At 41.9% G+C, this 72,089-nt stretch overlaps 2 protein-coding genes, 1 long non-coding RNA gene and 2 pseudogenes across 5 annotated transcripts in view; 3 read left to right on the top strand and 2 right to left on the bottom strand.

Annotated features, from left to right (window-relative positions):
* LOC107504209 (G-protein coupled receptor-associated sorting protein 2) overlaps nt 1-8,551 on the top strand; it is a 10,049-nt gene extending 1,498 nt beyond the window's left edge. The window contains exons 4-5 of one of the 2 annotated variants that reach the window (XR_001595412.2): nt 1-5,724; nt 5,891-8,551. The exon at nt 1-5,724 is cut by the window's left edge and continues 54 nt beyond it. Coding sequence is in view for 1 of the 2 variants with exons in the window: in XM_016133270.2 (XP_015988756.2) it covers nt 271-2,916 (2,646 nt within the window). In the remaining variant the exon portion in view is untranslated. Of the gene's footprint in view, nt 5,725-5,890 lie in introns of those variants that run through there. The other variant, XM_016133270.2, reaches the window with a different exon arrangement.
* Nucleotides 8,552-13,831: 5,280 nt separating this feature from the next.
* Nucleotides 13,832-19,937, top strand: LOC118607795 (protein BHLHb9-like). Its single transcript, XM_036226730.1, has 5 exons — nt 13,832-13,850; nt 14,213-14,266; nt 15,268-15,364; nt 15,946-16,025; nt 16,339-19,937. Exon 5 carries the CDS (start codon nt 16,625-16,627, stop codon nt 18,275-18,277), a length of 1,653 nt encoding a protein of 550 aa, XP_036082623.1. The 5' UTR covers nt 13,832-13,850; nt 14,213-14,266; nt 15,268-15,364; nt 15,946-16,025; nt 16,339-16,624; the 3' UTR covers nt 18,278-19,937.
* A 10,775-nt stretch (nt 19,938-30,712) lies between these two features.
* LOC107504216 lies at nt 30,713-35,082 on the top strand. 2 transcript variants are annotated; one of them, XR_004952832.1, is made up of 4 exons: nt 30,713-30,780; nt 31,216-31,390; nt 32,183-32,356; nt 34,752-35,082. It is a non-coding gene; the product is annotated as an uncharacterized LOC107504216 (long non-coding RNA). The 2 variants fall into 2 exon arrangements; XR_001595414.2 differs by lacking the exon at nt 31,216-31,390 and having other exon boundaries at nt 30,717-30,780.
* A 4,941-nt stretch (nt 35,083-40,023) lies between these two features.
* On the bottom strand, nt 40,024-40,142 carry LOC118608074 (annotated as a pseudogene).
* An 85-nt stretch (nt 40,143-40,227) lies between these two features.
* LOC118607794 lies at nt 40,228-47,573 on the bottom strand (annotated as a pseudogene).
* Between the last annotated feature and the right edge of the window lie 24,516 nt (nt 47,574-72,089).

Genomic DNA, 72,089 nt, shown 5'->3' with positions numbered 1-72,089 from the left:
TCAACAGGTCTGCACCCATCTGGGAACCATCCATCCTTCCTCGGCTTGGTTGTGTCTCTTCTGAACTGTCTGTAATATTGGCTGAGGCTGTTCTTGGGAAGGAGGCTGATTGAGTGCTGGACTGGTGATTGACTCTTAGTCTTATTTCCAGCTGTATCTCCTGAATCACTGAAAGACCAGAGTGTGAAGATACAGAACTGTGACAGGTCTGTGGTAGAGGCTGAGACTGTGGTACTGGTATTTAACCGCATCTGCTCTGTAACCGGTACTATGACTGGGGCCGAGATTGAAACTGGTGCCCAGGCCAAGCCTGAAAAGAAGGCTGGAGAAGAGGTTGGGGGTGGGGCTGAAAGGGAGAACGAAGTTCCATTGGTGGTCAGACCTAAAGTCAGGGCCCAGGCCCAGGTGATGGCTGGGGCAAGGCCCAAAACGGAGTCCCAGGTGATGGCTGGAGCAAGGCCCAAAACAGAGTCGCAGGTGATGGCTGGGGCAAGGCCCAAAACAGAGTCTCAGGTGATGGCTGGGGCAAGGCCCAAAACGGAGTCCCAGGTGATGGCTGGGGCAAGGCCCAAAATGGAGTCCCAGGTGATGGCTGGAGCAAGGCCTAGAATTGAGGCCCAGGCAATGACTGGGGCAAGGCCTAAAAGCGAATCCCATGCAGTGGCTGGGGCAAGGCCCAAAACTGATGCCAGGACAGCAGGTAGGGCACGTCCTAAAACTGAGGCCAAGGCAATCCCTGGGGCAAGGCTCAAAGATGAAGCCCAGGCTTGGGCCCAGACTGAGTTTGGGGCCGAGGCAGTGTCCCAAACAGAGGGAGTGCCCCAGATCAATGCAGTAGCCTGGCCACTGGTCAGTACTGAGTCTCGGCCAGTTGCTAAACCTATGACCTTGCCTGTAGATAGGGGACTGGTCCATGTGGATGCTGAAACCTTTCCTGGTTCACATGGTCAGTCAGGAATCCAACCCTGGTTTGGATCAGGGGAGGAAACCAATGCGGGGTCTTGGTGCTATCCCAGGCCCAGGGCCAGAGAGGAGGCCTCTAATGAATCTGGATTCTGGTCAGCAGATGAGACCTCTACGATGTCTTCTCTCTGGGCTGGAGAAGAGGCCAGTATCAGATCATGGCCCAGGGAGGAGGCCAATACCAGGTCTAGGCACAGGGCTAAACATCAGCCTAACCCCAGGTCTCGGCCCAGATCCAAGCAAGATTCTTATATTGATTCTTGGTCTGGGTCTGAGGAGGAGTCTGGCAACCCTTTCTGCTTGTGGGCTGGAGAAAATACCCATAACTTATTCAGGCCCAGAGTCAGGGATGAGGCAAATGTTAGGGCCAAGCTCAGGACAAAGAGAGAGGACTTTTTTGAACCTGAGTCTGAAGAAGAGTATTATAAGGAGTCCTGGTTTTTGCCTGGAGAAGAAGCCAATAGTAGCTTCAGGTCCAGAGACAAGGAAGAGCCTAATACTATCTTGAAGCCCAGGGCCCAGAAAGATGTTAACGGTGATGGGGTCAAACAAGAGCCCAGGTTTGAGGAGGAAGTCATTATTGGGTCCTGGTTCTGGGCAGAGAAAGAGGCCGGTATGGAGGCTGGGGCTTCGGGCCTCTCTGGGTCCACACCAGAGGCTGAGGAGGAGGGGGCCATTGGTGGATCCTTGTTCTGGACTGAGGAAAAGTCCAGTTTGGGGGCTGTGGCCAGAGAAGAGACCAAGCCAGAATCTGAAGAAGAGGCCATATTTGGATCCTGGTTCTGGGACAGGGATGAGGCCTGCTTTGACCAAAATCCCAATCCTGTGTATAAGGCTACTCCCAGGTTCAGAGATTCGGCTGAGGAACTTAATACATCATCCAGGCCCCAAACCTGGGAAGAGGTCACTGTTGAATTCAAACCCGGTCCTTGTTATTTGGTTGGCTTCCCATCCCCAAGCCCCTTTAGAATTCCTGAAGACACAGCAGCTGCGTTCGCTGAAATGCTTGAGGGAAAGCCCCAGACTACAGAACATAGCCCAGAAGGGGGAGATCAGGAATCTTTGCCTCGGGCCAATCAGCCAGACCCTGAGTTCCCATTTCAGTATGAACCCTCCTACAGGTCAGTGAGGGAAATTCGGGAGCATCTCAGGACCAAGGAGAATGCAGAGCCTGAGAGCTGGTTCTGCAGCTGCATACAGTGTGAGCTCAAAATTGGTTCTGGAGAGTTTGAAGAACTCCTTCTGTTAATGGACAAAGTTCGAGATCCTTTTATTCAGGAAATCTCTAAAATCGCAATGGGTCTGAGAAGTGCGTCTCAATTTACCCGTGATTTCATTCGAGATTCAGGTGTTGTCTCGCTTATTGAAACCTTGCTCAATTATCCCTCCTCCCGAGGTAGGACAAGGTTTTTGGAAAATGTAATTCTCATGGCTCCACCATATCCAAATCTAAACATGATCGAGACATTCATATGTCAAATGTGTGAGGAAACCCTTGCACAAAATGTGAATTCCCCCGAGCAGCTGCTTGGATTAAGGCTGCTTCGATACCTCACTACAACTCCTGACTATCACACACTGGTTGCCAATTTTATGTCTGGGTTTCTCTCTGTGATAGTCACGGGCAATGCGACAACAAAATTTCATGTTCTGAAAATGCTGTTGAATTTGTCTGAAAATGCTGTGGTGGCAAAAAAACTATTCAGTGCCAAAGCTCTATCAGTATTTGTGGGTCTCTTTAACATAGAGGAGTCAAATGACAATATCCAAATTGTTATTAAAATGTTTCGGAATGTCAGTCGTAGTATAAGAAATGGAACAATGGCCTTAATTGATGATGATTTCAGTCTTGAGCCACTTATTGCTGCATACCGTGAATTTGAGAACTTAGCTAAAGAACTACAAGCCCAAATAGACAATCCAAATGATCCTAAGGGAGGAAAAGAAAGCTAATGTGACTAATCACCTGCCTCTGATGAGCCTTATGTTTCCAGAGTCCTGAGTAGTGCTTTGTTTTTCAGTCTGGTTTTGTGTTGTTACTTGTATTTTTAATGCTGATGTTAACAGTTTTGTCAGATTGTCGGTTTGAGCTGAATCGTTCTGTGGGTACCAAATGAACATTAGAGCTGAAAACATGTTTGTTGATACCTGTCTTGCTGTCCAGATTGCAGTATTTTTCAGTATTGAGCTTCCGACATACTGAGTCGCCTTTGTAATCTAGTTACCCTGCTATTCGTGGTCTAAACATGGTTCTTATTCGAGTCTCTGTTTTCAATAAAGTTGTGTGTGAAAATTGGCAGAAGTGACCCTCCTTCAGTTTAAAATCCAGGCGCAGGTACATTGAGCACACTTAACAAACAGGTGATTGGTAGTATGACAAACATACCCTCATTGGAAAATCTCATTCCCGTGGTTGTTGAAGAGAGACCATTATGTCATTCTCGGAAGTGAGCATGGTGGTATGAAGTAAAGTGTAATTGGAACATCTGTTGCAGTTGCAGTAGCGTGGATGTACCCTGTCTGCTTGGAATTGGTGAGACAAGTTTAGTGAGGGATACAGCTGGAGTGAGGCCAGTTTGGAGAACTGAGTCGGCCAAATCTGCATATTGTACAATTCAAGAGTGCAGGTGTTGCTTCAGTGCCACCTGAAGAATGAAAGAGCAAAATGGCATGCCAATTAAATAGTGTTAGGAGTAAGATTTTCTTTGCTATTCTAGTCCAAGGAAAGTACTGATGAAACACTGTTCAGCTATTAAAAATGATCTGTTTATTGGCATGAAATGACATGGATGCCGGTGAAATAAAACATAACGTGGCACCTAAGGAAAATTAGGTTCCCATTTTAAAAATGCGTGTCAAGAAACGATTTTTATGCAATTTCAAAATGGCTTTCTAAGAAACTTCATATATTCCACAGCCTAGAATAAAATCTACCATGCTAGAAAAAGTTTGAGACAGACATTAGGGTTGAAACAAAAATTAATAAGCCAGGGCTTTTTAAAAATATGTTTATATCTAGTGCCTCAAGTCGTGAGTAGATGTTGGAAAGGATACAGTTAAATAAATGAATAAACGACAGGTGTTAGAACTTTTAGAGACAAAACCACTTAGAAAAGTTGGAAAGGAATGAGACTTAAGAAAATAGCTTTTTAAATAAAATGTTTTAAGGAAAAATAAATGATCGAGGTTGCCAAGTTTACATTAGTCTCTTGATTACAGAGGTGGCCACCTTTTTACACAACTGTTAGTTCAAAAGATCATAACATTTCCTTTTGGAGTGACTGACGAAGTTCTGGAAGTAGATAGTGATGACGGTAGGACAACATTGTGAATGTACTTAATGCCACTGAATTGAACACTTGAAACCGGCTTTCTGTGTGTTTTCCACATTAATAAGTAAAAAGATCATGCCATACTTTCAGATAGAGACTGCAGAAGTCAGGGATAGGGTTGGCTTGGAGAGGGAATCCAGACTTGTGAGAACTGTTTTGTTATTTTTAGACATGGTGAAAATGTTACTTGTTTTGTCTGAGGATGCTGCTGATATTTCAGAAAAGGTGAAAGTATGAGTCATAAGTTAGAAATGAACATGTGAAAGGTGTTCGAACACAACTAAGGTTATGAAAATGGTTGAAGGAGATAGTTGTGTATACAATATACCCAATATACTCAAACAAAATACATGCATATTCGATTTCATACACGCATAGAAAAAAGTCAGAATAACATTGCTGGGTTAAATACAAACTTGGTCAATATCTTCAGGGCAATAAATTGTAACCACAGATGTTATCCGTTCCACTGGACAGAAATCATTTCCATATCTATTGGACAAAACATCTGAGTTAACACCAGCCTCTCGGGGTTGAAAATTTGCCCCATCAATAGAAAGTGAAGCTCAGCACTGCACCGAAATAATATCCAGTAACCTACGTTGTCTTTACCCGTTTTGTGTAATTTTTATGGCAGTGCAACACGCTCGCCGCCCCCGCTGCCCGGCCATTCTAGTATGCAAGGGTTATGGAAATGGTGCAAAGTAGTAGTTTTGCCTCCCCTCACAAACCACAAGTGTTAACAGGGATCGTCCTAGTGGTGGGACTTGGAGTTCAACGTTCATTTTGCCATCAATATTTTCCAGAACGGATCCTGTGTTGTAAAATGTCGCCGGAGTTTTAGAATATTCAAAGTCAGGTCGTCTCCACGCTCCTCCCCGAGTGTTGCTCGCCAGCCCTGGGCTCCTACAGAGCAAGGCCCAGGCCGCGGGATGGACGGACGCCTCGGCTCCAAACCCAGCCTTCCCTCAGCTCTCCGCCACGGTCATGAGCTTCAGGTTCTGGCGGCAAACAGCTCAGTGGCACAGGCAGAAGGTCCTGCCCCTGGGGCTGCGGGGCTGCGGCCAGCAGGCGGACTGCGTGGTCGCGTGGGCCAGCGCGTCACGTGCCCACGCTCTCCTTTGGGCGGGTCTAGAGGTGTGTCCCACGGAAGAGAGACCGGAAGGACACGCGCCTGGCGACTGACAGACTGCCGCGGAGGAGTGGCAGATCATTAGGGAGGCTGGGTGAGTGGGCTGCTGTCTCACTCGGCCTGCCGCGCTGGCCTGAAAACTAGTCCCGCGGGTGGCCAGAATTCCGGCGTTTGCGGGTAGAGGAAGCGATCGCGCGGCCAGTGGCGAGCCTCTTAGCAGGGGCTGTCTGTCGTCCACGAGCTCGAGAGGCAGGAACTCATCCTGCGACAGGCACAAGTGGATCGCTGGCCGACGAGGTGGGTGCGAGGCCCGGAAATGGCATCCGCGGGAGGCGGTGGCTGACAATAGATGGGGGGCAGGAAATGCCTCGGGCCCTCCTGCTCCCTCCTGCCTTCTGAACAGCCCTCCCCTCACCCCAGGCTCCCCACCCAGTACTGTTTGAGCCTGTGTTTGCATGTGTAGGTGGGAGAGGCAGACACTCGGGGGAGTTGGCTTCAGGGGAGCCCAGAGAGAGGAAACGGTGGAGTGACATTCGCCAACACTCGAATGGTGTAAACCAGTGATGCTGGCTGTGGAACAGCACTGCGAGGATGACAACACCCCCCGCCCCCCCCCCCCCCCCCCAGCCCGCCTATTCGCCACTCCCTCTCTAATTTATGTCTCTGTTCCAGGCGTTGGGGATGGCCGAGACCAGCTCAGAATTGGGGAAGGGTAGGAGAGAACAAGGGGGTGGGGAATGCCTGTGCTTTACGCTCCAAGGCTCTAGCCACCTGCCGGTGCAAGAGAGGAATGAACCCCGATCTGGGCATCTTTAGGGAAGCGGGAGGTAGACAGACTCGGGAGGAGGGAACCTAGATGCTGTGGGCCCTTCACAGAGGATTTCTCACTGGGATATTGGCAAGCTTCTCAACCCCCAAGGTCTCAGCTCCAGGCGGAAACTCCCTCCCATCTAGGAACACAAAGGTTGCTACTCCATCCGAGGCTCCGAGGCTCCGTCTTTTCAGTCCTGGGCCTGAACCGGATCTTTCTGGGAAACAACTGCAGAGACTGCTTTATGGGTGGTCTCGTAGGTTCCCCTCTGCAGACACTTTGTTTTGCTCTCTGCCCACTTCTTAGGACTTGTTCCTTTGGTTTCATCCTAGCTGGTGGCCCTTGGTAGTCTTGATCTCTTTCTAGCAAAATATTTCTTCCTAATGCCCCAAGGCCGGATGCCAAGGAAAGTGTCACTAGAGAGTAATTAATTTTCCTAAGTCTACTCACCCTTCTTATTTTTATTCTCAGAATAGAGTTAAAACTGTGCTGTACTACTTTGAGTCCTCCTGTTTACCCTCTTTCCTCTACCCTTCAGAATTATGAAAATATAAGTATGGGGGGCACTGTTCAGGTTATGGTCTTTCCACTCAAGCTCTGTGGTCTCTGGTCTGTGTGTGTTTGCAGAGTTTGACAAAGAGAATATTTCAAACATAGCATGGTATAGACAGAATATATCTGTCTATCTAACCTTTGTTCCTGGTTTCTGGCTCAGAGCTTCAAAACGCCTTGGGAATTCTTGACAAGAGTGTCTCTGTTATGCTAATGAACTGACTTATGGTGGGCCCTCAGATAGCTTCATGATGTGGGCTGGTCACCAGAAGGACCAACCACCTGATTAGAGTTGGAACTTTAGGCCACAGGGGGAAGGAGGGCTAGATTTTGGGTTCAGTCAGGTGGCCAGTGATTTAATCGTGCCTATGTAAGAAATCCGCAATGGAAACTCAGGGCTTTGTGGAGCTTCCTGGTTGGTCGGTAAGCACACTGATTTTCTGGGAGGTTGATGTACCCTGAACCCACAGGAAGAGGGCATGAGAGCTGTGTGTCTAAGAGCCTTCCAGACTCTATGAATCGAAGCATAGTACTTTTTAGTGTGTTCCGTTAGTTGTTCCAGTAAATATCAAACCTGAGGGGATCATGAGAACCCCTTAATTTATACGTTGTCAGTTAACTTGTCAGTGGCCCCTCAAAGACTTCTAACTGGCAGTATTGTTGTGGACTGCACCTTTAAATCTGTGGAGCCTGATGCTAACTTCAGGTAGTTGGTGTCAAAGAACTGGTGTCAGAACAATGGTCACATGCATCCCTACCTCTGATCCTATGCATCATACATAAAGAAGTTAAAAATGAAGGCGGCAGAGCCCATGGATACACTATGGGTGAAAAAGCAGCATGTATTTGTGACATGTGCCTGCATTTAGATGGTTTTTAAAGTTCTCTATGGTTTTTTTTTTTCTTAATCAGAGCTCCCTCCGCCTAGCATTCCCGTTGGGGGTACTGTATTTATTTTTGGGAAACTTCACATTGTGGCCTGGCAGGATACCTCTAAGTCCCATGTACATCTCAAAGCAGGCACTTAACCGATTCACACCCGTGGAGTTTTTTCAGTCTCAGCCAAAGGGCAGGGTAAGTGGGGTGTGTGTATTTCCAAGAATGAAGATGATTATATCTGTTCTGATCACTCATTGGCCAGGATCATCCCTCGATTTTTTTCTGGGGTGTAAGTGAAGTAAAAAAACCTCATCGCTCATATGGTCCTTTTGTTTCCACCCCCTTTCTGGATCAATATTATGGGCTGTCTCCCGTAAGAAATATCAGGGTCCATTCACATGTCATTTGACCTAAAATGTTGCTGCTTGGGGACAAAATTAGAGTGGATTTTTTTATTCCTCCAGTCATGAATGAAAGAAAGGTATCGTCTTATGGCACAGCTGGACTCTTGGCACTCCCTGACACTCTCTGCCTCAATTTCAAAAGGGCAACCTTCAATGGGATCTCATCTATAAAATACTACCGAGTACCTTAGGCAGGGTTTCAGGGCCTTGCACCCTTCCATACAATTCCACCTTTCCATCTCCATCCCCCAACACATGCTTCCAAGTCAGGGTCAGGACTAGAATGAGATAAGGACACAGTTTAAGGAGGCACTCACTCTCAGGTACCTCACCCTAGTCCAAGCCCTAATCCACTTTGCCTGTCCAAGCCCTAATCCAGTCAAGCCACATTGGACTTTCCTGCTATTCCCCAACCCAACTGTACCCTGTGCTTTACTACTACTGTGCCTTTCCCCACACTGTTGGCTCGATCTTCAGTGCTCTCACAATCCTTTCTCTGCCTGTGGGAAACATATTCATCATCCTTTTAGGTTCAGCTCAAATGCTAGGGTGTGTTTGAAGTTTTTCTGATACCCTCACCCTTACTCTTGGCACCTTGGTAGGAAATAATTCCCCCGTCCTGTGTACTTACACAGTATTTTATTTGCCCCTATTTCAGCATTTGTTTCTCTATACCATGGACTGGAGTCTTTTTTTTTTTTCTGAATAAGACAGAACTAGTGTCGAGGGACAGAGAGCATAGAGGAAGAAACTTGGGCTCTGGAAGTGTGAATCAAACCCATCTGACTGCAACACCTGAGCCTTTTACTACTTATAATAGTAATTACTGTTAATGTTAAGATTTATTGGGTGCTTTCTATGTACCAGATACTCTTCTAAGGGTTCTAAATGTTTTAACTTATTTAATCCTCAAAACAAACGTATGGAATAGATGCTGCTGGCGTCTCCATTCTGCATGTGAGGGAGCTGGGGCACAGACTGGTAAGGAACTTGGCCAAGCTCACTGAGTTGTTTAACAGAAGAGCTGGGATTCAAACCTCTGTAGTTTGAATCTGGAGCTGGTGCGCATTACCACTACGCTATGTCTACCTCCCTCTAGTGCTGGTCATCACTAAAAGATGCCATCATCGCTGTCAGTATCTTCATCGGATTTTCTGTTCCTTACAGCTTGTGGCAAAGTACTTTAAGACGTTAGCCCTGAGTGTTGTTAGACCCCCTGCCCCTTCTCCCCTTCTCCCAGTGTATCAGCCTCCTCCAGCTTTTCCTTCCCTCCCAACGTAATGGCCAATCATGGTCCATTTTATTACTCTCTCACCTTATCCTCTAGTGCCTGGCTCCGCTGCCCTGGCAAAATCCCCACTCGTGATAAATCCCAAATGTCCACCTCTTCTGATGCCCGTGTTGCTTAGTGCAGTACACCGGGGGAAAGTTAACTAAACCTTTCTAACTGTTGACACTATGAATTTATCTTTCTCAACCTCAGTACAGCCACCTGAACTGGAAGCAGATAACCTCTGATATCTTTATATTACAGACATTTCCTAAAGGTTCACTTTCACACAATGACTCTGAATTGAAACCAAGCTTATCTATGAGCTCAAGTATTTAATGGACCTCTGAAACCCCTAGATCAGCGGTCCCCAACCTTTCTGGCACCAGGGGCCAGTGCTCCTACCAGGATGTAATGCCTGATGCTCCGAGGTGGAGCTGAGGCAATGGTGATTCTAGCGCTGGGGAGCAGCTGCACATACAGAGGAAGCTTTGCTCACTTGGCCACTGTTCTCCTCCTGCTGTGCGGCCCGGTTCCACACCGGCCGCAGACCAGTACCATCCTGTGGCCTGGGGGTTGGGAACCCCTGCCCTAGATGAGTAAAGGTCTGGGTTTTCTGCCTGAAACTGTCCTTTTCAGGTTTAGAACAGAGGCCAATCAGAGTTGTCAGACCTCTAGCGATCATTAGGCAAGGAGTTCAGAACCTACAGTTTTCCTTTCACGTGGAAACATGAGTTCTGCCACTGGTTTTAAGAGGCAGGTTCTTACTGACAGACAAAAGTCAGGAACATTTACTCATCGAAGAGTTGTTCTGTGCCTGAGCACAGTTCAGAACCTACAGTTTTCCTTTCAAGGCAAGGAGTTCAGAACCTACAGTTTTCCTTTCACGTGGAAACATGAGTTCTGCCACTGGTTTTAAGAGGCAGGTGCTTACTGACAGACAAAAGTCAGGAACGTTTACTCATCGAAGAGTTGTTCTGTGCCTGAACACACATATCATTTACGATTGCTCCATTTTCGTATAACAAGGAACTTAGCTAAAACTAACTTAACAAGGAGATTTCTTATCCATTGATTGGAAGTACTGAGGCCTTGATGGTTGTTTGATTCAGCTAAGGACTCAGCTTTTTTCCATCTCCTTCTTCTGCCACTCACAGTATTTGCTTCCATCCTAAGGCTAGAAGCTTGATGGCTGCAACAATTCTAGGAGGTAAGCAAATTCCTGAGGAAGAAAAGGAATCTTTCTTGATGGCCTTTTCTTATGAGTGAAGGTACTTCCCTCAGAAGTCTTTCTGTGGTCTTCTAAGGTCTCATTGAGCAGAGTTAGATCACCTCCCCTTCCTGAACCAGAGAGAGAATACCAAGGGGATGGATTACCCCTAGACCAGGAAGATGACCCCCGGAAGTGGGATCAGCCTCCCTGTGGTACAGAACCACGAGGAAGAGGGAGACATACTTATGCAAAAATGAAGTTTTTTCAGTAAGTTTTGGTTGCGGCAAGCAAAACACAGTATACAAAGCACTGAGGAGCACAGTGGCAATGTCTTAGCCCGGTGGCAATGACCTCTGAAAGCCACCATGGAGCTCTCATCTACTCTTTCCTACTTACGCCAGCCTAACCCATAATATGACTAGCTCACAATTTTAAAAGGAACTAGAAAGACCTGATACATGCAGGCATTTCAGTAAATCAGATAGTTTCTCATGTGGTGTGCACAAGAATCTTGTGAAGTCATTATTACCAGCTCCCTTTGAGGGATGAATTAACTGAGTTACAAAAACATGAAGTACCTTTTTCGAAGCGACACAAATAGTGACAAAGTCTCTGCTCAGCCTGGACTGCCTGGCTCTGAAGTCCAGCCAAGTCCCGGAGTAGAGCCCAGAGGAGAAAGTCTCAACTGAACCATGCAGTCTCCTTCTAGAACGCGCTTCCGGGGCTCAGAAGCTACGTACTCTAAGCAAGCACCTAGTAGTATAGTGGATGGCCTCTTGATGGTGGTGGTGGTGACAGAGATGTCTTCCTTCTTCTTGGGTTAAGTCACAGTTGCTCAAACCTCACAAGGAATGTTGATTCAGGAAGTCTGAATGCTAATCTGCACTCCAAGTTAAGTATTTGGAGGCTGAGATGCCAAGTTCAGGGAGCCACATAAATTTTCTAGACCTGGGAGGGAAAAGACCTAAAATGTATGGAACAGCTAGGTTTTCAAGGACAACTCTATCTCCAGATCTGAAGTTCAGCTGAAAGAAGAGGACCAAAGCTGTTCACTGGTCTTTAGCTACCCAGTTAAAATCCATAGGCCAGACTTCCAGTTTTAGTTTTGGAACTATCCTTCCTGTACTTAGAACCAGAAAGGAAGCTGAACAAACTGAAAATCAGTGACTTACCTTAGACCCTTCAGAGACCTGAGGTCACAGGGCAAATGGCCACCCCTTATTCTAGAGAAAAGAAAATCCGGTGAGTCACAGCCTATCTCTCCATACATAGAGCAGAAAAGGCTAGAGACATATAAAGTGAGAAGACTTAAACGGTAGTTTTGACAAATTACTGGATGGAGACTGTGGAATAGTATGAGAGCGAGGACCCCCATGTGTGGTCTTAAAAGGTTTAGTGGGCTTTAGATCCAGGAATTCCAGCAGGTTCTCACAGTGAAGATCCCAGAAAGATTCCCTCATGGCTCTGGCAGTGGGAGGGGAATTGTGCTCTTGTGAAATACACCCACAGCCTTCTGCATGAGAAATGCCTACTCTAGTGGAAAACAACTTTTTCCCAGAGCCTTATCCCCAGCCCACTCTAGTCTTCCATTTTCACATAAGGGGGAGAAAGAAGACACAGAACACTCGTGAAGGTCACAGCCTAGGAACACGGGCCCACAGAACTCTGGGATTTAATTGGAAGAATACAGAACACACATTTTCCACCTTGTCACGAGCCTGCAGTAGAACAGGAGTGGAGTACAGCTGAAAGAGCTGCAACATGCGGACTCCCTCTGCAACGAGTAATTAGGGAAGCCCAAGGATAAGAGGAGACAAAAATAAGGACACTAGAATTTGAAGACTGGCACCTACAACTACAGTAAACATTACACAGAACATAAAACCTCTCTCTAAGGGTCTATTTACCTCCGTTCGCACTACCCAATATATCATGTCCAGCTTTCCATAAAAAAAAGTATAAGGCATGCTAAAAGACAAGAAAAAGCAGTTTGAGAATACAAAGCAAACATCAGAACCAGATGCAGATGTAATACAGGTTTGGCCATTATCAGGGAATTTAAAATCTGTATGATTAATATGCTAACAGCTCTAATAGATAAACTGGACAGGTGTGTATGGCAAGTGGCTGAGACCCAGGCTGGTTCTTATCGCTGCCACACTGCCAAAGCTCATGAGCACTTGGAAGTGACTGCAGAAGGCTTGACAGAACCGGGGAAGAGGAACCAGGACCGGCCCTAACTGGTGCCTGACACGTGGCCGTGGGACCAGACGGGGACGACTGTGTGACCCGGTGCGGTCCCGACAGGGCCAGGCCCTCTTTCTTAGACAACTGTGGGGACCACAAAGTGACAACGGACGTTACCATTTCGAGTGAGAAAAAAAGCAGTGTGGCAGAAAGAATGAATCTCGGCGCAGAGCAGTGGATTCTTCCCTAGGTGTGCCTTTAGAAGAGGGGCAGCGGTGAGGCCTCCACGGCAGCCTCCGCCCACCTCTCCCCCCGCCGTGGCCCCGTGAATTAAGAAAGAACCTGGGGGGCGGGTAGGACCTCCGCGTGGTCTGGCCTTGGATCGCCTCTCCCCTCCCAGCCCGCATCCTCACAGCCCCTCCCCCACCAGCGGCCCGGACGGACGGCGGGCGGCAAGGGGGAGGGGGAGGAGGCGGACACTAAGCAGTTGGGAGTCCCTGGACGCGCACGCGCGCACGCCTCTCATCGAGGGGCGATTTGTATCCATCCGCTGCTGCTCCCAGCGCGGCTCCATCCGACCTCCGGCTCCTGCTCGCCCCGCCCCTCGCCCGCGGGACCCAGAGGGTCTGTGGCATAGACCGCAGAGCCACAAACGTGGGAGGGGTCGCCCCGTGGGGGGCCGCGGAGGCCCAGCGAGGCGGGCTGGCGTTAATCCGTGCCTGGCGCGGGGGCTGCTCTGGGCTCCGGCCCCGCCCCCTCCGGGTCGGAACTACGGTGGGCCTGGGAGGGGGCGTCGAGCCCATTCGTGCCGTATCCCTCCGCCTCCTTCCCGACACCCTCGTCGCCAGCGGTTGGTGCGGCATCCTGCGCAGACCCTGCTCGGCGTCGTACCTCACGCGGGGGCCGGGACGCCTCTCTGCAGTTCGGTGCGCACGGAAGGCGGTGGGAGTCCGAGCGAGGAGCTCTGAGCGGAGGGGAGGCCCACCACCGGGGCCCTGAGCCTGCACAGGCAAGTGGGGGTGTGGCGGCGGCGGGGGTGGTCCCTCGCTCGGTCAGCTTGCAGCCTGGCGAGGAGGAGGCGACGTGGTCGGAACCGGCTCCTGAGCGGTGCGCAGCGCCGAGGGTCCCCAGCGAGGAGGCGGCGGCGACCGGCGCGGGCCGGGCGCGGGGGTGGCGAGGGAGGCTCCCCGGGCCCCTGAGGAAGCGAACCACGCCGGCCGCTCCCCAGGCCGCTTTCCCGCTGCCCGCGCCCCGCCCCCCACGGCGTCTGTGCCGCGAGAGGGCTGTGGGCCAGGCAGCTGCGGGAGAAATGGCGGAGCGGGAGCTGGGCTGGGGGGCGCCGGGGGATGGGGGGACGTTGGCCGCTCCGGGCCCTGGTTCTGGAAAGGGGCCCATTGGGCCTCGCGTCCTGGGTGATCTCCCTTCCCACAGGCGCCCGGTTGATGCCAAGTCTCCTGTCTGCGCGCTAGGTTGGCGATTTCGGCAAACGGGGCACGGAGCGGGTAGATTAAGAAGACACCGAAGTGAGTGAAATGTTTACCCTTGTCTTAGTACAAGTTTCATCGCCGTCTATATTTGGGTCTTGCGTGCGATTAAAGGCAGGCAAATGACAGGGTGAGGAGTCGGTCGACTCTCATAGGAAGGATCCGTGTAAATAGTGTGCTGTTTATTTTGGGATCTTGTTTTCTCAACATCCCTGCCCACTTTACTAGGTTGAGGTAATGTCGGTTCAGAATAAGGGGAAAAGCTTTCTGAAGAGTCAGTTTAGAACGCATGGAGTCATTCTACTTCTTTAATTTCTGGTTCTGGAAACCTCAACTCCGTCTCAGCCCCTCTCATACTGGTTTTACAGGTAGTCCCACAGATTTTGTGGAGTTCCCGAGGGTGGCTACCTGAGGAACCATGGGAGTTGGGACACATTTTTCTTACTTATCTCCTGATTGTTGAAAGGAGACGTTAGGACCTGAATTGTGGGTATCTGGCCATTCACCTGATGTTTTTCTACCGTCGTCAACATATTTTCTTGTGTTTTGCTGAATGCCCCTCCCTCTTTCTGTTGGGTGTGACTTTTCTCCAGCCAGAGGACTGTCCTTTGGTGGGAAGGATAGCGTCTCCCGAGGGCCCCTGCTCTGAGGGGCGGCTGGCATAGGTGGTGGATGAGGTAGGGTCTGTGTATGCATGGAGAAGGAGAAAGGGCAGGGGTGTGCAAAGCTGCTATTGAAATAATCGTCCCCGTTTTGGTTACTGCCTGCTTTCTAAATACCCACTCTTGTGCCTCATATTTTTGCTCAGGGAAAGGGGTGTGGCCTCTGCTGGGAAAATGACCAACTTCAGAGTTGGGAGGTGTAATTAGACAAGCCCGCAGGTCTCAGAGGAATGTATGGGGACTCATTTGGAATTGCAGACGGGTGGGAGGCATTTAACATGACCTCGTGCATCCAGAAGCATATGTTACGACACTTGTAAGGGTTGAGCCATCTCAATCTCTTCTGTTCCTTTTCTCTGCCTTTTTGTCTGTCTGCAGGTTTGTTCCTTCATAGGTTCCTGTAGAAATCTGCAGGTAGCCGCTCACTTAGAATTTGATTAAGAAAGAAAACGAAGACAATTCATTTGATTCCAAGGTGAGTGTGAGCATAGTACCCCTATTGATTGGGGGCGGGAATTGGCTGTCGGCAAGTGGGTGAGACCAGGTCATGTGTTGGAGCCATTGTCTTCCAGTATTCTAGACACCGCTGCCCTTAAATTTGTGTATAGGACATGGGTGTGGGGTGTGGCAGGATTGTGCCTGTAAGGTAATTGAAAGATACCCAGGAAATGGGGAGGGAAGCCATGAGGAGGACCAAGGCCAGAAACGTTACACAATAGACCCTTGAACGGTACAGGTTTGAACATAGTGGATTCTTTTCATTTGACCACAGTTCGGTTGACGCGTGCAGTTCTACTGCCTGCCGTTTAGACCCAGATTGTTCAAGGTTCACCTCTGTGGTTGGGGATCCGTGTTTGCGGGGGGCTTACTTTAGTTAAACTTGGGTTTTCAGCTACATGGGAGGTCAGCGCCCCTATCCAGTGCGTTGTTCAAGGGTTGACTGTATAACCAAAGCTCTAGATTTGGAAAGGCCACAGGTATTGGGTTCGGAAACCAGAGTGCATATCTGTCTACCAAAACTCAGAATTCCAGTCCTCCCTGTGTTTCTGTCCATAGGTCTGCCTGTGGTTTCAGCTGTAGGGCTTATCGACACTGGAAGCAAGGAAGGAGAACAAAATTGTTCCCGTTCAATGCAGGTTGGTATGAGGCCGACCCGGATGGACCTGTAGAGTATAGGGCTGGATTTTCTTATCCTCTCTCACCTTCAACAAGCTCTCCCGTCATCCCTGCTACTATTTATTGTAGACAAAAGAGTGCAGTAGTGCCTGGGGAGGACAATGTTGGGCATTAGTGGGAGTGTGGAAGGGATAAAATGAGGTAACAGTTTTCTGTGATTCCACTTCTACCCCATCCATAATCTGTCTCTACTCTCTTATGGCCTGTGTGGCTGTCCGTATAGATACGCACAGTTGTAAGAGACTCAAAGCCCATTTCCTTCTTCCTCTTCAGGTCTATCTCCAGCGGTGGCTGTGGTAGCCTTGGAGTAGTGGAAGATGATCACTTTCAACAGGTCTCTCCTCGGACCATCATCTTGCTCAGCCTGAGCACCTCTGCCCTCTGTCTGTGTCATTGACAGGCTGTGTGTTTGGAAAGGGCCGCGAGGCTGCTGAACTGACAATTGGCTCTGCCTCTTGCTACAGAGTTTCTCTCTGATCCAGTGAAAGAGTGTCAAGACACGGACCTGGGACACGTTGAGAACCAAGGCCAAGGCTGTCTGTATAACTCGGTTTCAGCCATGACTAGGAGTAGAAATAAGGCCAGAACTGCAAAAAAGGCTGGTGTGAAAGCTGAAGCGAAGAGGGAGGTTGCTGGCGTAGTTGGGCCTGTAGCCGACATCCAAGCCAAAGCAGTAGCCAAGGCAGGGTCTCCGGCAGATGCAGTGGCAGGGATGAAGGCAGTATCTAAGAACAAGATTGCTATTGAGATGAAAGAAAGGTCCCTGGCAAATTTCAGCCCCAAAGCTGAAGACAAGGCCACTAGAGTATCTCAGTTTTGTTCTGTGGCTGAGGCTAGTGCTGGGTCCAGGTCCGTGTGTAAAGATGAGGCTGGTGTTGATGCCTGGTTCTGGGCTGGGGACGACACCAGTGTTGGTTCCTGGTTCTGGAATGGAGAAGAGACTGGCGATCATTCCAGTGCTAAGGATGAAGGTCAGGCTGATACTGGTCCCCCGGCCTGTGCTGGGAAGTTAGAGGCTGCGTTGGCCGGGCCTAGCTGCAAGGCTAGGCCAGGGGCGGAGGAGGAGGAGGAGGTGGAAGAGGAAGAAAACGTTATTGGGAACTGGTTTTGGGATGGAGATGAAACTAGTTTTGACCCTAGTCCTCGACCCGTGAGTAGGATAGTTAGGCCCCAGCCTGTGGATGAAATTAATGAAAAAAATAGGCCCAAGGACTGGTCTGAGGTAACTATCTGGCCCAAAGCCCCTGCTGTCACTCCAGCAGTGTTAGGATTTAGATCCCAAGTCCCCTCTGAGACAAGGCCTTCATACATTGTTCTGGCCTCAGCTGAGGAAAATACTCATTCTTTGCCTGTGGTGACAGCATGTTCTTCTAGGAGAACTCCCTCAGGCTCACAGCCTAGCCCTGAGTACCCATTTGGTTCTGACCCTTGTGTTGAGACCATAGAGGAGATCAGACGCCAAATCAGGATCAGGGAGGTGAATGGGATTAAGCCATTTGCTTGCCCTTGCAAAATGGAATGCTACATGAATTCTGAGGAATTTGAAAAACTGGTTACCTTACTTAAGTCAACTACTGATCCCCTCATTCATAAAATAGCTCAGATCGCAATGGGGATCAACAATGTTCATCCGTTTGCACAAGAGTTCATTAATGAGGTGGGTGTGGTCACACTTATTGAAAGCTTGCTCAGTTTTCCTTCCTCTGAAAGGAGAAAAAAGGCCACAATTACCCTGAATCCCCCTTCTGGGAATGAAAGACAATGCAAGATTGAATTACATGTTAAGCATATGTGTAAGGAAACCGTGTCTTTTCCCTTGAACTCACCCGGACAGCAGTCGGGATTGAAGATACTAGGGCAACTGACGACTGACTCTAACCATCACCATATTGTCGCCAGTTACTTTTCAGAGCTTTTTCATTTGCTATCCCTGGGAAATTGTAAAACCAGAAATCTCGTGTTGAAAGTGTTTTTGAATTTGTCTGAAAACCCAGCTGCAGCCAGAGACATGATCGATACAAAGGCGTTAGCAGCATTAAAACTTATCTTTAACCAGAAAGAAGCAAAAGCCAATCTCGTTAGTGCCGTGGCCATATTTATTAACATAAAGGAGCATATCAGAAAGGGCTCAATTGTAGTTGTCGATCGCTCGGGTTATAACACACTCATGGCCATTTTCCGTGAAGTTAAAGTGATTATAGAAACGATGTAATAAAAAGAGAACACTTTGAATAATCTCCAAACTCAAAGGCTGGCTGTCCTCAAAGAGCCTTGCATAATGTTTTGTTCATTACAGTGTGCGTATAATACATTCCATCTTTAATAGTATTACCTGTGACAGTGTCTAGGTTTAAGCTTGGACCATTTTTCAAATGAATATCACATCGTGAGCTGAAAACGTCTTGATTTTTATCTTGTGTAAAGATAAAAGGGGCGCTTTTTAACATTTTACTTAATGAACCAGTTCATCCTAAGTAAGCTTACTTGTTTGTTAGTATCTGCTTAGATCATTTGTAGCTTCATATTGTAGAAAAGAATATCCTTGAACATATAGTGTGGTTGCAGAAGTAAGGCCTGTGCACGCTGATACACTAGCTGCATCAGATAACTCATTCTACTATACAGAAGTGGCCCTGAGTCCTAGATAAAATGTAATACTCAGTTTTACAAATTTTGTTACTACATTTCTAGCTCTTATATTTGTTAAACTATTTCATTTATGTCAGTCGTCTCACAGGAGAGAAAGGAGATAGGTGTAGGGAGGATATATTTCCTGAGTATCTGCTCTTTTGTCAGGTACTGTGTTGGCACTGTATTTTACAGTTTTTTCTCTCCCCTCTTCTCACAGCGGTCCCGTGAGTTAGGTACTGGGAGTTTTTATTATTATTATAACTCATTATTCTGGATCACCTCCAAAGAGAATTAGGCTAAATGTTTTTTCCTAGATTCCCATAGCAAGCAGGTGGCATAGCTGATTCGTCTGATACCAAAACCCACTCACTACCTGGAAGTCCTCACTTTTTTAGGTGGTGGCCTTGGAGCCTCAGAGACTGGGTTTAATGATTCTATTTGTTGTGGATATTGTCCTTGCCAGCCTTGCAATTCTTCCTCCAAGTTCACACGTCTGTCAGGGATTTGGCTTCACCTCTCTAGGACAGGTGTATGGATGTGCACTGGTCGTGTCTGCAAATAGGTTCCCCAAATTATTGAATGTTTAAAAACGGATGTGAATTTGGAGTCATCGGCAAGTGAAATTTTGCTGTATATCCTTCCTAACTTTTTCAATCTGTATGTATTCCCCCAAATAACGAATCATTCTGTACATTGTGTCATACATTACATTTTAAAAGATAATTGCTTTCTTCCTCTTCACGAAATCATAACTTAATTGTTTTATCATTTATAACACTTCATATGTGTCACGTGAAAGGCCAGAAGGCTCTATCTTTTACTTAGTAGGCTAGCCCACTTCCTGCTTTTCTACTAGCTAAAACTACTAGACAAACTTCATTGGAGAAACTTAGACCCAGAACTGCAGCTTCATCAATACAAAAGAGGAAAGCTAGCAGAGACCCTGTTGCCTCAACCAACGTGATAGTGATTCCCGAAAGTCTATATGGTTCAGCATGCCTGGGACTTTTGGGCTGTGGTTGTGTTCTCTGAGGCTCTTGGTAAGCATTTACAGCCCCTGGTCTGAGCTGAAGGGAATGTCTCGGTGTGTGAAAATATTGGGTTATGTGCTTTGAGATTTTTAAAGTTAAGAAACTAAAACAATATCCTGCAAATACTGTTTGTATTGTAACCTGCTTTCCCCCACAAACTACGTTGTGAATATCTCCATGTCAATAAATATGCTTCAGCACATTTTTGAATCACTCCATGCTTTTTGTGTTAACAGTTGGTGCATAGTGCCTAATCTCCCCTTGCATATCCTCTTAAACAATATGTACAAATTCTCTCGTGAAAATAGGACTGTAATCTGCAACTTGCCTTGTCTTTCCAATTATCTTTCTAATTTAGTGTTTACATGCTTCTTATTTAACAGCTTTATTGAGAGAAGATTGACATACATTAAATTATATTTAAAGTATTTAATAAGTCTTGGCATGCATACCTCCCTAAAGCCATCACAATCAAGGTAGTGAACATAACATCCATGACCCCCTAAAGTTTCTTCATGCCCCTTCGTAATCCCTCCCACCATGCCCTATGTCTCCCCACCCCCAGACAACCACGGCTCTGACTATAGAATCGTTCCCATTTTCTATAATTTTATATAAATGAAATACAACGTGTATTGGGAGCGGGCTGGCTGGAGTCAGGCTTCTTTCACTCACCGTAATTATTTGAGATCCATCCACATTACATGTATCACAATAGTCATTGCTTTTTATTGCCAAGTAGTATCCCACTATACGGCTATACTGTAGTTTGCTTATCCATTCACATCACCATTTGGGTTTCCGGATTTTGGCAATGAGAAATAAAGCTGCTATCGGCATTCACGTCCTAGTGTTTCTGTAGATGTATGCTTTGCTTTTCAGTAAATACCTGGGAGTGGGATGACTGGATCATATGGTAGGTTATATGTTTAACTTTTAAGTTTTCCAAAGTACAATTTGACGTTCCTGCAGCAGTGTGTGAGAGTTCGGATTTCTCCACATCCTTGCTAACACTTGGTATGGTCAGTCTTTTTAATTTAGCTATATATCATTGCAGACCTAATTTGCATTTCTCTAATGACTAATGATGTTGAACATCATAAACATATTTGCCATCCAGATATCCTGGGCGAAGTATGTGTAAAACTTACTGCCCTTTAAAAAAAATTGGGCGGTGCATGTTTATTGTTGATTTTAAGAGTTTCTTATGTATACTGGATACAAATGTATTAACTGGATATGTTTTAGAAATATTTTCTCCAGGTCTGTGGATTATATTTTTATTCTCTTAAAAATGTATGTTTTGAAGAGCGCAAATTTTTAATTTTGATGAAGAACAATTCTTTTTACCAGTTGTGTTTTGGTGTTATATGTAATGAGGTCACAAAGATTCTATCCTATATACTGAAAGTTATAGTTTTAGGTTTCACATATCAGACTGTGATCTATTTCGAGTGTTTTGTGTATGATACAAGATATAGGTTGCAGTTCAATTTTTGGCATAGCGATAGCCAATTTTTCCAGTACCACTTGCTTAAAAGATTTCTTTCTCCACTGAGTTGCCTTTGCATCTTTGTCAAACATCAGTTGGCCCTCCCAAAGTTAGATTTTCTTCTGTCACCGAATATTTGACTCTTTTTACCCCTATCTACCTTCCTCCCTTGATAATATTTAATAAATAATATAATAATAATAATAATAATAATAATAATAATAACAGTTGTCCCTAAATGTATGGGTCTGTTTCTGGACTCTATTCTGTTTCTTAGATCTACTTCTGTATCTTGATTATGATGCCACACTGTCTTGATTACTGTAGCTTTATGATGTCTTGAAATCAAGCAGTGTGAGTCCTCTATCATTTTTCAAAGTTATTTTGTTGATTCTTTTTCTTGCTTTTCCACACGAATTTTAGCATTAGCTTGTCAATTTCTACAAAAACTCCAGCTGGGATTTTGATGAGGATAGCTTTGAATCAATAGCTCAATTAAGGGAAAACTGACAGGTAACAATGTTGACTCTTCTGGCCCCTGAACAAAATGTATCTACTGATCTAGGTCTCCTTAATTTCTCTCAGCAGCATTTTTTAGTTTCCATGCAACATACGTTTTAGCATATTCTTTCCTATTCTTTAACATATTCATATATTTTCCCCATGCAAATTGATGCATCCTTTGTTGATATCTTTATGCTTGTTTGAATATTTCTGTATGATAAATTCCTTGAAGTGGAACTGCTTTGTCCTAGATCATGAAAGGCAATGCTCTCCAGCTGAAGACCACCAGGAACATACTTGTATTTGAACAAACTGAGTTACAGAGAGGGGGAACACACACTGTGGGGAATCATGGAGTGCTTCAATGAAAGGGTTTAGAGATGACTTATTATAGGATTGGGACTTGTGTTAGGTGATTTCGGGGAGGATTTAAGCAATCGAGGCTTTGCTGTAGATAGAAAGCTCTCAGGAAGCAGGAGTAATTCTATCATTTGTTATCCAAATCAATCTTGCTCTACTAATGGGAAAGACTAGACCAAGGCAAAAGTGATAGGTAAAGAAGTTAGCAGTCACTCATAATAGCCAGATTAGGGGGATATTAGGTCATTTTTGTGATTGAGACAATGTTTCTCTGTGTTCATATTTGGTTACAGAGTGGCCCTGTTTTTGTCTTGATACATCAAGTCACATAGTGGTCTTATCAGATGTTAATGTTCGGTGAAATTGTTTATATTCAACAAGAAATCACCAAGGCCTAGCTGTGGGTACCAGTCCAGCTCCTGAATGTCAGGGGCTGCTTTTCCTCTTCTCGTGGCCATTTACAAATTTTGATATATATTACTTAACTGGCCTTTAAAACATATCCTCTCAACCCATGGAGCATGAATGTCTATTTCTTTATATACTCACCAACACTCAGTATCAATATTTTTAATCTTTGCTGCTCTCAGAGGCCAAACAAAAAAAATCTTCTCCATGTTGTTCTTTATACCATTTTAAAGGGTACATAATAGTCTGTATTATGGATGTGACAATTGAACCACAATCGTCCTGTCAATTTCTTTTAAAATGTGTCTACTAGGATTTTTATTAGGATTGCATTGAATCTATAGACTAGTTTGGGAGAATAGGTATCTTAACAATACAGAGTCTTCCAAACAATGAAGATGGAACGTCCTTCTATTTATTTATGTCTCCTTTAATTTTTTAAGCCATGTTTTGTAGTAGTCAATGTACAGGGTTTGCACATCCGTGGACAGATCATTCCTAAGTATCTCATGCTTCTTGTTGCTATTGTAAATGGCAGTATTTTTAAGTAAAATCTTTGTATTTTATTTTCATTAAACTGTCAGAAGCCAAATAAACATTCGACAGAAGCTGTTGAGAAATCTTTTCAGTTGAAAACACAAGTTACTCTAGGATGGAAAAAGTATTTGATGCATAACATGCATTTGCCTGTACTTACAAGTCAGCTTTTACCTGTTATTGTCAATCTACTGAAACTAGGGAGAAAAATGTCCCAGAGGCAATTCTACAAGGTCATCTCCAGAAAAATCCATCACTAAAATAGTTTAGTGGCTTTGAAAATCTATGTGCGTGGTCAGAAATGAATCTGTTGAATTATGGGGACTTTTCTCTATACTCTGGCAAATCTACCTCAATGAATTCCTGGGATCTTGGGTGGTGAAACAAAGTGGTGGGTGGGAGAGCAGATGAAGGAGGAGAGAGAGAGATTGCCGGGAATGTTTATTATGAAGAATACGTGAAGTTAATTACTGTGCATTATGCCAGTCCTTTTAATTTCTAGTGCATATTGGAACTCAATCAGGGTGGATATTGTTTATTTTTCTCCAGCTTTACTCAGCCAGCATGGTTACTATGGTGACTCGGTTACTGCAGTGGGACTTGATGTGCTATGAGCATCCAATTATGATTCTTGCTTGAGTCACTTGTTACTACAGTTTCTGTCAAGTATCGCTTTTCCCATCCTGTCATTCCTTCTAGAATTATTCGTTAGCATTTGACTGTAGGGTTGAGCTTGCCCTATCCCCTCTTGTTAATTAATTAATTCTAATTAATTAATTATAACTAATTAAGTAATTGTTCTCATTTAAGTGTGACCCTTAGATTCCCATTTTCTCTCGAAGGATTTATTAAAATTATATATTTTGATGTTCAAATGGTCTCAGAATTGGTCAGTGTTAGCCCTTCAAGTTGGCCTCTGTGACCATGTGACATCTCTCTCAACTTCCTTAAGCATGTCTGTTCTTCTCTGAGCCTGTCTCCCATCTGTAGAACGAATGATGCACACCTCGGAGCATTGCCTTGAGGTCTTAAAGAGAATATGCCTGAAAATAATGATATGCAATGTGTGGCATCTAGTATACCCTCACCAAATTTTATTTCTCCGTTCCTACTTTACTCCTTTATTCTGTCAGTGTGATACCTGCGCCATTAGCATCATAGCGTGATTACTAGAGAGAATACTTGGACATGTAACAGCAAGCAGGGATAAGCCCACGTCTCCATGATGGGTGAGCTTCATTGTCACTGCCGTGAGGGGAGGAGGATGTGCGATGGAGCTGGGGGGGAGGCAGAGTGTCATTGCACAGCTTCCAGTGAACCGAGTGGGGGCAGTCGAGCACATCCTCACCCCCTTTCCCTGCGTTTCATGTGCTTTCCCCATTCTCTCACGTTCCTCTCTATTCCACGTGCTGTCTCATCCTTCTAGTAGTACGTCACAGAGGTGTGGACTCTGAGCCCCAGGGAAGGGGCAGATGCAGAAGAACCGAGTGTGATGTCAAGTGTGCCAGGCAGGCTCCTGGAGCAAGAATGAAGAGATCAGGGTCCTGTCATTGGGACACTTCAGGAAAGTCACCACCCTGCAACCAGGTAACAATGCCCAGTGTTCCCGACCACCCAGAAACATTGTGGAGTTTTAAGTGTGATTTAAATGGGAAAGCTATCTATGGTCATAGGTGGGAGGGAGGGACCAGTGCACTTTCGAGTAATTACATCAACAGAGACACCCCAGAATGCACAGAACTCTACCTGGCAGACATTAAATTAATGCTACACAAATGTCAGCTGTTTGGGTCAGGATTTCTGCAGGTGTGGTCCATGGGCCACTTTATTGAAATTGTCAGGGAGTGCTTGTTACAATTGCAGATTCCTGGACGCACTCCACATAGGTAGAGTGGGAAGTACCTATCTTTGATCAGTTTTCCAGTTGGTCAAGGTACTCATCCAAGTTTGAAAGGCACTGCTGTAGATTAACTCCAAGGTTTTCTTAAATTTTTGAATCCTTTAATGTTTAACTTCTTTGCCAATTCTCCTGCTACTCGGCTTTAAATACGTGTCATCTCTGAAGTGTCAGATAGGTAGCAATCCCTTCATTTGTGTAAAATTAAGTCAGTGGTTTATGTGCGAGGCACTGAACCAGGCACTGGGAACACAGCACAGAGAACAAGACAGGCAGGTTTTCTGGTGTTGCATTCTAGTTTCATAAAACGAGTGCGACAAGCAGGTAAACACATCAATAAGCGGGGGGGGGGGGGAGGCGGGGGGGCGGGGGGGGCGATTCCATATAGGTGTGAGTGCTTCGAAGAAAACAAACATGTAGACAGAGTGGAATATGGTGAGCACAGTGATTTTTATAGATGGAGTTGTCAGTGAGGCGCTTTCTCAGGAAGTGCATTTGAGCTGAGTCCTGAACGAGAAGAAGAAAGCAGGCCTGGAAAGATCTTTTGGTCAGTGGCCCTGTGATGTGCGTGACACCACTTGTTCTAAGGTCAGACAAGAAGCTTCAGTGGCTGGAGCCTGGCAGACAATGTGCAGATGGTAGGAGAGGAGGTCGAAGGAGGTCCGAGTCACATCTTTGGGCCTGTAAGGAGTTGGGAGTTTCTTCTGAGGGTGGACGGTTAGAGTGTGGGAGTGACATGCTCTGATTCATGTTCTCAGAAGGCGACTCTGGCTGCTGTGTACAGAATGGACTGGACAGGGACAAGACAGCTGTGGAGATGACCATTAGGAGAACCTTGCTGACTCCAGGGGAGGGACGAGGTTGGATGGGCCCAGAGCTGCAGCAGTGTGCAAAGGTCAGGGGTGGCCTGGATGGGGCATGTTGGAGCTAGGGCAGGAGGGACCAGCAGTTGGTCATCGTGGGGGATGTGAGGATAAGGCAGGGTCCTGGATGATCCCTTGGCTTTTTGTTCAGCCACATGCCTTGCAGGAATGGTGGTGCTGTTTCCTGAGATCAGTCGTTCAAAGTGCTTTAGAGATATTCTCGTGATAAGTAGTCAGGCATTCAACAGTGATTATAGTGAAAGTTAACTATTTAAAACATGCATCAGTTGATGAATAGGATTCAGCCATAAATGATTAAGCTTTATTAAAGATACATGCAAATTGTGCATTTTCAAAACTAAAATTCTCAACTTGTAAGTTTTCTGTTAAAAATAGTGAACTTTTTTGGAGTGCTGTTACTGTGTGCCTTGCATTGTTCTCGGGGTGTTCTTATATCAACTCAATTAATTCTCAAAGCAACAACCCATAAGGTAAGGTTGAGTGCTTTCTCAGCTTTGCAGAAGAGGAAACTGATTCATTGAGACGTCTTTTCCTTCTCCCAAGGTCAGAGAGAGCCAACTATCCCAACATCTGTGCAGTTTAAATTTTTAAATTTTAAATTTTAAATAATGTGATTCCTAACCATTTATCTTTTAAAAAACCCCAAGACAAGTCCATGTTTTTCAGCTTTTTACTTCTACAGTCTTAATCCTGGTTTTACAGATGAGATGACTTAGTGACTTAAGATGAAGTCTTCTTTGGTGAAGAATACTTTTAATATTCAAAGTCACACAATTTGGAGCTGGTGGAACTAGGGGTTCAGCCCTCGTCTGTCTCCACAGCTGACACTGCTAACCAGATCACAGTTACTACGCATTAGACATCTTGGCTGTTAAGATAATTCCTTGGACTTCCACGGTGAATTCCTCTCCCTTTTAGGAACTCAGAGTGCTTTTCTGATGGGTATCACATTATTCTGTGCCCTAGGCTTCACTGTTTTGGAGGCGGGGCTTTCAGACTCCTTTGGCAGGTGAGGCCAGGGGAGGAATGTTGACTTATCTGAGGTCACCTAAAGTGAGCGGGTTAGGTCTGGTCCCGGGGCCTGTCTTGCACTCAGTTTTCTGTCCATTGGACACAGCATTACCCTTGGTCCTATATGTAGTGAATCACTTTCCTAGGGCTCAGAGGATGCATGTTTATCCGAGGTTACCTACCCTGCAGGTGATATAAGCAGGCACTGAAGTACCTTCAACTAAAAGGAATTGGATGTTGAATTTCTTCTCCAGCCCCCAACTGTATTGGGAGATTAGAAGAAAATTTCATGGAATCATATATCATGTCATCTTTTGTGTCTGACTCCTTTTAGTCAGCATATCGAGTGTGAGATTTACATTATTGTCCATAGTTATAGATCATTTGTTCTCATCGATGTATAATATTATATTGTTTGGATATTTCACAATAATTGTGTGGGGGTTTGGGCATTTTCCAGTTTTAGTCTTATTATGAATTATGGTACTGTGAATGTCACGTACATAATCTTTTCGTTTATCTCGGTCATATCACTGCTACAGATGCCTAAGAGTGGCATGTCTGAGTCATCGGGTATGTGTATGATCAGCTCAGTAGACATTGCCAATCAGTTTTTCCAAGTGTTCTTCTAATTTATTTCCCTACCAGCAGTGTGTGAGTGTCCCACTGCTCCACATCCTCTCCAACACTTTTCATTTTCCATCTTTTTCTTTGTTTGGTGTTCTGGTGTGCATGTGGTAGTATCTTATTGTGGTTTTAATTTTATTGTCTTTGTTTAAATTTCTCTTTAATTAAATTCTCTCTGAAAGTCTCTTTTAATCTAAAGAAGGTTCTCTCTTTCTCTCTCTCTCAACTTTTGAATGTATTTGCTTAAGGTATGGATTTTTGACTGCTGGAGTATTCATTCTTGGTTTTGCTGATTGGATCCCTGTTGTGTTCTTTATGTCCCTCTGACTATGGCTGTTTCCTCTAAATTGGCTATTAGAGTCAGAGGCTTGATCTAATCGGGGGTTTTTTCAGCAAGAGTACCACCAATGTGGTGTGATGTACTTCCTATAGTGTTATACCAGGAGGTTCAATGTGTCTGGTTTTCTTCTTCTATGTGATGTTGAGATTAATCACTGGATTCAGGTGCTGTTAGACTGATCCATCCATTATAAAATTTCTCATCTGCTTTTCACCTAAAGTTTTGGGCAGCCTCTGAAGATCATTGCCTAGATCTGCATTCCATTAAAAGTTGAAAAAAAAATGATGTTCTAATTTTATAATTTCTTCTGCATTTGTAAGCTAGAAGTTTCCTATAAAGGACATCTCCCCCCATCGACTTTTGGGCTTCACTGAAGTATGGTACACACAGTAAGGAATTGATGAATGTTTAAGTCTTTTGCAGTATTTCCAGTTTTCATAACAATGAATTGTTTCTCTGGGGTCCTCCAAACACGAACACTGACATTATTTTGTGTTTCGCTTTTTCTTTAGGGTGTCATCATAGATGTATATTTGTTGTGTTTTCGTCCATTGTAGTCATTATTTTATTTGATGTCAAATTGCTCTGTCTTTGGCCTACAGGAGCCTCTTCTGGTTGATTTTGTGTTTTTCACATGCTCTCTGGTAGGAGAGTTTTTTCCAGACTCATCTGGTACAATCCCTACCCTGACCTAGATTCAGCCATTTCTCCAAGGATGCCTGGTTCCCTACAGTGGGGGGACTAGAGTTGCTCATTGTCATTGGGTTGGTCACCGCTTCTTGTCCTTTTCAGTGCATGGAGCTAGTGATTATATATTATATTTTATGAGACTGTGCATCATCTCCTTACATCCTGGGCTGCTCCTCTATCCTGTTATAGGTAATCATTTTTATCAGCTTTGGTTTTAACTTTCCAGTTTTCAAAAATATAAGCAAATTATATATGTATATTCATTTCCTTCCCCATTCAAAGTTAAATGGTGGCACAGTCTATACCATCAGCGTCCAATAGAAATTTCTGCATCGATTGAAAGGCTCTATTTCCAAGCCGACCAACTTGGTAGCCACTAGCTACCTGTGGGTGTTGAGAACCTAAAACATAGTGAGTGCTACCAAGGAACTGAGTTCATAATTTTATTTCAATTTAATTTATTAAATAAATAAACGTATATAATTTCTTAAATTTAAATAGCCCCATGCGGCTAGTAGCTACCCTACTGGACAGCAAAAACCCTATACATTTTTCTGCTCCTTGCATTTTTCACTTAAAACATCCTGGCGATCACTCCAAAGCTGTACAGAGGGGAGTCCTCATCACCTTTTATACTTGCATAGTATATCTAAGAAGTAGATATACTGTACATAATTCAACTAGCCCCCTATGGTAGACATCTGTCGTGTTTCCAGTCTTCCGCTATAATGAATTATTCTTCTGGGATGGTCTTGTGCTTATGTCTTTTTACATTGTACCTTTGGAATAGATTCTTTGAAGAGAGATTGCTAATTTCAAGAGTAAATACCCATGCAATTTTATTGAATAGTATTAAATCAAATCCCCTCTATAGGGTTTGTACCATTTTACATTACCTCCAGCAATGCATGGCCATGCTTATTTCCTCAGAGACTATCCAGGGAACACTGCAGGGAGGTGAACATCATGAGATAAATCTGTGAAAACCCGTTCATTAAATCAGGAGTTAGGTGTTCAGTTCGGCGTCCACGTCCTGTGCTTGTCTTTGAGAATTTGCCTCTACTCCTCTCTACCTCCTGCGACTATGGGTCCAGCCACACAGAAGAGGAGAGGAAAGGAGAACAGTGGAGGTCTTACATGAAGCAGAAACTATGTTACCTCAGATGGACTTCTTAGATCAGGGGTCCCCACCCCCCAGGCTGCAGACTGGTACTGTTCCATGGCCTGTTAGAAACCAGGCCACACAGCAGGAGGCGAGAGGTGGGTGAGTGAGTGAAGCTTCATCTCTATTTGCAGCTGCTCCCCTAGTGCTAGTATCACCACCTCAGCTCCACCTCAGATCATCAGGCATTAGATTCTCATTGGAGCAGAAGTCCTGGTGCCAAAAAGGTTGGGGACCGCTCTCTTAGATGATTAAATGAGAGTAATCACCCTCCTTGTGATAAGACAGACACAATTCCAGTTTCAAAGTCTACCATTATGACCTTGTGAAGAGCTAAAAGAAAAGTAAAATCTGGTCTATGGCCATGCCACCCTGAATGTGCCCGATTTTTTCTGATCTCGGAAGCTAAGCAGGTTGGGCCTGGTTAGGACTTGGATGGGAAGCCGACCACCTAGGAAAACCAGGTGCTGTAGGCATTAAAAAAAAAGTAAAGTAAACCCTTCCATTGGCGCTTATGAGAACCAAGGCTGAAAACACACAGGATTGCCTCATCTTTCCCTCTATGAATGAGGTAATGTCAGGAGGAGGTAGTATATCAGTGCTATGTACGAGGATGGAGGTGTGGGTCACAGGGTGCCTTACAGTCTCTTAGTTTTTCCCACTCAACTGTATCATTTTCAGTTTAGATGCTGGGTTTCCAGGACTCAAAGGTAAGCTTGAACTAAACTTGCATAGAATGGAGTCTGAATCATTCATCATGGGTGAGCACTAACATACATGTTCCTATGGGCATTTCCACTTCTGTAGGTCTAGAGAGCAAGGGAGAAAAGATGTGGGATGCAGATATCGAATTTGACTGACAGTGCCTGGATACAGTAAACACCTAATATGCATTAATATATTCATGAGATGTAGATATAGGAATAAGCAGGAACGTATGTATATACCCTCTCAGTCTTTTTATAAACATGAATTTATAAACAAAGTAGTGAGTACTCAGAAATTATTTTTTTCATAACTTGCTTTAAAAAATTGCTTTTTTTTGTTTCTGTTTATAAATATTGTACCTTTTCATAGGAAAAAAAATAACCTGTAGAATGTGGAGGAAGATGCCACCTGGTGAACTGAGTCAAAATTGCAGGTATGAAAGTCAGGGGGGTTTTGCAAAGGGTAGGAGACTTGGGGATAGTAAGAGAGGTGCTTGGATTCTCATTGTATGGGCCAAAGCTTTCTGGTATATTCCATACCCTGGTACCAATCCTGCTAAATTCATTCCTATCCTGGGATCTTCGGGCCCTGGCCCTGGAAGTCTAGCTCCTCTGTGAACTGAAAAGAAAGCTGCATGAGTTGGATTGTGAATAATTGTAGTGAAGAAGTTTGGGACATAGAAAAATATACACAGAAAAGTAATGTCGGTGTTTCTCCGATTTACCTAACCCCTCGCAACTTCCTGTACCCTGATGTAAACTATGGACTTAACAATGGGTTACTCAAATACAAGTTAAGATTAAAGGAGGTAATTTAGAGTTCCACACGCTTACATGAGTTTTGTCAACATTGATATCCTACCTTTCAGATCATCCTTCCCAGAGAAAAAACCTGCTCTTCTGAGTTAGCCCCTGTCTGTCTACCACGTTAAAAAACAGTTGTCTCATGTAGTCCTCGTACCCAGGTCTCTTGGTCCCAGGTGGAGGATTTTACTTCAACTACCACCAGATATCATCATACTCATCACCAAGAGGCGTTGTCGAGTGAGCACACATGGGGGAGTGTAAAAATGAATAGTGTCCAAGCCCTGGTCACCCATCATCTACATAAGTTGATGGGACTATGCAGAGTTAACTCAGACTTCCTTCATTATTGTCCCCTTTACGGCAGTCCTCTAGATTCCCTCCACTCCCAATCTTACCCTTCCTGCCTAGAATGTAAAATTTCTATACCACAGATAAAGTGTTCTGTACTATGGTCCTTTGAGTGCCACAAATAATTCAAATGTCTATCATCCCTTTACCCTAAAAAACTTACGTTCAGCCCCTTGGTGGGAAGGGGCGCATGTGTCGTGATATCGCCCCCGTTGTGGGATATTGTGATGAGGGAAAAAGCTGGAACCCCATCCTACCCTTACTTTATGTGCGATCCCATCTGTAACCCTTGCTCAGCCTCTTGGTAGCCTGCCCTTGCCATCTGTAAAAGGGGACCCACAGTGCCTTCCTTAAAGAGCTGTAAGGAGAAGTAAATGGGAAACCCTTTACAGAGGAGATGGCACATGTTAGGACTTCAACACATGTTAGTCCTGGCCCACATTTCTCCTCTCCCAGAGAGTGATGACTGTTACCTAAACCAAACGACATCACTGCCACAGAGACCAGCTAGCAATGTGGCAGTCAGAAGTAGCACATACTCAAATTTACATTATGAATGGAGCCTTGGGGCCATTGCTGTATTGCAGGATGGCTTTGCTGAGTGATCTGGAGCAGGGAAAGATCATCAAATCGGTTCCTTTACTTCCTCACCATTTTCTGTCCCCTCGTTTTGTCTTCTAGATTGACATTGGAAAAGCATTTTCCCACTGAGTCCCAAATGAAGCGAGAATGCAGATAAAGAGGAAGCAGGAATCACAAGCCTTTTACTCTGACACTGGACCCATCACTTTCTACAGGACCACGTGCTAGGATCTCATCTGCATCACCAGCTTCTTCAAAGAGAGGGGTTGGGGTGTGAGTACCCATGTGGCCACAATATTAGAAATGTGTGAAACTATAAGTTCTCAATTCCTGGAAGGTCATCATATATCAAGGAGATGGTCTGGTGACCTCTGGGAAGGGCAACAGGTAGAATCCCATTCCCGCTTCTTAGTAGATGACTCTGGGACAACAGGTTTTCCATCAGTGAGTCTGACTTTATCATCTGTCAAATGAGAATGAAGATGCTGTCTTCAGTGAGTTGTTGTGAATGGATAATGCAAAATAAGTAATTGTTTGCATGTTTCAGCTATAAATATATATATGTGTATATATATGCATACACATATGTATGTATGTATGTGTGTGTATGTGTATATATATATATATATATATATATATATATATATATATAAATGATATCATAGTGTAAGTGGCTTTTGCAAGTCTTTTTCTCTGTAAAATAGTGTTTCTGAGATTTCTCTAATAAGATGACCATGGGGCTCTTTTGATTTCACTAGTTATGCTGCTGTGACAATTGTTTCCTGGGGCGCAGGTGTTCCAGATGCTCTGTAGGCTAGAAATAACAGTAGTGGGGGGCAGCAATCGGGGGTTTCGCCTTCTTCTCTAATACAAGTTACATAATGTCTCTGCAAAGAGCTCGTACCAATTAGTTCTTCCCCAGCAGGGTATGGCATTCTCATGTAAACAGGATGTAGTATAAACAGAAAGGTACTAACCAGATTTTGTTTTCAAACTCTAGAATTATTCCAGGACATAAGCTGAGGCATAAAATTGCATCATTAGCAGGCATTTATGAAATGTTTAAAATGCACATGTGGAATATGCCATTTATAGGGAAATGAGAAATGGAAAATGAAAAGTATTCTCATCTTCTAACAACAGGACAACAGGATGTCACTTTACCAAATATGAAAACAATGTTGTAAAACTATTATTTGCACACATCTAGAAAAACAGGTGCTTTCATCTTGTAGTCGTTTGGGTACATATTAGCGATGAAATTTTAAAGTTCAACGGATGGTATTTAAATTGTTAAGTGTTCATGCTCTTTAACGAAGCAGTTCCGCTTGTCAGAATATATCCTCCAGATGCAGCCAGGGAGGCCCCGTCATTCATCTACTCAGGGCTGAGGTGACCACTGGCCTAGTTGCTTAGTGTCTTCAGGCCATCTGACCCTGTGGCATCCTTCCTTGATCCAACCAGGAAAATCTATCTCATAGCTAGATGCCCTGACTCAAGGACCATCCACAGAGCCAATCTAAGTGTTGCTATTGAGCAGTGATCAGGTCCCTACTCCTGAAGGAACCTGTACTTCCTTCCCTTCTTGTCCTCATTCTCTGTCCTTAGGGGCCTTCCCCTGCCCACCAGGTACAAGCAGCCCTATCTTCCACATGAAATTAAACTTTCACGAAGGACAGAAGAAACATGGACTTCGGACAGGTTGGTTCTGCTTCCAACCCTGCCACAAACCTACCTTGAGGGAAGGGGAAAGGGCACCAAGCCTGGCTCCCTGCTGCAGGATGGGTAAACACTGAAAGAGCAGAGATTAACCACCTCAGCAATATGTGTCCGGATCCCTTTGCTAATGCTCTTCCACCAGCAACTAAAAGTGCCTAGGCTGCCAGGTTCCATCCCTGGCTCTGGCAGTGACATGGGAAGCAGGCAACCTCTTTGCCATCTGTGTGCCCAGGAGCCCATGCTTTGGAGTCACATATGTCCATTACGAAAGGATAGTGATACTTCACCACCAGGACTGTCTTGAGGATTAAATCCAACCAGTAACACAAAGAACCTGGAGTTGGGCCCCTCTAAACATGCGTCTTCATACATAGTAGCTGTCTTTCCCCCTGGAACAAGAAACTCATGTGTCAACATGACCTGCCCCTCAGTCAGGGCCCCTTAACCTCGATGCCCATCAGAATTACCTTGATGATCTTTGTCTAAACCCTCACCTGAAACGCTCCTGTTGATAGACACAGGACTTCTATATCAAAGGCCATTCACATTTCTAAGTTGTAATAACATGGGCCCTAGAAAACAGATATGTCTGTTTGGTACCAACAGTGTATACGAGTATCCATTTCCACTTTATTCCATCAATCAGATTTTCTTTATTGCCAGTTTTTCTGTGTTAATATGAGCGTTTGTCTGTATTTCTCATCTGATCTACTCCTTTTCCCCAGACCCGCCCCATTGGAAGAGTCACCTCAGATGGTCGTTAAACCTACAGATTCATAGGCTTTTTTCTTAAGGTTGGCAGGTTTAGCAAGTAAAACTATGTTATGCCAGCTGAGTTTGAATTTGAGATCAACCAAATTATATTGCATACAACATACATACATAAAAAAATATTTATTGTTTATCTGGAATTCAGATTTAATTGAGTGTCCTATATTTTATTTGGCAGCCCGACCCATGACAGGCTATGCAGAAGAGAATCAAGGTGCTCTGGTCAACGGCCCCAGCTGAGCTCCCATCAGACGCCATCATTTATGTGAGTGAGCTCTCCTGGATGTCCCAGTCAAGTGGAGCCTCCAGATGACAAATTCCACATGGAGCAGAAAACCACCCAGCTGAGCCTGGTCAACCCCACAGAGTCCTGAAAGATAATAAGTGGCTATTGTTTGAGGATTTTGTGAAGTTGAAAAGGATATCCAAGATTGTGGTCTGGGCGCAGTCTTCCTCTTTTTCTGCAGTCTTTTATTATTGGTTAAAACAGAGATTCTCTTATCCTTGAAGCCTTGGTAGGTCTTTGTTATGTTTGGCTGCTATGTGTGGGTATCGACTTCTGACCATTTCATCAATTTCTTCTTGAAAGGATTACCAAAGGAATTTTTATGATGTGCTTTTCAACCTACTCTTGGAACTTAGAAACTCATCCCAATCTCCCTCCATGACAGGAGCCTTCAGTGCAGTCACACACGTTAAGGAATTGAGAGGCCGGTATTACAAATGGCTCCATGAGCCACATGGAATGCCGTATCCTCAGAATGTGGCTTGGTGAGTATGCAATCAGAACAAGTAGTAGTTATTCACTTTGAGAAGTGTTCTTCAAAGAAGGCACCCTGAAATGCTTTCTGTTGCTCAGTGATAGCCTTGCAAGGAAGACACCTTCCTTGGGCACATGTAGACAGGACTATCACTAGGCAGCAGATAGATACACATTGCAGTCTGTAGCTTTTGTCACTTTCTCAATCCAGGACTGCTGGGCGGACAAATCTGTACCATTCTGGGGTTAATTAAAAGCAGCACCTTGCCTGCAGATCTAAGCCACTTTCTCCAATATTACATTTGTAAGGAATAGAACTGATGAATTGCATTCTTTATTCTTTTGTCCTATTTCTTAGTCGGTTCAGAGCTCAGATGTGGAGAAGGGGTGTATTTTGGGAGCTCCTTAATGACTCAAGTATTTTGGAGCAAGACCTTAGGAATAGTAGGGGAGCTGCTGTGACAGAGCAAAGCAGAACATAGGCCCCCTAAGCACAGATTGATACTAAGAGTTTCGACAGGAGAATGTCTGGGCTATGCAATCCTTGTTTTTCCTTCCAGCCTCACTAATGAGGGAAGTTATTCTTGCAAAAGAGTGAGAGTGAGTGTGTAGAGGGGCTGGAAGAGTTTTGGTCATGAATGTCCCTCTACGTGGAAGAAATGGATAAGAATTCCCCAGGATAAACCAATGTAGGGTTGCTGCCTACTGAATGACTAATATTTTAGGCCTGCCTCCCTGAAATAACTGAGATTTCTTAAACGACATTTTTGTTTTGTGTATGTGCCTATATCACTCCATCACATGATTACAGACAGTTCTTAGTTCTCTGCCACAGATGCCTGTTTAGCATTGCGTGTGATTTTATACATTCACCCTCCCAGGCTATCTCATCTCCAAGACCCCTAGGATACTTCCCTGGATCTTCATACTGATAATACTCCCCTCCTGTCTCTTTAAAGCAAACACAATTCCTGATGACATGGGCATGCTTTGTTCCAGTGATTGGTCAGCTTCCAACAATTGCCAGTGTCCTAGTGTAGTGCCTCTAATTAGTATACTTTCCCATGGAGCTTTCTTGAAGAGTGAAAATGTTTTACTTTTAGCAAAGGGCAAGGGGACTGTGAGCTTTGGGAAGGTGATTCCAGTGTGGAGCATAAGCATGCACTTTGCAGTTGCCATGGAAACCTGACATGAATCCAGTGACCTTGAGATTTTTCCATAGAGACCGACCTAGTCTGGCAGTAGAGTAGGTCCCAGCCTTCAGGTGTTTGGGACTCAGATGAGGGTGTGGGTCCCCACGATGGGCGCTGAACCACTCTGGGGTCGGGGGAGACCAAGGGATCCCGCTCCGAGCCGCCGCTTTCCCGCTTTGGGGTTCGGGGCTCCAGCGGTTGCGTAGGTAACGCCAGGGTCCCGCCGGGCCCCAGGGAGTGTGGGGTCCTGCTCCAGGGGCGGCCTGGAGCTACTTCCCATCTGAAGGCAGGGGCGCGGGAGGAAGGACGGGCAGCGGCACTCTCAGTCCAGCCCCCCGCCCCTCTGCGAAGCGGGGACGAGGACGCTGAACGCGCAGCGGCGCTGTGAGCAGGCGGCGAGGACGCGCAACGACCCCCGGCCCTGCGGTTCCCGCGAGGTCGTGATGCCCGCACGGGCTCGGGCCGCCTCTTAGTCCTTTCCAGCTTTGTCGCCAGGGGATAGGCGAGGAAAGGAGAAGAGAAGGCCCTGGCGAGACGCCCATTGTAACGGCTGCTTGTCAGGATGACCGCTCACTGGTGTCGGTGTCATCGTCACTAACCCAGGGCCTAGCATGGCGCTGGGCACATAGTCACACCAGCAAAGCGTAGTGATGCTAAAGCTGTCTGTCCCTCTGCAGAGCTCATATGAGGTGTCCATGGAGGCAGGTTCTGAGGATCTGTGTCCTGATGGCTGCCAAGGCTTCTACTCCAGGTTCAAGGGCAGCAGTCTTCAGGAGACCCCAATACCTCACAACACTAGTGGGATCTGACACATGGCTCAAGTGAGTTCATAGATCTGAACAAAAGCAGGTCGTGGAATTGCTCCTGTGGGGGTCACATACCAGCAGCCTAAAAGTAGAAAAGCTACTTTGATCTCATCTGGGTCGGGGAGGAAAAAGAGGTTTAGCCGGTGGAATTAGAACCCATCATCAACTGCATGCTTTTCAATAGCCCTGAGGCTCATCTTAGAGAAGACATTTTTGTCTAAAAACATTGAATTTTCCTGCTTGAGGAAGGATCTTGATATTTATCATATCGTGCAATAAATTTACATATATTTTGACTATGTATAAAAATCACTATTCCCATTAGTACCATTAGATGGGTGTTGAAATATGTAGGAGTTTTTCGGCTTTTGTTTTTGCAAGGTATTGTGAGATTGTAATATGGAGTCTTTCCAGGTAGCCACATTTTTATCCATTCTATAGTGAAATTATGTAGAAGTCAGGAAATTTTCATGTATTAGTTAAAATATCAGGTAAAAAGATTTATCATTTTTCAAAAATAAGTTATCCTAAACTTTATCCTTTCATAATAACACACAGCCATGTTCTCTAAAAAAAAAAAGACTACATAGTATTCTTAAATATCACGGTGATTATTTTGTCAGGTGGTAACATTTTCATTTCTGTACTTAAGATGGAAATATCTATCAACTTTTTCTAAATATTTAGATCTATCTCATTACAAACGATTATTCCTATTTTGGACATACATTGTTGCTTATCAGTTTGATAAGACATAATGTGATAATGTGGATCTGTTAATATACGCCAAGAGCATATTAGTGGGAATTGTCCTGATTCATTTTATTTCATCAAAGACTTAGAAAAATTCAAATATGTTTCAATACTGCATTGAGGTACGGTTGATATCCAATATACTGCACATATTTAAAGTACATGCTTTACTAGATTGTGACATATGTATACATTGTGAAACCATTACAGCCTAGGTAATGAATATATTCATCACCCCAAAAACTTTTTCCTGCCCCTTTATAATCTTTCTATCTACCTATAGCCAGCCTCCATGTTCCTCCCACCTCTCCCCGTTTCCAGGCAACCACTGATCTTCTGTCACAGTAGATTAATTTTCATTCCCTATAATTTCATGTAAATGGAATCATACAGAATTTTTTTTTTATTTTTCCTGTCTGGCTTCTTATATTCAACCTATTTACTTTTAGATTTACTCATGTTGTTGCATGATTGACTATTATTTATTGCTAAGTACCATTCCACTATATGGATATACCACTATTTGTTTTATCCATCCATCTTTCGATAGGCAGTTGTTTTCAGTTCGAGGCTCTTTTAAGTAAAGGCTCTATAAACATTTGTGTATAAGTCTTTGTATGGGCATATGCTTTCTTTCTCTCAGCTAAATCCTAGGAGTGTAATTGCTGGATCATATAATAGATGTAAGAATAGCATTGTTAAGAAACTGTCACACTAGTAGTGTTATTTTTTATTCCCTCCAGCAGTGTATGAGAGTTCTCTCCTTCACAACCTGGCAAAGGCTTGGTATGTTCAGGGTTTTTTTTTTTCATTTTAGCCATTCTCAGAACAGCGTAGTTGTATCTCACTGTAGTTTTCATTTTTATTTCCCGAATGCTTAATGTTGCTGAGCATCTCTTAATGTGCTTACTTGCTATTTGTATATTCTTTGATAAAGAGTCTGTTCAGATCGTCAGTCTATTTATTTAGTAGAGTGTCTGTTGATTTCTTATTAACTGCGAAGTGATTTTCTATATTTCAGATAGAGGCTTTTGTCAGATATGTGATTTGCAAATATTTTTCCCAGTCTTTGGCTGATCTTTTCATTCTCTCAATCATGTTTTTGGAAGAGAAGGTTTTAAGTTTGAGGAAGCCCTATTTATAAATATGTTCCCATACAGTTTAGATTTTGTTTTGGTGTCATATATAAGAAATGTTTACTTAACCCAAGAGCACAAGAATTTTCTCCTAGAAATGTCATAGCTTTCAGTTTTATATTTAGGTCTAACATCCATTTTGAGTTGTATTTTGTATATGGTGCGTATATGGATCAGAATTAATTTATCTGCATATGGATATCCATCTGTTCAGCACCATTTGTTGAAAAGACTTTCCCTTTTCCACTGAATCACTTTTGATCTATGTAAACATCAGATATCCATATACATGTGGGTGTATTAACTCTTGATTCTGTTCCTTTGATGTTCTTGTCAACCTTGACGCCAATACCACAGTCTTGATTATTGAAGGTTTATATGAGTCTTGAAATCAGGTAGTGTTCACCCTTCAACTCTGTGCTTTTCCAAAATTATTTTCATACCCTAGTTCTTTTTATTTCTACATGAATTTCAGAATTATCCTGTCAATTTCTTTAAAAGGGTATCTATGTATTTTCTACTGGGTTTGCCTTGAAATTATAGATCAGTTCGAGCAGAATTGACATCTTAATACTAAATCTGGTCCATGAATATAAGATGTCTCCCCACTTATTAGATCTCCTTTAATTTCTCTCAGCAATATTTTGTAGTGTTCAGTTTATAGATGTTGCACATCTGCGAGCAGATTATCTCTAAATATTTCATACTATTTGACGTTATTGTAACTGTCTTTTTAATTTTATTTTATTTTACTTTATGTTATTTTATTTAATTTTAATTTAATTTAATTTTATTTTTTTAATGCCTACAGCTCCTGGTATTCCTAGGTGGTCTCCTATCTAAGTACTAACCAAGCCCGACCCTGCTTAGCTTCCGAGATCAGATGAGATCAAGCACGTTCAGGGTGGCATGGCCATAGACCTGTCATTATTTTAAATTATGATCGCTAATTATTACATTTTCACTGAAATGTCAGCAGCCAAACATATAATGATAGATGTCAAGAATTTTTTTGGACATATTTTATTCAAATACCAATCTGATCACACACAGTCCAAAAACATTCAAATAATAAACCAAAAAGAAACAGATATTACTGCTTGGTCTTCGAACATAGCCAATGATGCCATGCTTGCCTGTGATCTTGCCAACATAAAACCACATCCACACCTAGGTGTCCACCAAACCATTCAGCAGAGTTTCCTTAACTATGAGCTGTTTGAAGCTACCAGTTTGAGCACTATTGACTATTTTTTAAAGCTCTGAATAGCTGAAGGGATCTCAGCAGGGGTTAGAGGAACCACTCAACCTTGGCACAGTGCCAAAATGTGGCCAACTGAGGTTTCCAGTAAGTCACAGCAATGTTTACCAGTGGTTCTAGGATGGAAAGTCCATGGCCTCAGATGTCAGTCATCCCCTAGAAGGACCACTTGAGGAATCTTTTTTGTTTGAAAGCATAGGCTACTCTAGAATGGAAAAGGTATTTGATGTGTAACAAGCATTTGCCTATATTTTCAGATTAGCTTTTATCCATTATTGTTCAGATACAATTCTACAGGACATCTCCAGAAAAATCTATCAATAAAAGAACATGATTTGGTAGCTTTCAAATATGTATGGTTAGAATTGAATATGTTGAATTGTGACATTTTGTTTTTGTTGTTAACCTCACAGTAAATTGATCTCAATGAATTCCTGAGAGTTTGGTGAAACAGAGAGGGAAAGAGCATATCTGTGTGTGTGTGTGTGTGTGTGTGTGTGTGCGCGCGCGTATTTGTATATACTGAAGCTGCCAGGAATATTTATTGTGAAGACTACTTGAGGTTAATTCCATGTGTTGTGTCGTTTCTATTCAGTTCCAGCACATGTTAGGAACCAGCTTTTCCCAGATTTTCGTGGCCAATATGGTTACCGTGGTGACTCAGTGCTTGCTGTGGTAGTTGGTACAGACCGAACATCCATTCAGGACTCTTACCGGAACCAGTTGTTACTATGGCATTTGTCAAGTGTTGCTTTTCTTACTGCTTACTCCCTCTAGATTTATCAATTGGCTTCAACTTAGAATAGAGCTTTCCTTTCTTCCCTATTATTTAATTTTTTTCATGTATTTATTTGAGTTTTCTTTATATCACTGTGGCTCATAGATTCCTATTATGGTCAAAAATTTATACTTTGTGAATCTGGGATTTTGGAGGAAGTTGGAGGACTAGGTAAAAGCAGAGTTCGTCTCCTCCCAGATCCACACTGAAATTACAAAGCAATTATGAAATAATCAACGTGGAGAATCACCCAAAGTCCAGCTGATCATAAAACCTATGTCTGATAATATAAAGGAGCCACATCGAAGGTGGTAGGAGGGGCAAAGTCGTGAATTGGGCTGGACCCACATCCACAGGTGGTGGAGGACCATCGGGATGGAGAGTGAGGCTGCAGAAGCTCTCCTGAAGGAGAGGAGGTCCTGGTATCATTTGGAGGTTCCCTAGCCCAGGGTCCCAGCCCAGGGAAGAGGAGATTCCAATAACTCTGACTGTAAAAAACAGAGGGGATTCTGGACATCTCGGTGAGATGGAAGGAGACTGAAACCCTAGTAGCCGCATTCAGGCTTTCTGACCTGTGGACACTCACCTGGGACAGTGGCAGTGGGTTAGAGGCTTGCGTGGGATTCATTCTGAGACAGTCTGCATTACCTGGCACCAGAACTAGGGCTGGAAGAGCAGCCACCATTGTGCCTTAGTCCGGTTCCTCTATAGGTAATTTACAGACCAGGCCAGCTTGACTGTACAGATCCCTCCCACAGGGCCATTGGGAAGCTCTGGCCTGAGGAGATCAGCCTGCCCCACCCAACCTGCAGATTGCCTGGGGCATTTGTTGCACCACGCCTTGCACCAATTCAGAGCCAAGTATTTGCAGCTGGCAGCCAGCACTGTGAGGAAGCATTTCTGAGATAGGGTCAGGCAGATCACTGCTGCCAACATGAACTTGGGTGAATCTCAGGGATCTGTGGGCAAGATGCAGACAACAGCTGGACTTGCAGTGCTTTGGGACTTCTCTGGGAACATTGAAACGGTTACCAAAATTGCAACAAGACTGAGGCTGTATTGATCTGACTGCCATTATCTCTCTGAGACCCCTTCCCACCCTACCCACAAATTGCCCCAGGTTGCCCATTGACAGTGAACTGCCATGGCCCTTCCCCTCCCCCACCCTGTCTCAAACTTTGGCTGGCACAGGGCAGGCATTGAATGGAAATCAGTGGCAGGCAGACTTCTGCTGCCTGCAAAAGTTGCAATATTGCATCAGAGGAGTGCAGGAGTCTGTGGGACCACCCCAGATGGCAGTTGGTCTCACTGTGATGTGCGACTACAGTGAGAACACCCAGGCACAGAAGTTGCAGCAAAACTGAGATTGTGTTGGCCTGACAGTTCTTGTCTCTCTGAGATCCCACTTCCCCCAAGCCACAAAGTGCCTGCAGCACATTGACAGGCAGCTTCCCGTGCCCTGCTTGGCTCTGGGGTTGTGCAGTCTACTCAGACAACAGACCTTGGCTAGCACAGTAAGCGCATTTCAGGGAAAACGGTTGTGGGCAGACCACTGCTGCCTGTATGAGCTGCAGTATCTCTTGAGGGGATCGCAGGGGTCTGTATTGGCCTGATGGCCCTTGACTCCCTGAGCTCCTGCCCCAAGCAATACACAAAGTGCCCACTGCACGTTGATAGGCAGCTACCCTTGGCCTGGGTTTGGAGCATTAAGGCCCAAGGTGGGCAGCAGGTGACCTTGCTATGATTGGAAACTTGTACAGGGAGCCACAGAGACAGCACTGGCATTAAAATGACACCGCAGTGGCCTGAGGAAATTTACTCAATAGACCAAGGAGACTCCTGGGGTCCCTTCCCCACCAAACATGCATTATCACCCAGAGGCTCTTCCAGTTTCAGAGACTTACAGGCAACTGGCAGGCAGTGTTAAATCTGGAGGAGCACTGGTCCATCTGCTAAACTGCCTAGGTCAAGGACGGGGGGATAACCGATGGCTACCTACAGCATTGTCTCTTCCACTTACCTATAAATCCAACATAGGTGACAAACATCTGAACATCTCTTTGTACCTCCCCGCGGGTAGCCCTGAGCAATCAAAGGGAGTGGCTGACCTCGGTCTACTGGGGAGCTCCTCCCATGGGGCCACAAAACCAATGCATTTGGAGGCTGCCACCAGACCACAACAGAGTAACTTCAGCGGTACACACAAAGTGTGGTTACAACAAGTACACAAGCCTGCTAAAGCAAATCCCATTCAGTGGGGTCAGCCCCCACACAGCAATTCTCACCCTGTGGGTGCAGCCAAATCCCACAATTAGTCAGCCTGAGCATTAATCCTACCACACCAATAAAGTTTTGGCAACAGCAAAAGACCACATACAACCCACACAAGGATCACATCAGGGAGGATGTGCCACTGGGCTGCACAGGACACCTTCCACATTAGGCCATCTGTCCAAGGCTGAGAGATGAAACAAATATTCCTGACACATAGAAACAAACACAGAGAGGCTAATAAAATGAGAAGCAGAGAAATATGCCACAAATGAAACAGGAGAAAACTCCAGAAAATAAGCTAAATGCAATGGAGGCAAGCAACCTACCAGAGACAAAGAGTTCAAAATAATGGTTATAAGGATGGTCAACAAACATGTAGAGAATGAATGAGAACATCAATAGAGAGGTAGTAAGCATAAAAATGACCTAGAAACCGGAAAGAACCAGACAGAAATGAAGAATACAATAACTGAAATGAAGAATATAGAAAGATTCAACAGTAGATTGGATGGAAAGGAAGATCAAATCATTAAAATGGAACACAATTAGCAGAATACACACAATTGGAAAAACCAAAAAAAAAAAGAAAAGGAAAAAAATGAGGATAGTTTAAGAGACCTCTGGGACAACATGAATCATAACAATACCTGGATCAGAGGAGTACCTGAAGGAGAAGAGAGAGAGAAAGGGATTGAGAATCTATCCGAAGAAATAATGACAGAAAACTTCTCTAACCTGACAAAGGAATTAGACATACAAGTTACTGAAGCACAAAGAGTTCCAAACAAGACGAATTCAAATAGACCCACACCAATGCACATCATAATTAAAAAGCCAAAGGTGAAAGACAAAGAGAGAATCTTAGAGGTAGAAAGAGAAAGACAGCTAGTTACTTACGAGGGTACCCCCGAAAGAATACCTGATGACTTTTCAATTGGAAACTTTGCGCACCGGAATGGAATGGAAGAAATAAATATTCAAAGTTATGAAATCCAAGAATCTACAACGACAAATACTCTACTCAGCAAGACTTTTGATTAAAATGGAAGGTGAGATAAAGAGCTTCCCAGAGAGGGAAATGCTTAAGGAAGCCAATATTTCAAGAAATATTATAGGAACTTCTGCAAAAAGAGATGGGTAAAAAAGAAAATAGAAATAACAAATACAAATAATACAATCACAGTGACAATGTACCTATCAGTAATCAATTTAAATGTAAATGGAAAAATGCTCCAATCAAAAGATATAGGATAGAGAGCATTTGAGAAACATGGTGGAGTGAGAGACATCCCCAGAGCTCTCCCCTTGAAACAACAATAAGCGGAACATTAAAACTGAACAAAAAAACACGCAAACTGCACACCAGCATGTCTCAGAGTGAAATCTGCATATAAGTGCTACCACAGGTCAGAACCCTGAGCGTGGGGCTGTGGACAGGGAGAAATAAAGAAGCTCCCTTTTGAAAACTCTGGAGCTACCTGTAGGAGGAGGGGAAGGGGATAAAGTGTAGCAATATCCCTGAAAAGTCCTGCCAGAAAAAGCTGTGAGTTCCACACAGCCAGCAGCAGGTCCCAGTCATCTGGGCAGAAAAGAGAGAAGCAGGATGGAAAAAAAATGACAGTCGATATTTACCGGCCACAGTTGCAAAACCAAGGCTGAGATGTAGCCTCTATCCCCGAAACCAGAGAACCCCTCCCACCATACTCTCCAAGACCAAATACCATAGAGTCCCAGGGGAATCTGCGCAAACCCTAACGAAACAGTTGCTAACACTGACAGGGACTGAGACTGAGGGTAACGAGCATGATTAAATATCTACAAGAAAATAAAAAGGCATCATTAAGGCTTTATATAAAGCAGAGATCCAAGATGCTTCGATGCTGCCTACTGGAAACCAAAAGAAAAGCACCTTTTTTTGCAGCAGTGTGAAGAGACCTTTATATAATAAATTTTTCTGAAAAAAAAAGCAGAAAACATTTCCACTAATGCCCAGACATAGAAAAAGTCCACCAAACACCATGAACAAACAAGGTGAGAAGGCATTTCAGAAAAGAAGAGAAAAATCTCCAGAAAATAAGTTTGCAGACATAGAAATATGCAACTTAAATGACAGAGAATTCAGGGTGGTACTTCTGAAAAAACTCTGAGTCCCAAAATGAGTCATATCAACAGTTTCAGGAATTGAAAAAACAACTATATGAGCAGAGCAAGGAGATTGAAATCTGCAAAAGAACAGAATAGATTTAGAGATGAAAAAAAAAACAGAAACAAAATAAAAACAAAACAAAAACAGAAACAAACAAAAAAACACTACAAGAATTGAAAAATGAAATAGCAAGTTGGGAAATAGAGTCAGCCAATGGAGGAAAGGATCAGTGATATTAAAGACAGAAATCTAGAAATTAATCAGAAGGAAGAAGAGAGAAGCCAAAGAATGAAAAATAATAGAAGAGAAATGCAAGAACTAGCTGATACCATCTGGAGAGGAAACATAAGAATAATGGACATTCTCAAAGGCAAGGAAAAGGAACAGGGACTAAAAAACATTTTCAGACAAATAGTTGACAAGAAATTCCCAAATCTAAGGAATGAGCTGGAGCCTGGAATCAAGAAGTCAACAGAAAACTCAATTATCTCAACCCAAAAAAGTCTTTCACCAAGACACATTTTGTTAAAATTATCAGAAATGAACAACAAAGAAAGAAGAAAATGGTACATTATAAAGGAAAACCAATTATATTATCCTCAGACTTCTCAGCAAAAACCTCCCAAGCCAGAAAGGAGTAGAATTAAATATTTAAACTATTAAGGAAAGAAACTACCAGCCTAGAATAATGAATGTATCTAGCTAAGCTCTCCTTTAGATATGAAGGAGAAATAAAGACCTTTCCAGACATACAAAAATTAAGGGAATTCTCCACTACAAGGCCTGCACTACAGGAAATATTGAAAGGGGTCAGCTCACCTAAAACAAAATGATTTAAAAAATGCATAACTAGGAGTAAGGTGATGATCACGCAAACAGAAGCAGAGGAGTGCATCTCTTACTAAGAATAGGGCATTAAAAGCTTAAAGAATAAGAAGAGAATTGCTATAGCAAGATAGTAATGAACGTTCCGCATACACAGGGATAAATTGAGACAACAATGATTGAAAAGGGGAGGATTCAAAGATCCAAATTGGCAAAGGGGAATGGAGATAAGGCACATGCAAAAGAAAATGGATGACTGTCTATATGTAACTATCCTTTACATATTCATAATGGTAACTAGACATCAAAGATTCAGAACTGAAGTATATCACATAAAACAAGGAGAACCAGAGGCAAAACACACAAAAGCCAACCAAAATAAAACAGAAACACAGGACAAGGAAACAATGGAAACACCAATCTACTAGAAAGTGAAAGAAAAATGGCTATAATAAGATCTCATATTTCAATAATCACCCTAAATGTAAATGGACTGAACTCACCAATAAAAAGGCACAGAATTGCAGAATGGATCAAAAAACAAACCCCAACCATACGCTGCCTCCAGGAGACACATCTCAGCTCCAAAGACAAATATAGACTCAAAGTGAAAGGTGGAAAATGTTTCAAGAAAATGGTATTCAGAGAAAAATGGGAGTAGTGGTACTAATATCAGACAAACTAGATTTCAAAATAAAAAAGGTAAAGAAAGATACCGAGAGACACTTCATCATGATAAAGGGAATCATGCACCAAGAAGCCATAACACTTATTAATATCTATGCTTCCAATCAGGGAGCCCTGAAATATGTAAAGCAATTGCTAGCAAAACTAAAGGGAGAACCAGACGAAAACACTGTTGTAGTAGGGGACCTAAATACCCCACTGTCGGATATGGACAGTTCAGCCAAACAGAAAATTAATAAGGAAATAACATCCTTAAATGACACACTAGACCAACTGGACAGAATTGGCATTGACAGAATCTTCCATCCCAAAACAGCTGCTTAAACATTCTTCTCTAGTGCACATGGAACATTCTCAAGAATTGACCACATACTGGGACATAGAGATAGCCTCAACAAATATAAGAGGGTTGAAATCATACCAACCATATTCTCTGAATGATCAGAGAATGCTTTGAAACTAGAGGCCAACTGCAAAATGTAAGCAGAAAGAACCACACATGCATGGAGATTAAGCAACATGGTACTAAAGAATAACTGGGTCAGAGAAGAAATAAAAAGAGAAATTAAGAGGTACATAGAAACGAATGATAATAGTGGTACTACATATCAAAACTTTTGGGACACAGCAACAGTGCTCATAAGAAGAAAGTTCACATCATTACAGGTCTATCTCAAAACACAAGAATGAGCCCAAATAAACGGCCTAATGCTTCATCTTAAAAAACTAGAAAAGGGAGTACAGATGAAGCCTAAAGTCAGCAGAAGGAAAGAAATGATCAAAATAGAGCAGAAATAAATGAAATTGAAAACAAAACAAAAAAAAAATAGAAAAAATATATACGACAAAGAGCTGGTTCTTTGAGAAGGTTAATAAAATTTTGGGGATTGTTTTATGAACTATATAGGTGTCTAACCAATGTACTGTATACTTGAAACTAATTAAAATAAATAAATTTTTTAAAAGACAGAAAAAGAAAAACAACTGAGTGATTTAAAACAAATAAAAAATTGTAATGCTACCCACATTACTCAATGTAATCTCCATCAAAATCACAATTATATTTTTTGTAGAAATTGAAAATCTGATCCTAGAAGTCATAGGGAACTGCAAGAAACCCGAATGTCCAAAATAATATGGAAAAAAAACCCCCACAAAGTTGGAAGACTCACACTTCTTAATTTCAAAACTTTAAAAAATGGTGCTGTAACGGCTAGATATTAACATGCAAAACAATAAAGTTGGGCACTTACTTCATACCACAATCAGAAATTAACTCAAAATATATCGAAGATCCAAATTTAAGAGCTAAAACTACAACAAAAAACATTCTTAGAAAAAACACAGTGGTAACTCTTCATGACCTTGAATTTGGCAACAAATTACTATAAAAAATACTAAAAGCATAAACAACAACAAAAAAGCAGATTAATTGGACTTCATCAAAATTAAAATGTTTTGTGTACCAAGGAAGTGAAAATATATCATATAGAATGGGAGAAAACACTGGCATATTATGCATCTGATAGGGGTCTACTATGTAGAATATATAAGACTCTTACAACCCAAAAACAAAAGACAAACATCACAATTTAAAAATGGTCAAGAGATCACCTACATACATACATCAATTAGAAATGAGATAAAGGAGAGATCAACAGTAATTCACTCATAGTAGGAGACTTTAACACCCCATTGAAACCAATGGACAGCTGTTCAAGGCAAAAAAAATCAACAAGGAAACAATGGGCCTAAAATACACATTCAATCATATGGATTTAATAGATGTTTTCAGAGCATTTTACCCCAAAGCAGCAAAATATACATTCCTTTCAAGTGCACATGAAATATTTTCCAGGATAGAACACGTTAGGACAAAACTCAAGTCTTGATAAATTTAAGCAGATTGAAATCATATCAACCATCTTCTCCAATAACAGTGATTTGGAACTAAAAAGCAACTACAAGATAAAAACTGGAAAATACACAAATACATGGAAGCTAAATAACATGCTACTAAACATGGATGGGTTATCAATAAGATCAGGGAATAAATCAAAAGATAATTAGACACAAATGAAAATGAAAACACAGCAACTCAAAATCTATGGGACACTGCAAAAGCAGTCCTATGAGGGAAATTCATAGCAATACAGGCCTACCTCAAGAAACAAGAAAAAGCTCAAATAAACAATATAACCATATACTTAAAGGAACTAGAAAAAGAATAACAAACAAAGCCCAAAGCTAATAGAAAGAAGGAAATAATAAAGATCAGAGCAGAAATAAACAAGATAGAGTTTAGACAAACATTACAAAAGATTAGTGAAACCAAGAGCTGGTTCTTTGAAAGGATAAACAAAATTGAAAAAAACCCTTAGCCAGACTCATCAAGGAAAAAAGAAAGAGGACTCAAATAAATAAAATCAGAAATGAAAGAGGAGAAATAACTATGGACTCCACAGAAATATGAAGGATCACAAGAAAATACTACAAAGTAATTGCATGCCAACAAATTGGACAACCTGGAAGAAAGGGATATGTTCCTAGAAACATACAATCCCCCAAGACTGAGTAAAAAAGAAAGAAAATCTGAACCAACCATTATCGTCAATGAAATAGAACCAGTAATCAAAAAAGCCTCCTAAAAAAACAAAAGTCTTGAAACAGATGGTTTCATAGGCAAATTTTACCAAACATTCAAAGAAAAATTAACACCTGTTATTTTTAAACTATTCCACAAAAATTCAAGAAGAGGGAAGCCTCCCTCACTACTTGTATGAGGCCTTCATTCCCTTGATTCCAAAACCAGACAATGACATTTAAAAAAAGAAAACTATAGACCGACATCTCTTATGAACATTGATGCAAAAGTCATCAACAAAATATTAGCAAACTGAATTCATCAATACATTAAAAATATCATACACCATGATCAAATTGGATTTATTCCTGGGATGCAAGGTTGGTACGATATCTGCAAGTCAATTAATGTCATACACCACATTAACTAATTGAAAGATAAAAACCACATAATCATATCAACAGATGCAGAAAAAGCGTTTAACAAAATCCAGCATCCATTTGTGAAAAAACTCTCAGCAAAGTGGGAATAGAGGTAACATACCTCAACATAATAAAAGCCATATATGACAAACCTACAGCTAACATCAAACTCAATGGGGAAAGGCTAAAAGCATTTTCCTTAAGATCAGGAACAAGACAAGGATTCCCACTTTCACCACTCCTCTTCAACATGTATTGGAAATCTTAGCCACAGCAATCAGACAAGAAAGAGAAAAAAAATATATATATATATATGAATTGAAGAGAAAGAAGTAAAACTCTTGTTATTTGCCAATGATGTGATACTATATGTAGAGAACCCTAAAGATTCCACCAAAAAACTGTTAGAGCTGATCAATGAATTCATTAAAGTAGCAGGATACAAAATCAATATTTAGAAGTCATGGCATTTTTATACAGCAGTGATGAACTTTTAGAAAGAAAAATTAAGAAAATGATTCCATTTACAGTTGCATCAGAATCAATAAAATACCTGGGATTCTAATGAATCAAGGAGGTAAAAGATTCATTCTCAGAAAATTATGTCATTGAAAAAAGAAATTGAAGGAGATACAAATAAATGAAGGCATGTGCCGTGCTCATGGTTAGGAAGAATCAATATCATTAAAATGGCCATACTACCTAAAGCAATCTATAAATTCAATCCAATCCCTATCAAAATACCGATGACATTTTTCAGAGATCTAGAACAAATAATCCTAAAATTTATATGGAGCCATAAAAGATGCCAAATAGCCATGGGAATCTTGAGAAAGAAGAACAAAGTTGGAGGTGTCACACTATCTCATATCGAACTATACTACAAGGCTACAGTAATCAAAACAGCATACTACTGGCATAAAATCAGATACATTGATCAATGGAACAGAATATAGAGCCCCGAAATAAATCCACACCTATATACTCACTTAATATATGACGAAGGAGATAAGAATGTACAATTGGGTATAGACAGTCTTCAATAAATGATATTGGGAAAATTGAACAGATACATGCAAAAAAGAAAGAAACCGGACCACCTTCTTACATTGTATAGAAGAATAGACTCAAAATGGATTAAAGACTTAAATGTAAGACCACAAACCATAAAACTTCTAGAAGAAAACATAGGCAGTAAGCTCTCTGATAGTGCTAACAGTAATTTCTTCTCAGATATATCTCCCCAGGCAAGGGAAACAAAAGAAAAAATAAACAAATGGGACTATATCAAACTAAAACGTTTTTGTACAACAAAGGAAACCATCAACGAAACAAAAAGACAACTGACTGAATGGGAGAAGATATTCACTTATGACGCATCAGATAAGAGGTTAATATCCAAAAATATATAAAGAACTCATAGAACTCAACAATAAAACAGTAATCCAATTTAAAAAAATGGGCAGAAGATCTGTGTAAGTATTTCTCCAAAGAGGAAAGACAGATGGCTAATAGAATTATGAAAAGGTACTCAAGGTCACTAATTATCAGAAAAATGCACATTAAAATCACAATCAGATATCACCTCACACCTGTCTGAAAGCCTATCATCAATAAACCAAAGAACAACAAGTGATATTGAGGATGCGGAGAAAACGGAACTCTCATATATTGTTGATAGGATTGCAAATTGGTACTGCCACTATGGAAAACAGTCTAGAGGCTTCTCAAAAAATTGAAAACGGATGTAGCTTTTACCTGGCAATTGCACTTCTTGGTATTTATCCAAAGAAACACAAAACAATAAAATGTTAAGATCTATGCACCCCAGTGTTCATGGCAATACAATTTACAATAGCCAAGATATGAAAGCTACCTAAATTCCCATCAACGGATGATTGGACAAAGAAGTTATGGGTCATATATACAATGGAATATTACTCAGCCTTAAAAAGAAATGAAGTTCTACCATTTGCAATGACATGGATGGACCTGGAGGATATTATGCTGAGTGAAATAAGTCAGACAAAAATAAAATACCATGTGATTTCACTTTATGAGGTATCTAAAGAAGAAAAAGAACAAACTCAATCAAAACCAGATTCACAAATACAGTGGACAATTTGGTGATGGACAGAGGGGAGGGGGTCGGAGGGCTGTGAGAATGGGGTGAAGGGTTAATGAAGTGCAAGTTAGTAGGTGAGAGATGGTCACGGGGATGGGGAGCATGACATAGGGAATGCAGTCAGCATTAATATATTGGCTAGATGGAAAACCAGAAGAGAGAAGGAGCAATTAGGGGGATCATTTTATAAACAATATGAATGTCTAACCAATGTACTGTATACTTGAAACTAATTAAAATAAATAAATAATTTTTTAAAAAAGTAAAAAATGATGTTATACTTTGTTATAATTATTGTAAATTTTAATTCTCAAATTGTCTCAGAATTGGCCTATGTAAAGTTCCTCAAGTTGTTCTCTATGTCCATTTGCCACCTCCCCAGACATCTTTAAGCATGTCCTTTGCTCTGTGAGCCTGACTTTCTCTTCAACTGTAGAAAGGAAGTAATGATGTCCACTTCAGATAATTGATTTGAGGATTCGAAGAGGAGAAGTCTGAAAATAACAACCTACAATGTGTGGCATCAGGTGTGCCCTCACCAAATTTTATTTCTCCATTCCCACTTTACCTCCTTCATTCTGTCAATGTGATATCTCAGAAATTAACATAATAGCATGACCACCAGAAGGAATATTTGGACATTGATGATGTTAGTGGGCATGGGGTTCTTTGATGAATAGTTTGATAGTATTGGCAAGGGGCTGAAGTACTCCATGAGGGCCTACAACACTGGGACCTTTGTGGAACTGTAGGTGGCCTAATACTTTTCCCTTGACTAATGTGAGAAAAGCTACCACAAGCAGAATAGGGACACTTCTTAATAGAAGGTTAATTATGAACATATTAGGGAGAGGAGTTGAACCTCTAGTGGTAAAAGTTTAAGTTTTATGCAATTACTGGGCTCTGCAACCCTAACAGACCCTATTCTTGGGCAGGATAGTTTGAATTTATTAGATCAAGATTAAATCATCTATTGATTTGAAGGAATTTTTGTGAAGTAGGCCTTGTTTCTCTTGTCATTTTGTACTGAGAGAAGCATATAATTGATAGAAACTGATCTGGATTACTCTGGTCTGAACTGAGATCTTGCAGCCCTTTAATCATTCAAGAAATGAACCATTAATAGCAGTTTACACCATTGGGATGTCCTGATCCAACATCGAGATCGTAAACCCTATTGTTGACATGGACTCTTAAGTAGGATTGTGCTGTTATCCCTAGGGTAATTTGTTCTGTTGATCACATTTTTGAATCAATAAATGATATCCTATTTTAACTAGGTAGTCTAAATTTTAATCACCCTGGAGGTTACTTTGTATTCCGAGGTCACTCTAACCTAAATTTTTAACCAATTAAAAGATATTTTATTCCTTAGAAGGTTAATAGTTTCATTTTAGGGGCTAATTAATTAATGCTCCATAGAGTCTTTTCACCTCATTTGTTTATTCCCACCTCTTCACGAGGTCAGTCCACTGATTGAAAGTAAGAGACAGCAAAACTCTCATGTGACGTTCATACAAGTCCTTATATAGGGAACAAGTGGCTATGGTACCGTTTCACAGTCAAGATACCGTGGCTGTTAAACAGATGTCACTGGGCAGGCAGTGCCTCTAATATTGGGGATGCTAGAGGTGACATTTTGGTAAAAAGGTGGAATTTGTGTTTGCTAGGCTCCTTTTACTTTTTAAAATCTTTCCTTAAATGCATGCCTGTGTTGGGTTAACAACTTATTTAATAACTATTTTACTGTTTGGTTGGATTTATTTTATTATTAACTATCAGTGGTTCATCCGTTCTGATGTAAGTTTGTACGGGGAAAAATGAGTCTCGTTACTCATATTAACAGTATTGCTTCTATTTAATAATAAAATAGTTCAGTGCTAGACTAAGAGCTAGTATCTGCTATTGGGATTAAGATAATTGAGTTATTGAGCTGTTGAACACTTTCTTAATTGGTGACTGCTTTTAGGCCAAGAATGGTGTTTCTTGTACTTACTCTAAGGGTTGAACCCTGTATCTAAAAGGCTTTATCTTTTTCAATGATTATTTAAATTTCCATTTAAATTATTTTTCTTAGGTAAGTTTTAAATGTTAACTAAAATTCTATTCTGGACAACCAGCTCTCACCAGGCCCGGCAAGCTTTTCACCTCTGCTTATAAATCTCAATATTTTGCCATGTAGATGAGTTTGCTCTGTAAAGCTGCTTATAGGTAGCTCATCTGGTTTTGGGTTATTTAGCTTAAGTTCTCTTCACTAAACTGTTCTAGTTAAATCATTGTGCAAAAGGTAGAAGGGGTAATCTTTGCTGTTTGTTACTTCTGGTTTGTCTTTCGTTGTTCTCATGCGGCACTTTATAGTGCTGAATAAAATTTCTATCTTCTATACTTTAATATTAGGTAAATGTTTTATTTTAGCTGCTTGTAGAAGTTGAGGGTAATGTGGTTCAGGCTAGTGTCGATTCAAAGTGGTAATTTACTCAGAAAGCTCCTGAGTGTAAACTAGGTGCTTTTTTTTAAGCCACACTTGGATCTGTCCAAGTGCACTTTCCAGTATGCTTACCTGTTACAACTTATCTCCTCTTATACGTTAAACATTTGTAAATAAGGTTTTGGTCATATTTTGATACTCGAGGAGGATGATGGGTGGTGTGTATGTGTTCCATAGCTTAATTCATGCTTTTATTAAGCTACATTAACTAAGAGAGTGTGAAGATTGTCATTAAGATGGTAAGAAAGGAAACACTAACTTGGAGATCTGTGGACATTAGCAGATGTAGTTATTTTTGTATGATAAGGGAAATTACAAGTCTATCAGGGTAGCTGTCTAAGGAAAAATGATTTATTAAAGTAACATAGTGGTATCAGGGAGGGGTATTTTTCATTAAACAGCCTTAGTCATTAGGTCTGGCACTATTCCATTATTAAATCTGTCTAATTACCTATATAATGCATAAAGGGCTTTACATAGTACTGTGTGTTTAGTCTTGTTTGGGAGTTTTGGCAAGATATTAACAATCATAAGCAGTATTAGGTTTAATGAGGTATAAGGGGGTTTGTTAAATTAGTTACTTGGATGAGCTTGCCACGTATGTGTAGCGTGTGTACCACAGGTGCATAATGTATGCACCACATGTGTGTAATATGTAGTCATTGTGTAGTGTGTGCATAGTGTGTGTGTAGCATGTGCATAGGTGAGTGCAATGTGTGTATAATGTATGAGCAATGTGTGTGTAACAAGTGTGCAGTGTGCTAACATGTATGAAGTGTAGTGTAGCGTGTGTGTAGCATATGCATAGCACATGTGCACTGTGTGGGTAACTTGTGTGTAAGTGTGCATAGTGCGTGCATAGCATGTGCAGTGTGTGGGTAATGTGTGCATACCGTCTGTGGAGCATGTGCATGATGTTCGCATAACCCATGTGTAATGTGTGTGTAATGTGTGTGTGATGTATGTGTAATATGTGCATATTGTATTCATAGCACATGCTAACATGTGCGTAATGTATGTGTATCATATGTGTAGAATCTAATATGTCCTGTGACCATCAAATGGATAACATCTCATGGTTGTCAATGTCAGGGAGCAGTAGGTTTATTTTGTCAATTTGTTTCATGCAGTGTTCCGTTCGATGTCCTGAATCATTCATTTTCTATACCCTGTGATTTCGATGTGCATAATATTCAATATAAGCTCAGCTACATGTTGCTTGACTGTGTTAAGGCCTTTGATGGCCATAGCTGGATCCTAGTATACCCCCAAATTAAAAAGGTACCAGAGGCATGCCACCACAGTTATGTTTCGACATGGGCTGATCAGCCGTTAGTCCACTGAAATGTCTTATTTAAGGGGAAAGAGTGGGTGATTTCAGGTGAGATGGTCCTGAAATAAGAACCAGATGTCATTTATGACCCATTTTAGAAACCCCCGCAATTTATGGGCCTGGGACAAGAAAAGGCATACCTATTGGAAAGATTGCTGGTTTCATGGGAGTTGGTAGTTACAAAATGCCTATGGGTTGCGATACACATATTGACTGGAAATGGTTCGACTTAATGTGTTATGTATGATTGATAACTACGTACTATGCATTATCAAGCATTGATTTTCGATGCAGATATTTATGTCATTAGATAAGTTATTTACGAGGGCCATTTACATATTATGCTATATATGTAATGTTATGTACATGCTTATATGCATGGGGTGTATAATGTACGAATATACATAGTATATACTGCCACATCCAGCAAATGGTAAATCCTGCCACATCCAGCACGGCTCTGGAGAATGTACCTGAGTGGGAATGGTGGGAGATTAAGAAAAGAAAGAAGACAGAAAGCTGGGATCTGGAAGTCCACTGTCCGCTGATGGTGGAGCAGTGGCGCAGTTTTATTTTTGCAAGCCGCTTTTATACAGGAACATAATAATTGGCATAAGCAGTTTCCCTGAGACATAACAACACTGTTTCTTCTACTTTTCCCAAGCCCTATCTTCTCATGACCTTCAGCTTGTTTGCCTGCCTGTGGCTATGTTTATACTTTCTTGTTCTCAGAAGGAGTTTGCTGAGGCGAAGTAACCCTTGGTTGCCCTCGCAGATTGTAAGGACCCTGTCAGCTTACGACCTGCTCTCCACAATGTACTATATATGTATGTGGTAGTTTAATGCACGTAATACATAGTGCTGTGTAAATTTATAAAATAATTTAATAATGCCATAGCACATTAGATTAATTTAATTCTATTCATATATGACATTTCAAGGAGTAGTTTAAGTAGAATTTCAGCTTTGGGTGTTGACAGTGAGTTGCTTCCTTGAGTCTTTTGGGCAACTACTATTCCCCTTTTCTGGTTTACAATATCAGGGTAATAAATATACTACATAGACTCTGCTTTTAAGAGCTTGTTTTCCACCACACTTGCAAGGGGCATTAGTATGAGAATAAGGAGCATAATGGATGAAAGTATATAATGGCTGATGATGATGAAGGGGTGTTCAACTGGTCATCCTCCGATTCATGCTAGTGTTAGTAGGTCTGCTATTAGTAGTCAAAATAAGCATTGGCTGAGAGGCCGGAATGTTATGCTTAATTGTTTTGATATGTGGAGTAGTGAGATGATGGCTAGACTTAGGATTGATAGAATCAGGGCTAGGACTCCTCCTAATTTATTGCATCATAGGATTATATAAGCAAATAGGAAATATTGTTCTGGCTTAATATGTGATGGAGTGTTGTGGAGTTGGGCTGGGGTATAGTTGAATGGGTCTTCCAGGAGATCGGGTGAAAATAAGACTAGTGATAGTAAGGCCAGAACGATAAGTAAAACCTCTGGGATATCTTTCGTTGTATAGTATGGATGGAGTAGGGTTATGTCTGCATCTCATGGGATGCCTGTGGGCTTGTTAGATCCTGTTTTGTGAAGGAATAGTAGATATACTATTACTATGGCTGAGATAATATAGGGAAGGAGGAAGTAGAAAGCAAAGAATTAGGTAAGTGGCTTTATCGACTGAGAACTCTCCTCAGATTAATTCGACCAAGTTAATTCTGATATATGGGATTGCTGGAAGGAGGTTTGTAAATATTGCTGTTCCTCAGAAAGATATCTGACTTCGTGGGAGCACGAAACCCACAAATGCTGTTGCTATTACAGCAAATAATAAGATGATTCCGATGTTTTAAGTTTCTATGAATGTGAAGGATCCGCAGTAAAGGCCTCAGCCTACATGCAGGAAGAGGCAGATAAAAAATATAGAAGCCTCGTTGGAGTGTGTATAGCATAGAATTCAGCTGAAGTTTACAAATATGGGTGACAGAGTATAAAGGACTAGTCATGTCTGATGTATAGAGCATTGCTAGGAAGAGTCCTATTAAGAATTTAGATGGCCAGACAGATGCCTAAAAGAGAGCTGAAGTTTCATCATGAGGAAATATTTTATGGGGCCGGTATATCAATAAATGAGTTGCTGATAATTTTGAATAGTGGGTGGAATTTTCAGCTGTTGGTCATTACTGTTCTTGTAGTTGAAGTACAACGATGATTTTTCACGTCATTGGGCATAAATAGACTCCATGTAAGAACAATGATGACATATATTGTATTTATTTTGAGTACTGTTTTTGTCATTGGTTTTGTAGGATTTTCTTCAAAGCCATCACCAATTTATGGAGGGCTTGGGTTGATTGTGAGTGGAGGAGTTGGGTTTGGGATTGTAAAGAATTTTGATGGGTCCTTTTTAGGTCTAAGAGTGTTTTCTATTTATTTAGGGGGGATGCCGATGGGTTTTGGTTATATAACTGCTATAGCTACAGGGTGATATCCTGAAGTGTGAGTTTCCAGTTAGACTGTCTTAAGAGCTTTCATTTCTGGTTTAGTTATAGATTTTATATTGATTTTTTTTGTGTGTGTTGAAAATGAGGAGATGGAAGTTACATTTAAATTTAATAGGATAGGGGATTGGGTTATTTATGATACTAGAGACTCTGGATTTTTCAGTAAGGAGGCTATGGGTATTGCTAGTGTAGAAGTTTTTATTTGAAAAAAGAAAGAGATTAATTTAGGTGGATTATTTACTGGTCAGACCAAGTCTAATAGTAGAGATACCACTTTATTAATGGTGGGAAGCAGTGCATGAAAATTGAGAAGTATCCTAGGAGATTAGAGAACTTGAATATAGTGGAAGGATACTCAGATTTAAGATTCTGTGTTGTGAGGTTAAGTTTGGGTATCAGGACAAAACCGAACACAGTCACAGCAAGGACTGTTAGTTTTAGATAATGAGACTTAGTTATCTGTGAGATGGTTGTTGGAATAAGGCTGTCAGAAAGAACCCAGTGAAGATGCTCCCAATGAAGAGGCATTTAATAGAATTCATCAAGGGAAGGTTATTTTTATTAATTAGAATTAGAGTAGGAAATTTTGGTTGTTCCAGAAGTGCGAAGGTGATTCAAGTACTGCAGATGGCCATTAAGGAAGTGGCAGTAAGAGTGATTAATAGCGCTTGGGTGTTGGTATATGAGGTGTTTTGATAATTAGGTCTTTAGAATAAAAGCCCATAAGAGCCCAAAAGTCAATACTAGGCATCTATTGGTGAGTGCAGTGGTGGTGAAAGGTAATGCTTTAAATAGGCCACCTATTTTTCAAAAACCTTGTTTGTCATTGAGGCTGTGGATAATAGAGCTGGGTATAGGAATAATATGCCCTTGAAGAATGTGTTTTTATAGATATGGAGAAATGCTTGGTATGGTTGTTTAATACCAATGGTTACTATTATTAGGTCTAGTTGACTAGACATGGAAAAGTCCACAGTTTTTTTGATATCATTTTGGGTAAGGGCATAGATTGCCACAAAAAGTGTGGCAATTGCTCCAAGGTATAAATATTATCGTTTGGATTAGCTTATTATTTTCTGTAAATGGGTAGAATCAGATTAATAGGAAAAGGCCTGCTACAACTATTGTGCTTGAATGGAATAGGGCTGATAGAGGTGTGAGGCCTTCTATAGTGGAAGGTAGCCATGGGTGAAGTCTGAATTGGGTGGATTTCCCAGCTGCAGCTAAAAGAAGTCGGCTAGTGGGAAGTTAAATGTTATTAAAGTTAAGTGAAAAGATCTGTTGGAGATCTCATGTGTTGAAGCTGAATAAAAAACATATCACAGCTACGAGGAATACAACGTCTCCTATGAAGTTATGTAAGAGAGCTTGCAGGGCTGTGGTATTTGTGTCTGTTCAGCCATACCATCACTCAGTTAACAGGCAAGATGTGATTCCTGCTTCCTCCCACCCAATAAACAACTGGAAAAAGTTTTTGGCAGCCACCAAGCTTAGCACCGTAATAAGAAATATAAATCACTATTTAAAGAATGGGTTAATATAGGGGTCTAAGTGCATAATGAGAATTCTGTGATTCATCATGTGATAAATAGTGCTACTGGCATAAATATCACTAAGAAGTAGTCTAGTATAAAGCTGAACGTTATTTTTAGGGGTCGAATGGTTACTTAATGCCAGTTTGAAATTACCATTTCTGGCTCAATTGGACAAATATTATTGTTGGGATTAAGCTATATATAAAGTCATATGAGATTGTAGTTGTTATGTAGATTGGGTATATCTTCTTTTTGTAGGTGTTAGGGGTATTTGCTATAATTGATATTATTAGGATTAGATAAATTTAATTTTAAAAGGAGACTATAATGGAGGAGGCAAATAGATTTATTACTTTTATTTGGAGTTGCGCCAATTCTTTGGTTCCTAAAACCAATGGGAAACTTCTATCCTTCATAAGTTTGAAAAAGCCATACTGTTATGCACAGAAGCATGAATTAGCAGTTCTTGCATACTTTTTTGGTAAATAAGAATTTTTAGTTTTTGTTATTAGATTCACAATCTAACATTTGATTAAACTTGATTTACAGTACAAAGTTCCCCAAGTTACTTTGAGATTAATGGATAGAAGAGAAGTATTAGGTGCATTCCTATAAAAGTGTTTTCTCATGTCAAGGATGGTTTGCAATTGTGGATGTGATATGTTTGTTTTCTTCGTTGTGTATAATTAATATATAGAGGGAGTATATAGGGCGGTAATGACAATGTCAGCTCTCATAAGAATAATGGGGATGGAGGATCATGAGAATGTTGACATGACTACAGATAGTTCTCTGATTAATTTGATTGTTGGGGATAAAGACAGATTAGCGAGGTTTGCTAGCAGTCATCACGCTGCTACTAGTGGAAGGACAGTTTGTAGGCTGTGAGCTAGAATTAAAGTTCGGCTATGGACCCGCTCACAGTTCAAGTTCGCTAAAGAGAATAGTATACAAGATGTAAGACCGTGTGTAATTATTAAGGTGGTCACTCTTATATAGCTTCAGGTCATTTGGATAAGAATGGCTACAATTACCAGTGCTACGTGGCTGACAGAGAAATATGCGATGGGTGATTTCAAGTCCATTTGGCGTAAGCATATGGGACTGGTTATAATTATTCTTCGTAAGGATAGTTTTAAGGAGGAGTATGCTATGGAGTTTGCTAGGGGGGTTAGTATTATAGTAATTTGTGGCATGATGGAGCCTCCTAGTTTAAGTGGTATGGCTGCAAGAACTATGGTTTCAGCGATGGAAGCTTCTATATGTGCTTTTGGTAATCACAGGTGGAAGCCATATAGGGGTATCTTTACTGTGAATGCTATTATGAATTCTAACCATAGGAAAACATTTCTTCAAGAGGTGGCTGGGAGTTGAATTCAGTAATGGGTCAGTAGAAAATTTTGGGAGCCTGTAAAGATTTGGATGGAGATCAGTGCTATAAGGAAGGGAAGTGATCCTACTAGTGTATAAAATAAGAAGTAAAGTCCCATGTTTAGTCGTTCTGTTTGACCTCATCATCAGGTTATAATAATTAGGGTTGATACTAATGTTGCTTCAAATAGGTCATAAAATAGAATTGGTTCTGTTGCAACAAATGTAATAATTAGGAAGATCTGCAAGAGTTAGTATAGTGATATGTAGTTTTTTTCCTGAGTTAAGGATTCTTTGGCCAGGTGATACTGGCTGGCAATAAGTATTTATGGCAGGAGCCATGTTAGTATTAACGGGGGTGTTGATAGGGAGTCAGAGAAGAATATTAGTGAAAGATTTAGGCTACTATTGTTGAATTAGTGTAGATAAGCTGATAAGGCAAATTATTAAAATGTAGGTTGTGGCATTAATTCAGACTTTTTTTGAGAGTTGTACTAGTGGTTTTAATATAATAGTGGAGATAATTTTTAGCTTTGGCAAAGGTTGATATTTGGTACATAATCAATGCCATATAGATACTATAACTAGTAGTGACAACCCCAGGGCAGCCTCACAAGCTGCAAATACTAATAGGATCATTGGCATTATACTGGCCAGGGTGAGGTGGGTGTTCAGGATTATTTCTGATGCTGTCAAGGACGTTGATAGTACTATTCCTTCTAGACACAAAAGCGATGATATTAAGAGGGGCTGATATATTAGTATTCCTGTAAGAGACACTGAAAGTGCTAGTAGCATGTTAATGTAGATCAAGGCCACTTGATAATTCTGAACAAAATCATAATCTAATGAGTCAAAATCATTTGTTTCGGCTTAAACTCATTATCATTATTCGGTTCATTCTAACCCTTTTTGAGATCTCTCATAAGCTAGACTGACTAATAGGTAAAAGTGAGATTAGAGTTAGTGGTCTAGTAAGCATGGTTTTTAGGTTGTTGGTTTATGATGCTTAGGGTAAAGGTAAGAGAAGGGTGATTTCCAGGTCGAATAGCAAAAATATAATAGCTACTAGAAAGAACTTCATGGAAAAAGGTAAGTGTGCTGAACCTATTGTTTCAAATCTGCATGTATGGACTTGATTATTCTGTGTATACACTTACTTGGGGGGAGTCAGAATGTGATAATTACAAGTAATGAGGCTACTAGGGTGTTAGTAGTGCTACTCTGAGATTTATTATTCTTTTCTGGGGTATACCGAAACTAATTGATTGGAAGTCAGTTGTACTATTTAAAACTAAAAGAATAAGAACCCCATTAATAAATAGACACATGCAAGAATAATCAAACTACGTCTACGATGTATCGGTATCAGGCAGGGACTTCAACTCTGAAGTGATGGCTAGATGTAAAGTGGAATTTTGCAGAAGCATACAATTAGGAAGATAGAACCAATAATCATGCACAGGCCATGAAAACCTGTGGCTATAAAGAATGTTGTTCCATACACTCCATCTGAGATTGTGAATGAAGTTTCGTAGTACTCTGAGGCTTGTAGAAGTGTGAAATAAATCCCTAGAGAAATTGTAATGAAAAGGGCTTGAAGTATGTGCTTATGATTCCCCTCTATTAGGCTGTGGTGGGCTCAAGTGATAGAGGCCCTGGAGGCTAATAGTGTAGATGTGTTAAGAAGCGGCACTTCTAGGGGGTAAAAGGGGTGGGTACCTGAGGGTGTTCAGCAACCACCTAATTTGGGAGTTGGAGCAAGGCTTGAGTGATAAAAAGTTCAGAAGAAACTGAAGAAGAAGAAAGCCTCTGAGATAATAAATAAGATTATGCCATATTGGAGACCTTTTTGGACAACTGGTGTGTGGTCATCCTGGGAGTTGCTCTCTCAGATAACATCTTGTCATCGTTGATATATAGTGATACTATACTGGGGAGTTGAAATGAAATCATGTTATGAGGCCAGATGTCATAAAGAGGGCTGAGAGGGCTCCTGTAAGTGATCAGGGGCTTGGGTTAACTATATGATTTGCATAGGTCTGATGGGTCGTTAGATATCATTGCATAAATACTCACTAGATGGGCAAATACATAAGTCTGGATTAGGGCGACTACAAATTCAAGAATTGTTAGAAGAACAAGAATTATGAATTTGATTAAAGCTGTGGTTATGTTGATAGTTAGCAAAGGCAGAGTAGCCCCGCCGATTAGGTGAATTAAGAGGTGTTTGGCAGTGATGTTACCTGTCAGTCATATGGCTAGGGCTATTGGTTGAATTAATAGGCTGATAGTCTCAATAATTACTAGTACAGGGATTAGAGGCACAGTAAGAAATGGGCAAGGGAAGCTTTTGTCTTATGGAAAAATCCTAGAATTACTGTCCCTGCTCACAGGGGGATGGATATCCCTAGATTTATTGATAGCTGTGTGGTGGGTGTAGAAGAGTGTGGAAGAAGGCCTAATAGGTTTGTTGAACCCATGAACAGGATAAGTGACATTAGTATTAAGATCCAGGTCTGACCTTTGTAGTTGTGCATGGTCATTATTTGTTTTGATGTCAAATGAAGTAGTCACTGTTGGATGGCAATTAGACAATTATTAATTAGTCGATTTAGGGAGGGAAATAAGATGCTTGGAAATATAATGATTAAGATGATGATAGATAGCCCTATTATGGTAAGGGTAACGAAAGAAGAGAATAGGTTCCATTCATTTTGTTTCTCAAGGAGTCAGGTGTTTTGATGTTTTAATTGTTATAGGTTCTGGGTTAGAGTAATAAAAGTTCTTTGAATTTTTTAGTTGTATTATGATATATAGTGTGAGGATTATTGACAGAAACATAATAAATCATGTTAGTGTATCCAGTTGTGGCATATTATTAAGGAGAGTTTCAAAATCTCAGTCTTTAACTTAAAAGGTTAATGCTATTTAGCTTCTTAATGACTTTATTATATATATATATATATATATATATATATATATATATATATGGATCATTTTTCAAAATATTTTAATGGGGCTAGTTCAAAGACAATTGGTATAAAGCTGTGGTTTGACCCTCATATTTTGGAGCATTGACTGTAGTATGGGCCATGCCATGTGGATGGTAAAGTTGTTTGGTTGAGGCATCCTGGGATAGCATTCTGTTTTTAAGCCCAGAGAAGGGACAGCTCATGAGTGCAGGACATCTTCAGATGAGATTAGTATTCAGATTGTTATTTTTGTGGGCAACATCACTTGGTTGTGGACTTCTAGGAGACACAGCCCCTTTTAGATCTAATGTAGGGACTACATAGAAGTCGAAATTAAATCTCTGTAGTCTGTATATTCACAACTTTAGTTATCACTGGTGGCCTATAGTTTTGACAGAGAATTCATAGTGATGGTAAACCGATTATAATGAAAGTAATAGCTGGCAAGATGGTTCAGATTTTCTCCAATTCTTGTGCATCTATTGTGCTTTATGGGTTAGGCTGGCTGTTAATATAAGTGAAATAATGTAAAGTACAAGAGAGCTGATTAGGAAAACGATTGTTAGTGTGTGATCATGAAAGTGAAGAAGTTCCTCCATAATGGGTGATGTTGCATCTTGGAAGCCTAGTTGGGAGGGGTATGTCATAGGGATATAAAGGTTTTTAACCTATAACTTAATTTTGACAAAATTATGTAAATTTTACTAGTATCTCACCAATGGAGAAAGCCATAGTGGTTATAATATTGACTTGAAGCCAATCAGAGGATGTTTGATTCCTTCCTTTCTTATTTTGGGTTTACATAGGTGGGCTCCTTGAACGTGAGATAGGTGGAAGGCATCCGTGCAGTCATTCTAGGTTGGTAGTTGATAGTTCTATTATTGGAACTTCGTGTTTAGATGCGAAATGCTTCTCAGATTATAAAGACTAGTAAAATGATTGCTGTTAGTGAGATGAATGAGCCTATGGATGATGTGGTATTTCATGTTGTGTATGCATCTGGGTAGTCTGAATGGTGTCATGGCATGCCTGATAGACTGAGAAAATGTGGTGGGAAAAAAAGTCATGTTGACACCTACCAATATAATCATGAAGTGGATTTTTGCTCAGGTTGTGTTTAATGTGTAGCCTGAAAGTAACGGGAATCTTTGTACAAACCTGCCTGTAATAGTGCATACTGATCCTATTGACAGTACATAGTGAAAGTATGCTACTATATAATAGAAAGTTGGGTGAGCTAGAGTGTGAATAATTGGTGTGAAGAAGTTTGAAACATAGAAACACACGCATGCAAACAGGTACATATATCCAAACACATAAACAGTATATTATAAACATGTTTCCAGAGAATGAATATGTGAACATTGCATTTGCTATCAGTTCACAAGTATTTATGTTTTTTTAACATTTTATTCAATAAAATTTTCACATTTAATATACTATAGAAATGCAAATTTAGAAAATGAAAGCATCCACTGTCTCTCACCAATGGGTAAACACATTGAATTATCAGAGAAACATCTTAATGTGCTACTTTTTATGCAACGGTATATGAACATGTTTTCAAGTCAATAAATATATTTCTGCACTTCATTTTGTGACTTAATTCACACATACTCTGTTTCACAAAACTTTATCTCAAGAGCTATTTCGGATTACCAATTGATACTTTTCCTTGTCCAGCAAGTATCAAACAATGTAGAAATGCATATTTAGAAGATGAAATTATTCTGTCATTCCCCTTTGCCCCTACCCCTGGTCACCATAATAGAATAATGATCTGGATTAATTTATTGGCATCTAGTCTCCAGATATTTCTCTGTATGTAACGCATTAACTTATAATCATACACAGGCATCATATATGTATATACTCATGTTGGTATATATTCTTTTGCAGAAAAGCGATCATATTCTGCATTATACTTTATGACTTTTCTGTTTCACTAATATTCATTTTCATTTTATTAATTGGTTTGGCATATTCCCAAATATTTGTTAGGGATTTATATTGCTTTTTTGTATGTATCCTCTCTTGATATCATTGATCCATCTCCATGGTTTAAGAGTAGTTTATACATTAAATATCTAAACCCAATGTCAGAATATAGGTGGCAATTTCCTCAACATTTCACATGCAACTTGATTTTTAATTTTTTGGTATTAATGTAGTCTTTGACATTTTATGTTATTTTGAGTATTTGAAGAGTTCTTCAGCCCATTGTTTTAAAATGAACAAGTGAATAATAATGCTTTGAGGAATGGTTAGTGGTTTGTGTCATTTCAGATTTTGAGTTGTGGAGCAGTAATTCAAAGGTTGTTTCCCTAGGTCAGGTTACTTAACTTTTAACTTTAGGTTCCTTCTCTGAGTACTGGGGAAAAATATTAGTCTTTAAAAGAGTCGTTAGCATTAAACGAGTTAAACTGTAAAACACCCTCCATATAGCAATTGCGTACATGTTAATATCCTTCCATTCAAGTTCCCTTTCCAAAGGGCAACAGCTTGTGCTGCTTCATGGGTTTAGTTCATCATTTAGGGAATCAGCCAGTCCCTGTGGCCCCACACCCAGTCCTCTTAGCCTACAGGGCAGGATTTCATCACCGCCATCATCTTCATCAACAAAAGGGGAGTGATTACCAATGGGGACATGACAGCCCAGTTTCTATTTCAAGAGCATTTCCTGCTATTGGTCCTTAAGCTCTGGAAATCCATTAGCTAAACTGGAGGTTGCTGGGTGGCCTGTGCAGAGGACAAGGAGTAGACATATGACTGTGGAAAATCTACATACCTCTGAGGTTGGTCACCTGTAAAATGAGAGTAAGGGGACCTTTTCACAGACTTGGAGGAGAAGGAGAAAACCTGAAAAAATGTCTCAAGTAGTAGGACTCTGATATATGTTACTCTTAGCCCACCCCGCCTCCTCTGCCCCCAAAGTAAAATTGTATACAGATCGTATCTAGAAATGGAGCAGGAAGAAACAAACTTTGGTGCCATCTCATCATTTCCCTTTTTCCATGTGTTTTCCTGCTTCCCTATCTTCCTTCTAGTTTTCTCAGAAGCAAATTCTTATTGTACTCCAGGAAGCAGGAATAGTAGAGAGAGCACAGAATAAGAGCAGGTCAGCTAGACAGAAATGGGAGTCATTAAACAAGTGCCACAATTGCCAGACACATTAACTGACCACAGGACCTTGGATGAGTCCCTGCCCCTGTATTGGCCTTGGTTCCAATGCAGAATAACACTCAGTAACAAGAGGTTAGGGGCATGACATTTGGGGTAGATGGACCTAAATTTGATGCTGGGAACCTTTATTTGCTGGTTGAATGCTGTTGACCAAGCATTTTACCTACTGACCTACTTTGTGCTCTATAATTACTGATATCTTTCATAGTTTTTTTCTTATTATTTCTACCACCCATCCAAAGGGGGAATGATAGGAGTAGGGATTACATTGCTAGGTATTACAATTTTCCAAAAGCCTATGATTTTATAACTGTTGGATAGAGTGGTTGCTGAGCAGATTAAAAAAACAACAAGCTCACAAAAAAAACCAGACAAATAACGTCACTTAATGTGCTATGGATATGGCATTTACAATCAAATGCATTGTTCAAAACATGGGTCTCGATCAGCTTCTTAAGGGTTCCTTAATAACTAAAATTAGGTCCCATCTTATACCTTGTCATTTAATCAGAACTCTTCTTCCACCTGCTAGTACTTAAGGCAAAAGTTAAAAACAAAACCAATAATGAAAAAAGATGAACTAAACTGTATATATGATATGATAATAGGCTGCACTTACACAAACCTAGTTAGTATAGTCTACCATAATTGTACATCCTATACTTTTATGACTGGCAGTGCAATAGGTTTGCTTATGCCAGCATCACCACAAACACGTGAGTAATGTGCTGTGCTGTGACTTCACAATGTCGCTAGGCGATAAGAATTTCTTAGCTCTTTTATAATCTTTTGGGACCACTGCTGTATATGCAGTCCCTTTGTTGGCTGAAAGATCGTTATGTGGTGCATGACTGTAGACAAAGTCAAATTGGCTGTGGCTGTGTGTGTTTCTTTGTCCTTTCCAGCTCTACCACCTTAAATACATGCTCACAGTTGCAACTTTACCCTCAGTTCAGACTGAAACTGGACTCCCAATCTAATTTAAATATCCCAGAAAACATGCTTTTATATCCTAGAAGGGTGATAGAGACACAAGAATTGCTCCAGTTAAGTGAAAATGCGGCAAACGCTGGCTAGTCCCAATAAGTCAGCTCTCAACCTTCATTCCTGCCTCCCCCTTGCCCAGCCCCATGGTCTGAAGCTTTCGGAGCCGCAATCCCGTATCTGGCTAACAGGTAACGCCACAGCAATCTCTATTTTTGTTGTCGTTGTTGTTGTTGTTTTTAATGAAAAGGTGTACATTTTGAAAGAGAAAACAAATATGATATGGTTTGTTAACTATAATGTCAATTCTGTTTGGAAACCTTATATGTATTTAAAATTGTTCCATCTACTTTTGACCCCAATCTACATCGCATTCACTGGTGGATCTCTTCCCTTCTTAGTGTAGGTTGATATAGAGTGTGGACTGTACAGACAATTCTTTACCAGAAAGCCCGGCATTCACCTTCTATTACCCCACCTCCATACAGGCAGCCCGTGTTTCTCCCACCACCTGTCTGTCATGCCCTGTTCATGACACTGGACACAGAGGTCCAGACCCCTCCAATGCCCTATCATCTCTCAGTCACCACCCACCTGCCCTGCCCTTCTGCCTCCCACCCATCACTCAACTGGAAAGTGTGCTGTTGTGCTCCATCAAATGCAAGCCTTGGAGTATGTTTCAGTCTTTTCTTTTTTTACGATTTTTTCCCCCTGACAGAATTAGAATCATTCTGTACATAGGGTCATAGGCTGGATTTTAATAAAGGGGGAATCGATTTTTTTTTTTGCTCTTTGAAGAAAACACACTTGTAGAGAAATTTGAAAATGGAGGTTTGTTGGTGCCACCTCGTGACCAAAGCCTGAATTGCAGCTTGAAATCCTGGAGGGGCGGGGACTGGGAGGGAGGGGCTTATGGCCCAAACCCACCGGGCTAAGCTTTCTGGACATCTGCGTGGTACAGGGGAATTCCTTAGGTTCTGTTATACTGATGGCCTGTTTCTAGACATGTCGTGTAAATGGAATCATACAATATGTGGTCTTTTGCATATTCAGCTTCTTTCCCTGGTATAATGTTCTCAGGGTTCATCATGTAGCGTGTAGCAGTACTTCATTACATTTTATTGCCATATGATGTATACACATTTTGTTTATCTGCTCATTCACTGGTGGACATTTGGATTATTTCCACTATTGGCTATTATCAATATAGATGCTACATACATTCGTATACCAGTTTTTATGTAGACACCTCTTTTCATTTCTCTCAGCTGTGTACCTAGCAGGGGAATTGCTGGGTCATATGATAACTCTCTGTTTAACCTTTAAGGAAATGTCAGATTGCTTTCACGACCCCAACAGTCCTGAGGGGGTAAGGCAGTTTGTCATTTTTCTCGTGACTATATGTGGTTATGGGTTTTGAGAAAGAATACCAGAGTTGAAGTGCCTTCTTGTCACATCATATTGGGAGGACATCATACCCACGTGGCATGACTGAGTCATTGGAGATGTTGACCTTCATCGCTGGTTTAAGGTGCCGTTTCCGAGTTTCTCCAGTGCACAGTACCTACTTTCACTTCACCTACTCCATTCTAGGCTCACCCCGCAAGGCAGGATCAAACACGTGCTCCATAAGGGCAGCTTGCTCCCAGAGCTTCGAAGGGACAGGACCTGGACTGTGCAACGCCTGGTCCTTCAGCCTCACTAATCAGGTAAATGATTCTGTAGATAGAGGACGTGTATAGAGAGGTTATGTGCGTTTGGTCATGGATGTCCCTCCACCGGAAAGAAAATATAGGAAACGTGGAATAAGTCTTCCCCAGGAACAAAACAATGTCTGCTTCAACTGACAAGGTTTCTGCCTACTGAGTGACTGTGATTTTTTAGGCCTGCCTCCCTGAAATAACTCTGGGAGTTCTTAAATGACTTTTTTTTTGTGGTTGTACATAGATCATTCAGTCACATGATTATAGACAGCATCTGGGGTCTATAATCTTGGGTCGCTGTCCCAGATGGCAAGCTGCTTAGCATGGCCTGTGATATCATAGATTCACGTTTCCCGAGGCTAGCCCATCTCCAGACCCCGAAGATACCTCCCTGGGTCTCCAGACTGATAATCCTCCCCGCCTGTCTCTTTAAAGCAAACACAATTCCTGACCACAGGGACATGTTTTGTTCCACCAAACGGGTCAGAGTTCCCCAACAGCCCGGGTCGCAGTCCAGTGCCTCTAATCAGTATGCCTTCTCACGTGGCTGCCTGAAGAGCCAAGGTGTTTGGCTTTCACCTGAGTGCCAGGGGGGTGGAAGGTGTGCCGAGGCTTCTCTCCAGTGCGGCGCGGAGGACCTGGCTGAGCGTCGCGGTTGCCATAGAAACCGGACGTCTACACCGCGGCGGTGACGACATTTTAAAGGAGACCGACTTGGCCTGGCGGAAAAGTGGATCTCGCCTGCGGGGGTTTGGGACTCAGCTGAGGGTGTGGGTCCCCGCGGTGGGCGCTGAACCGCCCCGGGGCGTCGGGAGACCACGGGATCCCGCTCCGAGCCGCCGCTTTCCCGCTTTGGGGTTCGGGGCTCCGGCGGTCGCGTAGGTAACGCCAGGGTCCCGCCGGGCCCCAGGGAGTGTGGGGTCCCGCTCCAGGGGCGGCCTGGAGCTACTTCCCATCTGAAGGCAGGGGCGCGGGAGGAAGGACGGGCAGCGGCACTCTCAGCCCAGCTCCCCCCTCTGCGAAGCGGGGACGAGGACGCTGAACGCGCAGCGGCGCTGTGAGCAGGCGGCGAGGACGCGCGTCGACCCCCGGCCCTGCGGTTCCCGCGAGGTCGTGATGCCCGCTCGGGCTCGGGCCGCCTCTTAGTCCTTTCCAGCTTTGTCGCCAGGGGATAGGCGAGGAAAGGAGAAGAGAAGGCCCTGGCGAGACGCCCATTGTAACGGCTGCTTGTCAGGATGACCGCTCACTGGTGTCGGTGTCATCGTCACTAACCCAGCGCCTACAATGGCGCTGGGCACATAGTCACACCAGCAAAGCGTGGTGATGCTGGACCTGTCTGTCCGTGGGGTGGGGGCTGAACCGCCCTGGAGTGTGGAGAGACCGAGGGATCCCAACCCAGGTCGTCTTTTTTTTTTTTTTTTTTGCTCTGCTGTGTTGACAAAATTGACCAACGCGATTTTCATTTGCTTCATTTTCCTTATCAGCTTTTAGATATTCATTGGCAAGATACTAAAACTAGGGAGAAAAAAATGTCCCATAGAAAGTCAGTCACTAAAATAAAATAGTTTGGCAGCTTTAAACTTTATGTTGTTTGAGTTGAATTGTGGAATTTTCTTTTTTATACTCAAACATATCCACCTCGATGAATCCTAGGTTCTTGGATGGTAAGGAAAAGAGGACGA

The sequence above is a fragment of the Rousettus aegyptiacus genome, unplaced genomic scaffold (assembly GCF_014176215.1).
Source record: "Rousettus aegyptiacus isolate mRouAeg1 unplaced genomic scaffold, mRouAeg1.p scaffold_m13_p_9, whole genome shotgun sequence".
NCBI lineage: Eukaryota > Metazoa > Chordata > Mammalia > Chiroptera > Pteropodidae > Rousettus > Rousettus aegyptiacus.
This window is presented reverse-complemented; position numbering and strand designations above follow the sequence as displayed.

Coding starts and splice junctions, on each gene's coding strand:
- LOC118607795 (XM_036226730.1), top strand. CDS start 16,625: ATGACTAGGAGTAGAAATAAGGCCAGAACTGCAAAAAAGGCTGGTGTG.